Source organism: Bidens hawaiensis, unplaced genomic scaffold, assembly GCF_021521415.1.
Source record: "Bidens hawaiensis isolate Kalapana, Puna unplaced genomic scaffold, B.hawaiensis_p1.1 tig00014722_1, whole genome shotgun sequence".
NCBI lineage: Eukaryota > Viridiplantae > Streptophyta > Magnoliopsida > Asterales > Asteraceae > Bidens > Bidens hawaiensis.
The window spans coordinates 173946-225288 of NW_027492292.1; the positions used below are offsets into that span (position 1 = coordinate 173946).

Consider the following 51343-nt stretch of genomic DNA (forward strand, 5'->3'; position numbering starts at 1 on the left):
TAAAACATTTTGAATTTACAACACATAACTAGCTTAGCTATCCAAATCCAATATCCCAATCATCATCAACTAACTAAAAAAACACATTAATATCATGCTTTCAACTTCAACATCCATTATAATTATATAATGCCAACCAATTAGATCAACATCATCATCAACCTAACACCAACACTATTCTTCTTCTCCCTAATTACTCGCCGGAGATTCCATTTCCACCGCCGATCACTCCTTTAACACCTAATCTCAACCATCAAATGCCACAATTATCACCCTAGGGTTACTATAAACCCTCACTGAAATCAAACAGATGTCTCGTCCACCGACCACCACCGCGTTTCATAAGTCCAAAACCCTAGATAACAAATACGTAAGATGTGTTTACTGTTTTCTCCCAATTTTGCTCAATTGATGTTGCGTATGTTGTAGTTGTACGATTCGGAGCCCTAATTTTGAGTTTGATGAATAATTATGTACTGTTTGAGTTAAGTTTGGTGTAGGATTTGAAATTGAGATAGGTTTTGTGATCATTTTAGTAATTTGAGGCTGTGAGGTGTGTAATTTTGTAGTATGTGTTTGGCAAGCAGTAGAATAACTGTAGATGTGGTTCATGAGGTTAGCAGGATAGATTGGCAAACTAGTTTGTATAGTTAGAGCTTAACCAGATGTTGCGTGAGATCTCGTAGGTAGGTTTTGCAGGTACAAATTTCAATGATCTCTATCTGAATAATGAGTTTGTTGGAAAATATTATGGAATTTTGGTAGCATTAGGGCTAGAAAGCCTAGAATATAAGGATTTTAGTCTCACAAAAGAAATGAGACAGCCTGTTTAACTTAATTGCCATAAAGTAAAGATTTTCCCAACATATAGCGAATATATTGTTACTCTTTTATGATTGAAAGTCACGGTTTCATGTAGTAGAATCTAGTATCAATCTTTTTACGTGCATGGGAATATTCTGTACCAAGACTTTTTCTTGTCCTTGGTGCAACGAAGCGGGTTTTGTTTTGTATATATGCGCAGCTGAGTATTAATTTAATTATAAATGATATACTTTTGGCATGTGACGTCCGCATATTTAATTTGTGCATGCTGTTTTTTTGTTTTTTGGCAGATGCTTGGAGATGAGATTGGTAAAGGAGCATATGGTCGAGTATACAAGGGTCTAGACTTGGAGAATGGAGATTTTGTTGCGATAAAGCAAGTTTCTTTGGAGAATATTGCACAGGAGGATCTTAATATCATTATGGTATGGTCATATTGATTAGTTATTATGTTGATATGCAACTACTTATATCATATTAACACTTTTTTTTTGCTTTCTGTATTGACAAATCGTGAATCAATCGAACGTGGTGATTTCTCAGCAAGAAATTGACTTGCTTAAGGTAATCCTCTTGTTTTGATTTCTTGTTAGTTATTTTGCGAAGAGTACTTGAAAATTTAAATCAATTTGGATGATGTTTCTGTTTTATGATAATTTATGGCTATTTAAATTACCTGATGCCAATACTTCCAGATTTAGACAAGCTGATTTTATGGTCATGTTACGTAATGCGTTTCTTTTGTTGCAGAATTTAAACCACAAGAATATAGTGAAATATCTTGGATCTTTAAAGACAAAGACACATCTTCATATAATTCTTGAGTAATTGTGATCTCTCTCTAAAATTTTTGATATGATTATCAGTTGCCAGTTTTGAATGCACTGCTTACTTTTTGGTGCTCTTGTTATACTTAGGTATGTGGAGAATGGCTCACTTGCAAACATTATTAAGCCAAATAAATTCGGGCCATTTCCTGAATCATTGGTGGCTGTTTATATAGCTCAGGTTTGTTACTGGTCTTCAATTTCTCTATTAGATTTAAAATATGGTATTTACAACTTTATGTTTCTGTCAGGTTTTGGAAGGCTTGGTTTATTTACATGAACAAGGAGTCATTCATCGCGATATTAAGGGTGCTAATATCCTGACTACTAAAGAAGTAAGCAAATGTTTCCTTAGAAGCAGCTAGTTCCTATCCTAGAATTAACTTATTGAATTGGTTGAAGTTTACCAAAAGTGTGTATTTTGCCCTTGAAACTGATTACATGCTGGCGTGGATGCCACATATATTTCCACTTATATCATCAACTGGATTACATTTTCTTTCTTTATCTTTTAGCTCTAAATTAATCTTACCTTGTCACATCTGTCAAATGCTCTTTTCAGGGTCTTGTTAAATTGGCAGATTTTGGGGTTGCCACAAAGCTAACCGAGGCTGATGTTAATACACATTCAGTTGTCGGCACACCTTACTGGATGGCTCCTGAGGTATTTTTTATATTCTTATTTTTTCATTAAGTACTTCTAAATAGTGTTTGGGATTTCACTCAATGGTATCAGTATAAGTATCTACATTATTATCTTCTTCTACTTTTGTGATGACGGGATATCGAGATCTTATTGCAATGTTTACTATCATCTCTCTTTTAACTTCTATTTTTTTAGGTTATTGAAATGTCAGGAGTTTGTGCTGCATCTGATATATGGAGTGTTGGTTGTACTGTGATTGAGCTACTTACCTGTGTACCTCCTTATTATGATCTTCAACCCATGCCTGCCCTCTTTAGGATTGTTCAGGTGTGATTTTTTTGTATACAATGTCATTAGTTTTTTTCGGTGGTCAAATTACCATAATGACCCCAGGTACTGAATGCGTTCAATTTTGTCTTCAGGATGAGAATCCTCCAATACCAGATAGCTTATCACCTGGCATAACTGCTTTTCTCCGCCAGTGTTTTAAAAAGGTAAAGATATAATATGTATGATTTGCTTTGAGCTTGTAAATTTTTATAATGACAACAGTTATGTATGTTTAGTTTAACATTTAACTTCATATATCAGGATGCTAGACTGAGACCCGATGCAAAGACACTGCTTTCTCACCCTTGGATACAAAATTCTAGGCGTGTTGTATTGCAGTCTTCACTCCGGCATAGTGGTACACTTAGGTAGTTGCATTCTAACATTTAACTGAAACAAACAGTTATATGATTGCATGGATCAGTTATTAAATAATGAAATGATGTTTTTTTTTCAGAAACATAGATGATGATACTTCAGTGAGTGCCAAAACTTCAAATGCGGATGACCTAAGCACTGTTGAGAACCTAACTGGAGAGAAAGTCAAGGTATTTTTCTTGTAACTGAAACTGATAAGTACTGCTGGCGGTTTAGTTATCAGTATCTTTTCACTAATTAATCGCTCTAATTTCAGGAAAATAAAATAGAGTTGATGTCAGTTGAGGAAAATGGTTTAATTAACCAGAATGCTGAGGAAAAAATAGATGCATCTGAAGACGATGCTTCTGTTTCAGCAGAGCAAGTTGTGACTTTAGCTATTCATGAAAAGATAGAATCTTCACCTGCCAACGATGAGTCAGCTAATCAAACACAAGTTCAAGCACCATTAGAATTGAATACCGCTGAGGTATCGATAACAAATGTTGAATCTGGATCTCCAGAGTCAAAGTCAAAAGCCACATTAGATAACATAGTCAAAGAAAATGGAAGTACTGTTATTACTGATAGCATTTCACATGATTCTGGACACAAAGCACATAACTACAATTCTCCAAAGGGTGTGCACGCAGGAAAAACAGTTGGAGAAAATGAGCTGAGTAAATTCAGTGACACACCTGGTGATGCGTCATTGGAGGATTTGTTTCAGCCAATAGATAACAAACATCTGGACAATCGATCAGCTGAAGCTTCAACGTCTGCTTCATCATCACATGTGAATTAAGGTAACACATTTGTTACAGATAGTGGAAAATCTGACCTGGCAACACAATTAAGAGCTACAATTGCTCAAAAACAAATGGAGAATGAGCCTGGTCAGTCTAATGGTGGAGATATACTTCATCTAATGATGGGTGTTTTAAAGGAGGATGTAATTGGTATTGATGGTCTGGTAAGTTTTATATAACATGTTTGTTGTTGACTTCTTCATTACATTCCTTTGACTTTTCATTTTTTAGGGCTTTGATGATAAACTACCTGCAGACAATCTTTTCCACCTTCAGGTACCATCTAATCTGTTGAATCAGATTATACTGTGTACAGTTATTTGATTTATAGATGATTATGTAGGCTGTTGAGTTTGGCAAAATAGTTTCACAACTGAGACCAGAAGAATCAGACGATGTGATTGTGTCTTCCTGTCATAAGTTAACTGTTTTTTTCCAACACCGCCCTGAGCAGAAACACGTGTTTATGACTCAGCACGGGTTGCTTCCTCTTCTAGAATTGCTTGAGATTCCTAGAACACGGGTATGCCAATTCAAAAGGGCTTGCTACATATTTTTCTTTTTTGTTTTATTATGATATAAGATAGTAATGTACCTACTCCTGTCCTTTAGGTGCAGGTTATATGCTCCGTGCTGCAAGTTTTAAATCACATTATCAAGGATAATACTGATTTCCAGGAAAACGCTTGTCTTGTTGGCCTTGTAAGTAATTTAATGTATACATAATTTAGTGGTTACTTGTATCTTTTAATTGTTCTGATCATCAAGAAACCTCTATAGGTACCTCTTGTCATGGGCTTTGCAGCGCCTGATAGAACACGAGAGGTTCGTATGGAAGCAGCATACTTTCTGCAGCAACTTTGTCAGTCAAGGTATTAAACTATCGCATGTTTTTCTAACATGCATGATTTTTAAACTTTTTTTTTTTTTTGCACGAAGTGTTGTGTTTTACCGTTCAATGATTACAAATTGAGGTGGAAGCTTTTCTGTTTCAGCTCTTTGACATTGCAAATGTTTATTGCTTGCCGTGGGATACCCGTTCTTGTGGGATTTCTTGAGGCTGACTATGCAAAATACAGGTTTCATGATTACGGTTATTTATAAGAACTTTATAGTTAGTTTTTCTTCCATGTAGTAATGAAGATTGTTTTAGTTTTTTTTCCATGTAGTAATGAAGATTGTTGAATTACAGGCAAATGGTCCACCTAGCTATTGATGGCATGTGGCAGGTATTTAAGCTTCAAAGATCAACCCTCAGGAATGATTTTTGTCGAATAGCTGCAAAAAACGGAATATTACTCAGACTCATAAATACCCTTTATAGCTTAAACGAGGCAACAAGGCTAGCATCCATATCAGGTGCAGGTGGTTTATCAATGGATGGTTTGCCCATGCGGCCCCGATCTGGCCCACTGGACCCAACTCACCATACCTTCATGCAGAGTGAGAGTTCAACCAACGGTCCAGATAATCCTGATCACCAAAAAGTCAGACATGCTGTTACAGACCATCATTTCACACATGGCCCACATGAATCTTCTAGACTCTCATCATCTCACTCACCTGAGTCAAGATTCTTTACACTAGAAACAGATAAACATCAATCAAGCTCAAGATCACCAGATTCAACATCAATGGAAAGAGATAAAACTGGTCATTTACAAGAGACAGAACCTAAACAACGGCTTTCTAATTTTGGAAGGTTGTCCGCTGACAGACCTAGAAAATCCATGGATGCTGTATCAAACGGGCATTCTTCAACAGCTCAGCAAGAAAATGTGAGGCCGCTCTTAAGTTTGTTGGATAAAGAACCGCCTTCACGACACTATTCGGGTCAGCTCGAGTATGTTCGACACCTTACGGGTTTGGAGAAACATGAAAGCATACTTCCTCTTTTGCATTCTTCTAATGAGAAGAAAACCAATGGGATGGATTTCTTGATGGCTGAATTTGCTGGTAAACATCGTTATCTTTCCAGAATGTTATAAATTATTAATGCTTTAACTTTTTGTTGCGGTTGTACAGAGGCTTCTAGTCGTGGAAGAGAAAGTGCTGGCACTGAACCGGTGACTAGGACGTCACATAAATTAGCAGCTAACAAGAAAACCGGGGTGGTGACATCCAATGAGGGAAAGGCTTCCACATCAGGAGTTGCATCTAAGACAGCATCAGGTGTACTCTCTGGTTCTGGAGTTCTTAATGCTAGACCTGGGAGTGCCACATCATCAGGTCTCCTGTCCCACATGGTATCCCCTTGGAATGCTGATGTGGCTCGTGAGTATCTGGAAAAAGTTGCGGATCTTTTGCTTGAGTTTGCTGCTGCTGATTCAACCGTGAAGTCCTACATGTGTAGCCAAAGCTTGCTTAGCCGTCTCTTTCAGATGTTCAATAAAACAGAACCACTTATCCTGTTAAAGGTGTTGACTTTGTTTGACTTTCATTTTTTGGATATCTTTTGTTATTGTTTATCTTACTTGGGGCTTGGAATCTTGGATTGCAGTTATTAAAATGCATCAATCATTTGTCAACCGATCCACACTGCTTGGAAAGTTTACAAAGAGCTGATGCAATCAAGCATCTTATCCCTAATCTTGATCTCAAAGACGGTCATCTCGTGTCTCAAATTCATCATGAGGTTAGTAAAACTGTAAAAGTGTAAAATGTTTAGGTATTACTAGAATATGATTATCTCATATGCAAATATATAACATATGATTATATTTTGAAGGTCCTCAACGCACTATTCAACCTATGCAAGATTAACAAAAGAAGACAAGAACAAGCGGCAGAAAATGGAATCATTCCACACTTGATGCGTTTTATAATGTCGGATTCTCCACTAAGACAATACGCACTGCCTTTATTATGTGATATGGCGCACGCGTCACGAAATTCAAGGGAGCAGTTAAGAGCTCATGGTGGGATGGATGTATACTTGAGTTTACTTGAAGACCAACTCTGGTCTGTAACGGCTTTAGATTCAATTGCTGTTTGTTTAGCACATGATAACGATAACAAGAAAGTGGAACAAGCTTTGCTTAAAAAGGACGCGGTTCAAAAGTTGGTTAAATTCTTCCAGTGTTGTCCAGAACAATTCTTCTTGCACATTCTAGAACCGTTTTTGAAGATCATCACGTTTGTTTTCTTCTTTTTTGGTCATTATTTGGATACTTTATGTGGGAGTTTTCATAATTTTATAATTTTCATTCAAATAATTTGCAGGAAATCATCGCGGATAAATACAACTTTAGCTATTAACGGGTTGACCCCATTGCTCATATCGAGACTTGATCACCAAGACGCTATAGCTCGTCTCAATCTGCTCAAACTAATAAAGGCTGTATATGAACATCATCCGCGCCCGAAGCAACTAATTGTGGAAAACAATTTGCCTCACAAACTTCAAAACTTAATTGAAGAACGCAGAGACGGTCAAAGTTCTGGTGGTCAAGTTCTGGTCAAACAGATGGCGACTTCACTAATGAAAGCACTCCATATCAACACTGTTCTATGATCCAGGTCAGCCGTCCTTTTGTCGTGTAAATATTTTTCTTGGTGTGATGTGATTAGTTAAATATATTTTGTGTTTGGTTTGGTTTTTGTTGTGGCCTTTTGTGCTCCATTAAAATCCTCTTATATCATGTATAACAATGGTGTATAGATATTTATTTATATGAGTTATCACCCCAACAGACTGCTAAAAGAAACTATATTATACGTGTGAGCATATACGTATACATATACGTATACGTATACATATATGATGTATGTGATCATGTGCATGCCCATATATAACAATATCAGTAAACTAATTATAGATTACTGTCAAATTTCACCAGCAGTTTTTACACAAAAAATATAATAAGTCATATGCCTCCATTACTGTTAACTAAAAATTTCAAACAGATAATCGCCATGCTTTTGCTGCCATAGCCAACTCGCCTTTGTCCGCTTCTGGTTTATTGTCCTCCGCTTTAAGATGCTGTACTTCCACAGCAGCTGACATCAGATCACTCCCCACCAACCTCAGATTACTCTCTGCCTTCTCTGCCGCCAACATCAGATCACTCTCTGCCTTTTCTGGCGCCAACATCAGATTACCTCCCGCCTTCTCCGCCGCCAACATAAGATTACTCTCCACATTCTCTGTCACTTGTTGCTGCCACAGACGCCCTTTATCCTTCAAAATAAAATCTTTTTCAATCATGAGCCCACCCAACGCCTGCCCGGTCTCAAACCCTTTCACGCACGTTTTCATCATATCACTCTCCGCCTTCTCCGCCGCTAACATCAGATTACGCTCCACCTTCTCTGTCACATGTTGCCTCCACAGACGCCCTTTATCCTTAAAAATCAAATCTTTTTCAATCCTGTGGCGCCTCATGTGCCCACCCAACGCCTGCCCAGTCTCAAACTCTTTCATACACGTTTTGCATCGGTGTAACCCCGAAGAGTTGTGAGCAGCAACATCAAGATTTAACGAACACATGCCGCAGGTGTCACTGAGTTTAACCCTTTTATGGGTTCCTTGATGGCCTCCCAGTGCTTGAAAAGTATCAAACCTCTTGTTGCATGTTTTGCACTTGTAACCGTCTTGCCGGCCATAGTCTTTGGTGATTTTGAAGACACTTCTGCTTCTTTTCTTCGTCTCTATGTTCATGGCTGCAGTCGCTTTAATGTGTGTGTGTTTGATGAATGAAGAAGAGAGTTATGTTAAAGTATTATTTATAATAGGGTTTAGTTAAGAATTACGATAGATACGTAGAGGATTATGGAAATCGGAAAGAAAAAGGAAAGTAAATATTAATACTGATTTTGATTTCTTGCGTTGCAAGTCGATCTTTAAATATGTGGAAATAGATTTTTAGAAGATATTGTATTCTTATAAAACTATAAATTAAGATTCATGTAAAAGGTTGGGTATAATGTAAGTCCACAAGTTTATAAAACATCAAATTAAGAGCTTTGATTATTTATAAAATTTAAAAGAGCTTTCTTTTCTTTCTTTTCTTTTTTTACCTGTAAAATTAGTGTTTGAATGTGAAAAGTCCCATGGTTAACATTTATGTTTTTTTTGCCATTGGCCTTCTAGCTCAATATCATGGGGTGATGGTTTAGGCTTGGGATCCTAGAGGTCTTATGTTCAAAACCTGACTAAAGGGGGTTTTCTTACAGTGGTGTGCGTTTCCTTCTTGATGGTGTTCTTGAGTGGGTCAAGCCTGGAGCATCAAAATCAGTATGGACGGTTGACATCCCGTCCCAGGAAGGCTCACTCAGGTATTGGCGGGGGTCCAAACTCTATTAAAAAAAAAAAACATTTATGTTTTTATTGCTTTCAAGGAAATCATGATTTAAATTCGTGATGACAAGCTAAAAAAATCGTTTTGTTACTTCTCTATTCTTTTTTTGTCACGTTTGTAAATTGAGATATATTTTTTTTCTTTTCTAAATAACAATCATCATCATCATCATTATACTCGGTATATCCCACCAATAGCAAAGCTATGGTAGGGTCTGAGGAGGGTAAGATGTAGACAGTCTTTACCTCTACTTCATAGGAATAGAGAGACCTCCGGCTCGATAGTGGTTTTGCATCAAGCCTTGGACATAAGACACATAACACTCAACCATCAGGACCGCAGTCGATTGGTGCATGCACCCTTATCTTCCAGCTATCAACACCACCACATGATGCCTGATTAACCTTCCGCCACTTTTAACGCTATTTTCACGAAATTAGTAAAATAACGTCAAATTAGTGCAATTTCACTTTTGCCCATCCAACGGCCCACATATATATACATTATATGTGCGCACCGCAAACAGGACGTTTTCCAAATAACAATAGTAACTAAATATCAGAAAAAGTAAGTTACTTCAATTTTCGATGTAAATAGAAAACCACTTGTTACTAGTTTGCAACTGATGACATGGCAGGCTATTTAAAAAAATGAAAAGAAAGGCAATAACATTAAGACTAAAGAAAGTGTCAAGTGACGTCTCTAGATGCATTTATCTAAATAAAGTCTCAAACATAGTGAACTTATCAAATTTACTGATGATCGTCTCCAGATGGATTTATCTAAATAAAGTCTCAAAAACCTATCAAACTTACTGATGATGTAAAATATTAAAAAAGAAAACGTCAAATGTATTTACTAGTCTAGTATCAGTGTCATCTACATAAAGAAGTTCAAAAGTGAAGCTAAAATACTGCTTATAATCCACTTTGTCATAAAAAATAAACATAAATGATTGACAATGATAGTTATTAAGAATAATATATTAAAGAGTGTGAATCATGAAGAGTTTTTTTTTTCCCTTAACAACGCTCGCTTCCAAGATACTAATGCTTTACTCGACCAACGGGTGATAATGGAAGAACTCGGGTTAAACACAGCCCACTTTAAGATGTTACCTTTGTTCGCTTTAGGCTACCTTTGTGTGTTTGGGGCTAACTTTGTGCATTTTGGACTACTTTTGTGCTTTTGGGGCAACTTTTATGCATTTTTGCATACTTATGACTTTTGGCCTTCATTTATGTCTTTTAGGCTACCTTTGTACCTTTTTGGCTACCTTTGTAACTTTTGAGCTACCTTTACGAATTTTGGGCTACCTTTATGTTTTTTAAGCTACCTTTGTGCGTTTTAGACTACCTCCGTGCATTTTAAGCTACCTTTATGCCTTTGGGCTGGCTACCTATGTGCCTTTTGGGCTACCTTTGTGCGTTTTGAACTACCTTTTTGCCTTTTGAGCTACCTTTGTGTCTTTTGAAAACCGCAGTTCTCTTAATGGAAAATGACTAGAAAACCATATTGAACCGAACGTGCAGTGAACTATTCGGTAGGAAGTTTATTTATGTTCCTTTATTTAATAAACGAACGAACATGAACAAAAAAAAATGTGTTCGTTTAATTAAACGACCAAATATGAGCACACGTCTCGTCCGTTTATCTATGTTCGTGAGCGTTCATTTATGTTAGTTATTTCTGTTTATTTATGTTCGTTTACATATTAATAGAAGATGATTAAATATTATCTAAATGATTAATCTACTTTAAAGTTTTATATTTGTTCGTTTGTGTCCATTTAATCATTTATGTTTGTGTTCATTTACGTTTGTTCATGTATGTTAGTTTATTTTTGTTCGGTTATGTAGTAAATTCGTGAACTATTCGTTTAGATTTTAAACAAACGAATACGAACATGTCCATTTTTTAACGAACATATATGAACACAAATATTGGTTCAATTAAATGTCCGTGTTCCCTCGTTCATGTTCGTTAACAGGCCTAGCCACACCATTTCCAAGTTTAGTCATGTGTTTCATAAAATCCCCAAAATAATCATTCAAACTATCGCTATTACATAGGCCACTTTTACACAGCATCATACCCTACTTAAAGGGAATACGAGTACCTTTCGATATCCGCACTTCAGTACGTATTTCTTTATACATTTCTAAAAGTTTAGATTTCGCTTCTAATTCTATATCAAAAACGAAACACACATTTCCGATCGCATTTTTATAATCAAATTATAAAGGTATATTGGTTTTTATTAATCCTAACTATTGTCTTTTGGTCACTACCGGTCCCAACTAACGAATTGGCCGCTGACGGTCCCAACTTTTAACGTATTTGTTCCTAATGGTCTGCGACTAACGGAATCCTAACGTAGTTAGTTTCAGGTCGCTGGAAAACTTGATTTTTTTACCCGAAAACTCAACATTTTCGTCCCAAACATCTTGGTAACTTTGTATCGGACCTTTAGGAACCTTTTTCTAGTAAAAGCCCCAATTATTGAGATTGTCGGAAACCTAAAACCATCGTCAGAATCGGTTGATGGTGCTCAAGTGATGGTAGACTGGTAGTTGGTTGACGGTGACTCGGTGAGTCAATTGGTGGTGGTGATGGTGTTCAGGTGGTGTTTTCCGACAACAAATTTGACTTTTTCGGCCAAAAACGTTTTTCCAGCAACCTAAAACTAACGGCGTTAAGATTCAATTAGTCGCGAACCGTTAGAAATAAATATGTTAAAAGTTGGACCATCAGTAACCAACTCATTAGTTGGGACCAACTGTGACCAAAAAGCAATAGTTGGAATTAATAAAAACCAATATACCAATTCTGATTAAAGAAACACAACTACTCACTAAAATACGAAAAATAATTAAAGATTATCCCCCAGTCTCACAATTACAATCCAAACATCTTAAAAGTCTTTTGCAGCCTCACTCATTACTCCAAAAACCATCAAAGTACAAATCCTTCTCATTTCCACAAGCAAACCAAATCATCAGTCAATCCACAATCAAACTTCTTTCAGCAGCATTTATATCAAATCCGCCACGTTCATTGGCATTTCATCGATCTGGGTACTGTAGTACTGCTCAATATCTCTCAGAATCTTGATATCATCAGTTTTCACAAAATTTATAGCAACACCCTGCAAAGCAAAATATATTTAATATGCAAGTTTAGTCCTAGAGAATAAAACATATTTTAAAAAAAAGCAATTATTGGTTACCTTTCGTCCAAATCGACCAGATCGACCGATACGATGAATATAAAGCTCTCGATTATTTGGGAGGTCATAATTAATGACCAAAGAAACCTATAAACACAGAGCAAAAGAAACATATTATTGATAACATAAAATGAGATGATAAGATAAAAATGTTTTGGCTTGCCTGTTGAACATCCAATCCTCTAGCCCACACATCTGTGGTAATCAAGACACGAGTAACACCAGATCGGAACTCTTCCATGATTGCATCTCTCTCTTTCTGAGGCATGTCTCCGTGCATCGCTGATACAGTGAAGTTATTCTCACGCATCTTTTCGGTTAACCAGTCAACCTGCACATGTACAAAGTGAGACAAGATTTTATTTAACCACAAATAATAATGAAAATAAAATGAATGACTAATAATTAATTACCTTTCGCTTTGTGTTACAGAAAATTACAGCCTGGGTGATTGTAAGAGTATCATAAAGATCACAGAGAGTATCGAACTTCCAGTTTTCTCTTTCTACCGCAACGAAAAATTGTTTAATTCCCTGACATGGTAAAAGCAGTACGTTAATTATTATAGAAGATATTTTTGCAGACATAACAATTCTTAACAAAGCAGCACATGCGTTACCTCAAGAGTCAATTCATCACGTTTCACAAGGATTCGAACAGGGTCGGTCATGAATTTGCTGGTCATTTCCAATATTTCATTAGGAAGGGTAGCAGACACCAAACAAACCTGCAATGACGATGCATGTTAGCTAAAATGCAAATAGTGTCGAAAAACAGAACGTATAGTTTTCAACTCAATGGTAATGCTACCTAATTAGCCATAAGCAGACAACGGACTAACTTCCAATTGACCAAACATCCAGATTATTGTAATAGTAGTTGTGTTAATGCCATCAGTAGTTTTAATAAATTAACATAGCATGTTACAAACAAAAAAAAAATCACGTGTGTGTCGAATAATAGAGGTACAGTCATACAGAACTAGTGCATATGGTCATCAAACACTTATCTAGATGGATTTCTTTTTCTATTTATTCCTGTTACATTTTGGACCTTTCAAGCTAAACCTTTTTAAAATGTAAAATAATATATACTTATCATGCTGATAGTTGATACATTATATATCACATAAATGATAGAAAACAAAGAATGTTATATAGTTCTAGTTGTGGAGAACCTGAAGCTCTGGTGGAAGGTATCGATAAACATCATAAATTTGATCCTTAAAGCCTCGGCTCAACATTTCATCAGATTCATCCTGTTAAAATGCAAGAAATTCACACATCAATACCAGTATCAAACTATCATTACCAGTTATAAATGTAAAATGAAAATTAGAAAACTTACAAGAATTAGTAATTTAATAGCTCTAGTTCGCAAAGTTCTTCTCTTGATCATGTCACAGACTCTGCCAGGTGTTCCAGAAACAACATGAACTCCATTTTCCAACTTTCTAATGTCCTCCCCAACGCTTTTTCCACCAATGCACGCATGAGCCTGTATACTGATGAAATCACCAATAGCCAGTATTTGTTTCTCTGTTTGAGCTGCAAGCTCTCTTGTAGGTGACAAAATCAGAGCTTGGACCCTGTAGATGAGGATGAAAAAATATGACAAATGAAACCATACAGCTAAGTAGACAAGAAAAAAAAGATAAATCAAATTTCTCAATGGTGTAAATGAACGGAACGTTCTGCAAACTGTTCCTGAACTGTTTGGTGGAATGTTCATTCAATAACTAAACGAACAAACATGAACAGGGAATATTGTTAGATAACTAAATGAACAAACATGAACAGAGATCAGGTTCTTACTTCGTTCAATTGTGTTCGTGAACTTTTGATAATGTTTTCATTTACGTTCGTTTACGTCTGTATATGTTTGTTAATTAGAGGGTTTTAATAATTTTTAATAACTTCTAATCTTATCACATAGATTTAAACAAAATTATTAATTATAAAACAAAAAGATATATGAGTATTATGTAAACAACTTATATGCAAATTTAACATATGAATACGAATGTTAACAGTAACACCAACACAAACTTTCTAGCTGAACCAAACCATTGACAGTTTGACACTAACCATTTTCAGTTACCCAAATCAAGTAAAACGTTGTTCAAGTTCATTTGCGTTTATGTTCGTTAACCATTCACGAACAAGTTCATTTCCTTATCGAAACAAACGCAAGCACAAAAATTCATTCATTTAAGCTAATCGTGAACCATCCGTTTGTCCAATTAAAGCTTAACAAATAAGGCCTTATTCAATTCAGTTCAGTTCATTTGCATCCCTAATAATAATAAAAAGCATAAGAACATAGTCTTCACTCTTCAATAACAAGCATCCATAAAATCTAACAAAGTGAAACAACTGCCAAACAAAACAAACCACCCACTAAAAAAATCCTATGCAGTCGATATCGCCGATATATATGTTACCGATATATCAGTGATATATCGGTTATCGGTCCATTGGCGATATATAAGTCAGAATATCGGTACCGATAATATCAACGACATTGACCGATGTTGGACTAATATTTGACCGATATATCACCGATATCAGGATATTCCTGATATCGGTGTTTTAAGTCTTAATTATCAACTTTTAGTGTTCAATGTTACTGCTTTAAGTCTTAATCAATTCTTACTTGCTACGACTGTTAGTGTTTTGCAATTTGCAAAAGGTTAATTTGTTAATGGTAGGAGACTATACTGAATTATTAGTGTTAAATTGATATATATATGCGGTGCGCGCATATAATGTATATATGTGTGAACCCTCGGGTGGGCAAAAGTAAAATTGCACTAATTTTGACGTTATTTTACTAATTTTGTGAAAATAACGTTAAAAGTGATGGAAGGTTAATCAGGCATCATGTGGTGGCGTTGATAGCCGAAAGACAAGGGTACATGCACCAATCAGCCGGCGTCCCGATGATTGAGTGCTATGTACCTTATGTAATATGTCCAAGGCTTGATGCAAAACTACTATCGAGCCGGGGGTCTCACCGAAAGCAGCCTCTCTATCCCCATGGGGTAGAGGTAAGGCTGTCTACATCTTACCCTCCTCAGACCCTGCCATAGCTTTGCTATTGGTGGGATATACTGAGTACGATGATGATGATGATATGAATTTTACATGATATTAAAATTACCGATATCTCACTGCGATAACCAATATCTCAGATATCGATCCTTGACCAATATCCGATATTTTTCCGCATTAACTGCTTAGAAAAAATCATTAAAAAAATAAACTTTTTAAAAAATTCAAAATAGAAAATTGCCAGAAAAAAAAGAAATTGCTTCAAACCCTAACCCTAAAACCCAAACCCATGACTATATCAACCCAATCAAATAAAAATCAAAACTTTATCAATTACACAAGCAATACATACTCTCTGGAAGTCGTATCCACAATCTGGCAAACGGTCAACGCAATCATTGACGTCTTTCCGGTACCGGACTGAGCCTGCGCGATGACGTCACGGCCTTCAATAATTGGGCGAACAGCCCTCTGTTGAATCGCCGATGGCTTCTCGAACCCGTGCTGGTAAATCCCACGAAGAAGATCGTCTTTGATGCCCATCTGGTCAAAGCTCATGACTGGTTCAACTCCTTTTGATGTCTCGAACACCAGCTTCTCGTCGTCCACCATCGTGTTACGGCGGCCCCTGTTCGCCGGCACCACGGACGTTCCCGCCATCGGAGATTTGGTAATTCGATTGATTGATTGAATTGATTGGTTTAGGGTTTGTTCGAATTGGAGGTTGTATTGGATGTGTGTGTAGGTTTATGTTAAGATTAGGGTAAAATCGGGATTTTTATTCTTCTCCCTTTTTATACTTCTTTTATGTGTGTCGGGCCTGCAGCATTCGGATCAGACTCGTTTATTTTACAATAGGGTCGGATCCTAAGAATACTACTAAACGGGTAGGATTCGTGTCACACGAGAACATTTTCTTCTTGCATAAACCAGATGACAATCGAAACGATCAGACCCGGTTATTTATAACAGGGTCGGGTTCCGGGTTCGGGTCATGTTCACAGTCTGACCCGTTTGGACACACATAGTGTCGGCTAAAAGTGTTGAGTCGCGAGCCACAAAATGTATGAAAAGTGGTTACTTTTTATTGATTAAACAGAATGTTTATTAATAGTTAAGCATTGGGCACGTGAAAAGTTTTTTACTTGGGACACTTACGTGACAGAATTGTCGGGGGTTTTCTGGGAATGTTGTAGCTGTGTTGTGTTGAACCGATAGAACAAAAGATTGAAAAATCATTTAAAAAATTATTTTGATTTAACGGTGTTTCACTGGAAATGCATTGGGTTGGAATAGATGGAAAAGTTGTTTGGAAAATATTTAATTAACTCATTTAAATTCATAAAAACACAAAGAGTCACATAACTTGTTCATACAATAACCGAATTCAAATCATAGTAAATAATATATTGTTCGTTTTGCTAATATCCTAATAGTCTTGATAACGTTTTTTTTTCTTCAAGTCCTCGAGTCAACCTAAAGTCAAACCTGTAACATTGCATAAATAGAATTTGTCAACACAAAGGTTGGTAAGCAATTTCATAGTTTTTGAACAATAGATATATAATATGAAATTCCACAACTTGTATACAAAACAATAAATAATAGCAACAATTTAGATAAATGAAATCGTTAATAAGAATACATTAACGACACATTTCTATAAGGGGATGCCAAATATACTCGGATTTTGTATGAAATCGTTAATAAGAATACATTAACGACATCTTTCTATAAGTGGATGCCAGATATACTCGGATTTATGAATCAACCATCCAAAAGCGGTAAACACATTAGCACTTAAGCATATAACACCAAATCGAGCATTTATTTAAGTAAAGTATACAATAAAGTTTGTGGTTTAAGACTCAAGTATAAATCATTTGGATTTGAATAAGTTTGCAATGTCACCCTCAAAATATAAAAAAGTGAAAACAGGGGATGAAAGTACTCACGTTCAAGTAATAAACTTGAAAGATTTGATGATTTGGAGATTAACCGGAACGATGAGTTTAACGAACGAAGCCTAAAGGAGAAGAAGTCTTGTATTAGAAAAGTTGTCTTGAAAGTCTTTAAACGAAAATAAATGATAAGAAATGTAAACAATTTAAAGTTTAAGGTTTAAAATGTAAATATTTAAGAAGTTATAATAATAGTCCTTTAAAAATACAAGTTTGCTCGAAACCGGGTTAAAGTATCTAGCCCTTAATTTTACTCAACCTATGTTAAGTAATAAGGTGGGTAAAAATGCAAGAAAGCAAGTCTCTTTATAATATAGATACTAAAACGGGTTTTAACGATTGTTCGGGTGGTCGGTTCGGGTCTTGGTGACTTGACCAAACCCAAAGTCAACTTTCCAAAATAATAAATGTATGAGATAACTCAATAAATCTTAAAGAGACTTAACCAAGTATGTAGTTCTATTGTTTTAGAACTAACAACGTCCGTTAAGCGAGTGTTCGGTTTAATCGGTCCAAACTTTGTTATAAGATCAAGTTGGATTCAACATTCCGAGTACTTTGTGAAAATAATTAAAATCATTTTATAAAGTATTTTTAAAGAAATATATAAGCTTTAATGGTTAAAAACACACTTGTGTGTCTTATCTTGGACTAAGGCCAAGAATGGTTACCACATGTCCAAACATCATAGAACTTGTAAAATAATTTATAAATAATAATACAAAAGTTTTACATACAAAAAGTCAACAACAGAGTCTTTAAACGAAAGTTCGGTTTCCGGTTCGGATCTTGTTTCGGGATAAGACCGAGGTTAGATTCTACAAACCCATAACCATGGAACTAATTAAAATGATTTTAGAAACTCAAATCTTACATAAAACATGTTTATACAACTATTTAAACAAACTAGTAAACAAGAGTTCGACTTCCGGTTTGGAGCTATTTACGGAATAACCGAGGCTAGTCTCTACAAACCCATAACCATGGAACTCAAAATGTAAAATAGAACTAAGATGAGCATAAGTTAAATAAGTATAACAAGTTAGATGTTTAGATGCGGAAAATATATAATCAAGGACTACTACGAGTCCTCCATGTAGCTTTGTCTTATGGGGACACTTAACCGATCGAGACCGGAGAAATGCCCACCGAAGGTACAAAGGGTGCTATTATATATATGTTGTATAACAATATTCAAGTATAAATAAGTGTTAACAAGTTGATTATAATATAAGACTATGGTCAGTTTGACTTTGGAAAGTCAAACTGCCAAAAAATATGAAGACCACCTTTGAATGCTTGAGAATTGGAAAAGAAGGAGATGAATGAGCAGGGATTAATGAAGGGGATAGGTGTGTATATATAAGGTGGGTTGAAAGAGTTAAACATGGGGTGTGATATCAAGGTTTGCATGCAAGAGGGGTCAAGACAAGTCACAAAACAACAACAAAAAAAAAAAGATGGGGCTGTTGGTATGCACGTCGGTTCGCGTCCGGAAGTTCGTTTTTGATGTATCTTGAGCGTTTTAAGTCCGTTTTCGAATCCGTAAAAGGGGTTTTTCAAATTAGATAAGCGGGAATGTTTTAGTAACATAAAATCCAATATTTTATATATTTGAAATGTTCAGGATATAAATCGGGTCGGTTTACAACATAAAAACAAATACAAAATAAATACAATTTGCCCCGAAATCGAGGGATGTCACAGTGATTAACTTAGGTAACGTTTGATATGCAACACATAAATGCATGAGAATCTTATGCTTTGACAGCTACTAAGTTTGTTACTAAATGGAGTTCATAATATCAAGGTAATTTCGGTGATTATATCAAGCTATCATAATTATTTATAAAACATCGTGATATTTCACCTCAATTACCATGTTGATTTGATATATGCATAAATAAATCATCCGGCTATTTTCATTTGTCTTTTTCATTCGAATTTTATAGGAAAAAAGAGCTGTCTCGTTATTTGGAAATTACTTTCTCTGTCATCCAATTTGATTTGTTACACACAAATTATTTTAAACTCAAAAGTGAATTACCTACACCACGATTCGAAAAACTATTCAAATCATATATGAAATCTACGAAACCTATAATATGTAAAACGTAGCCATGTGGTAGCTAGCTATTTGACATGTTTTAACTTTTAGCTTATCAATACGATGACTCTGTAACCGTAAACGTGTATTTATGTACCAAATAAACGTTAAAAGAAAAAAAAATCAACCTATATGATAAAAAACTGTTCTACAAAATGTGAAATTGATGTGTTTGATTTGTATCCCTTTGCTCCTAGTATAGATATGCATATATAATGGAACATTTATTTTCAATGTTTTTATGTTACACTGTTTTTATGATACATATATAGCAAATTTGTTCATCATAATCAACAATAAAAACACCCAAAAGATATATTTACACACATAAAATCAGACAACAAGAGAATACATATCACATGTGTGTTATTTAAACTTTAAAACTAACGACTTAATGTCTTTAGAAAATCATCAACCTTTAAATTGGCACCCCTTGAAAAAAACCTCATGCAAATTGGTGGGTTGACCTTGGTCAAAGCCAACACGGACTTGGGCACGGACCAAAGCCCTTCACCACATATCAAACCCGAAGCCACTGCTGGTCCGAAAGCTGAGGCCTTTGTTTTGTTCCTCTTTTCCCATATGAAAAGAATCAAACTCCCCACACACATGTCAATGGCAAATGGCTGGCGAATGTAGAACGGGATCGCAATTGCCATTGGGATCGGAATAAACCGGCCCCACTTCTTGGGAACCGTGTCCCGCGCCACGTTTATAACGATCGCAGCCGCAAAGAGTCCGTAACATATATTTAAACAGTTCTTCGGAAGCGCCCCGAACCCCTCGACACCCAAAATAGCAAGATTTCGATACACGGTCGCGTTTGGCGCCGGGTACTCCGAATCTTGTTGCCCGAGATTCGGGAAAGCGCTATAGAACACCCAAAATACGCACGGGCGATCACGCACCCCATTGCGGTCCCGATCACTTGGCTCACGAACATGGACCGCGGTGAAGCTAGGGTCAAATACCCAGTTTTGAAATCCGACATTAGGTCCGAAGCGGTGGACACTATGTTCATCATGACCCCGCAAGCGGCTAACCCCGCCAAAACACCGCCTTGCGACTTACCAGCCCACGCACCGATCACGAAAATGGCTAGTTTTCCGTAAGTTGAGGCCAACGACCAGTCGGTAAGCCCACACCCATACGCGTTACAAAAGGCTAAAGCCGGGGCGAAAATGTAGATTACGGCCACATAGTACCATTCGAGTGGATGGAATATATGAGGGAGTGTGACCGTGGCGATGGCTGCGATCGCCAAGTACCCGCCAACGGCTAAATACGTCGATATTTGATCCTTCATAAACATTTGCTTCCTACGCTGCTCGTCGAAAGATGTGGCTTGCACACTATCTTGGTTTGTGCCATTGGTGGCTACCGGGAGAACGGTTTCAGATTCTTTGGCTTTAAGCTGACCGTACAACCCGACCCCAGTGTTTCCGAGTACTTTGTCGAAGTTGTAGAGTCCATCTCCGAGGATTATCGCTATCGCGGTGAAAACCTACAACAGTTTATGGATGAGTTAGTATAGGCTTGTCCGGAAGTGGCGAAATGCACGCTTATTTAAGTTTTTCTCTATGTTTTGTTGACTTGTTGATCAAAATGAATCATTTTATGCATCAAGTCAGAAAGTGACTAAATGCACGCTTATTTAAGTTTTTTATTTATTTAGGAATCTCATTGATTTTTAGAGGCGAAACCCCCTAGCAATGGGAGGTTTCAACTTTCAACGGGTCCCTTGTCATGAGTCTAGGGGTGGCAAATGCGACACATGGTTGAATGAGTTGTAATAAAATGTATATAATAGGTTATAATGGGTCAAACTAAAAAAAAATATTGAAACGGGTTGACATTTTTTTTTATGAAACGAGAAAAACAGATGAAACTTTTTAGATTTTTTACCTTTTTAGTTTTTTATTTATATTTCGAGTTATGATTTTTTTAATTATTTTTTTTGAATTTTTTAATAAGAGGTTTTTGAAATGGGTCAAAATGGGTTGAGATTTCATAAACCCTTACTAAAATATTCAAAAAAATATATAATTAAAAAATCATATCTCGAAATATAAATAAAAAAAACTGAAAAGGTAGAAAAACTAAAAACTATCCTCCGTTTTTCTCGTTCCATAAAATAAAATAAAAATAAACCTCAAGAAATGTTAACCAGTTTTGACCCGTTTCAATCTTTTTTTTTAGTTTGACCCATTATATTTATTTTATTACAACTCATTGAACCCAATGGGTCACATTTGCCACCCTACATGAGTCAGAGGGAAGCGCCTGTGAGTAGCGTCCATGGGGCCAAGCCCCTAGCTGGTACATTTCGGCCCGAATTTTTTTTATTTGATAAAGAGTTATTTTTTAAATTCATCAGATATTCTCAAAATATAGATAAAAAAATCCCAAGTTTAAATAGGAACCCGTTTTTCACCCGAAACCATTAACTAGTTTCGAAACAGTTTTCGCTAATAACTAAATACGAAAACCAGAATGTTTTTCTTGCTCCCGGTCAGTGTCAGAATGATCATAACCGTCAGAACGATCATAACCAAAGAACATATAAAGATAGTGAAAGTTGATTACCCTGTAACCTTGGATGCCATGAAAGCTGTCGGGCTTAAGACCGGCTTCAAACCAGTGGCCTTCTTTTTTCTCAATGAGCGGCCACATAATCCCCCATGAAAGGATCATACCAAATAACAACGAGACGTTTATAATGTAAGGACATATCATTCCTACCCCAACATACATAGTTGAGAAATCAAAGTAAAACCTGCATTGATATATATATATATATAAAGAGGAAGGTTAACGTACAAATGAAATTAATTACATAATTACATAATTATTGTAGAGCAATTATATATACAAGTAGAGTAATTACATAATTACTCTATGATGTAATTACGTAATTACTCTACTTATATATATATATATATATATATATTACTCTACTTGATTCTTACAATTAGCACGTTAATTTCATTTATATTTGATCTAAACCCTATATATTTAACTTGTCACATTATTAATTAAATTAATGTAAGCATAAACACATCTAAATGTGACAAAGTGTGTAATTAACGAAGAGTACGTAGTAATTAATTACATGTTTATGCGCTTTGAGGCCAAACGTCGGGAAGTTTTGAAAGCCACATTCGTTCTCATCAGAAACGAAGAACCATTGAAAGAAACTCCACAGGAAGCTGAAGGAGAAGAACTTCCCTAATGCATTCACTTGTTGCCTATACATTGCATATATGCATGCATCATATATTAATATTAATTAGGGAAAAGTTAACGTACAAATGAAATTAACGTGCTAATTGTGATAATTAAGTAAAGTAATTATGTAATTACTCTATAATGTAATTATATAATTACTCTACTTGTATATATAATTACTTTACTTGATTCTCACAATTAGCACGTTAATTTCATTTGTATTTGATCCAAACCCTATTAATTAATATATAAATATATATGATAATGATAATTGCTTCTTAATGCTTTAGTTAAGTAATTAGACATACTTGGCAAGCTTGGCACCCTTAGAGGTATGGAAGTTGTTAATCAGATGGGCAGTTGCAGTTCCACTCGGGTATGTCAGCTTAAAGTCTATGATCATGATCTGCACGTACGTAAACCTCAAAATTAATTTTTATCCACTAATTTTTAAATTGTACTTTTGTGGCCGGTTTCGAGGTTTGTGAGAGGGGCAGCTTTGTTTTCTTAGACATGGTACGTATAATTTAATGTTTGTAAACCGTTTGTAATTACAAACGATTTTCTAAGAAAAAAAATAAAAGAGAGAAGAAAATGGTGACCTGGCTTAAAACCGCTGTTTTTTAGCCTTCCCCGTTGTTCATGCTAAGGGGCCTAACCCTTAAACACCTTATTATCGACGAAACTATAGTTTATTGCGCAAAGTACTGGTTTTCAAATGTTTTAATGAGTTGACAATATATTATAGATGTAAGTTTTTACAATTTTACTACCTTTCGAAGAGGAACCACGGAGCAAAGGCCAATGAAACTAACGACGAAAAGAAAACCAATTATCCAACCCAAGCTCGGGTTCTTGATGTTCATACTTCGAGTAGGGGGGTCCGAGTCTGATGACTGTGACGCGATAACGTCGCTCATCCCAAATAAGTAACTTCCGAATCCTCCTGTCAAATTACCACAGTTTTGTAATTAAGTAGACTTGATTCCTAAACTTTTCATCCACTTCATCATTATAAAAAAAAAATTATTCCATAACAATTCTATTCTCGTGTTAGTTATTATCTTTTCTATAAATAATAATAATAATAATAACTATTATAACAGCCCCATGTAAATGTATTTTTTAAAAGTTCACTGATGTTATTTCTTGCTAATTTCTTTTTTCTGCCGACCTGCTAATATGCTTGTTGGGTTATTATCTGATAATGATGTTCTTGTTTTTTATCCGTCAACGTTGTCAAAATACACAGTGAAGTCGTCATTCTACAATGTAATCTGATGTTGATTCAGTTTTGAAACTAAAATTAATGCATCAACTCTTCAAGAAAATTAATTTTTCTACCACTAATTTTAGTCACTAGTTTGCATTGTTAATTACTTTTTAACCAAGATTATTATCTTTCATATTTAATTTTATTTATTTAATTTATCATTTATCTTAAAATTTGACATTTTTGTTATTATTCTACACTTAATTTGAATATTATGATGGTTATTAAAATGCTATCATTATCGTTATTATTGGTTGGCATTATCATTATCTTTTTCATCGTAATCTCTACATAAAAAGATCTGGTTTACAGTTATTCAACACACATGAAAATATTATACATAATATCAGTTTTTTCTTTGTTTAAATTCTTTTATAACTCATGAATTCTTTGTCTCTCTAATTATGTGCAATGAACAATTTGGTCACTAAATTTTAGATATCATACCATGCTTTTGTAGTCTATGAAATCAACACATTTCATGACTCTTACTTAGATCACAAGAATAATAATTATGATAATGATGATATATATGATGTATTAATTTTTGTGCATACTATAAAAGGAAGAAATATTATACCATTAAATGCGATGCCTGAAGTGGCAACAACACAAGTCTGAATAACAGTGTTCTCTTGCCTTGTGAATGGATGCTTAAACATCCCACACTGCTCCAACACCTTTGTCCAAGTCTTGACAAAGAAAAAACCTAATAAACCCGCAGCCACGTTTAGCGAAGGGATGATACCCGTCGTGAGATTGAGTTTCATGACGATGAAACTAAACATGACACCCAACATAGTGCTCACAACAAACGCCCTAACGGTCAACTGCTCCTTCCATGACGGTATCACCGTGTCCTTAAATGCCATCTCTACGGACTCTATAACTTTTCCTTTCATTGCGTCATCATCTTCCATCGTGCTCCTTTCTACAACAAGCAAATTTTCATCGCTTTTCATCCTCTCGTCGTTGTTGTTACCGAGCTCTAGAGTGCTCTCTACGGCCATATTTGAGTCTAATGATTATTGAAATCTACTTTGTAAAGAATATGACCAATTGTATATGTAATATGAATAGAATATAAATAGCAATAGATCTATCTGAGTAGACTACATTTTCAATCCTTAGTGTTATATAAAAGTTATAATTTGATCCTCTAACTTCATTAAGTATACAAAGGAACCCTACTCTAAACCAATACACCTCATGTCTAGAATTGAAGTCAAGACCTCTCATTCAAGTGGCAAGAGTCTCTGTCAAATAGACTAGTCTCACATTGATTGAGATGACATTTACTTGGAACGAGTTAAGAAACAATTTTATTTTTTGGATAAACCTTGGTTTCTATTAAAAGTTAGGGCAAATACCATAAAAAACCAAATATATTTTGTTTTTGCTCACGAAAGTCCAACTCAACTTTTGCATAAAAAAAGTTCCTCCACTTGTTGAATTTGAACATAAAAGTCTCTTAACTCAACTTTTGCATATAAAGTAGTAACAAGATCCTCGTCTTCAAGGTCATTTATAACGAGTCTGACAATTCCTCATCTTCGTGACTTGTTTTATAAGTAGTGTCACTAAAATCATCCTCTTCATCATTTGGGTTTTATACTCCTTTATAAAAACACGTACATAACTCTTAAATAAATAGCATCTACAAAAATAAATAATGGTTGATGAAAACAAGAATAATAAACGGCGATATATGTTTCATTCTTGTGGTTCGATTTCAAGTTTATTTATTAAATTAATTTCCGATACATACCTCGTGTCAATTTAAAGTTGCAAAGATTTTCCGATTGTTCGTTTTGTGTTCGTAATTGTGTGTTGTCGTTTTAGTTTACTAGGGTTTATATGCAAAAGCTGAGTTAAGAGACATTTGTATTCAAATTCAACAAGTGAATGGACTTTTATATGCAAAAGTTAAGTTGAGAGACTTTTGTGAGAAAAACAGAAAATATGCTAGTTTTTTTTTTGTCCTAAAAGTTATATCAAAGTCCATTAGATTTTTTGAAGTTTTTAGATATTACATATTAAAAGAAAAACTAAATTTTAAGCATAATGAAACTTAACATATCCTATTTGATTAGTTGACTTATTATGTAAAATATAATAGGATACACGTCAAATCCGAATTAAATCGCCAACCTTTGACAACCAACCATATATGATCTATATACATGGAATGCATCGTAGACAAAGTTTATTGCTGTCATTATTTGTGACGGATGGCCCGGCAAGTTGGTCCAAAAATGACTTATCTTGGATTATCCGAAGTCATATCTACGGTGTGAACTTTCAATCCCAAGCATTAGAAAAAAGATCATATGTATCTCCAAAAATCAATACTTTTTAGGCTCGAGATTAATGGCTATTAATTAGGCTATTAGTCTATGAGGCATGGTTTTTATTGTTGTATTAATGTCACATAATTTTTACTCATCCATATGGTCGTAAGTTCATAACTTTCATCATTCTTCACTCTTACCATTTTACTATCTCTTAAAACAAATTATAAATTATATCTTTAAACAATGATATATATATATATATATATATATATATATACAGAAGTTTAAAAAATAGCTATAACATATAATCTAAAAAAACGATTTTCATTAATAGTTAAAAACAATACTATAGATGTAAGGTAGTAAAGCTACCCGCAAATCAAAGAAATTACCTCACAGGTCCCAACCTCACCCACGAATTACCAATGAGCATCCGCGAAAGAAAATCCGTGAGACGTACATGGAACTTCACACGAGTAAAGTCCTCACGCCATATGAAAGAGTAGTTGTAACAAATCGCTTCTAGAAGATTTTTCCAACATTCCCTGATAGCAACCTCAGCAAATGGAAGAATGACAGTTGGACACCTGATAACGTCCCAAACGGAGCTAGGCTGTTATATCCTATAAACACGCGACACGTATCCATTCAGGTAGATATGGAATATCTTGACAATAACAACTCCACCAATCACATTCCCCCATCCCCGGCTATAAATACTCGAATCATCTTCATGAGGTATTCATTCACACACACTGAACCAGAGCAACACTTGTACTTCATACTTATTCATCGTACTTATTCTCACACCGGATGGTGGTTACTGGAAGAACCCCCATCTTGTCCTTCCCGTGAAGAGACTCAAGGTGTTTGTTTTGCAGGGAATTGGCTGGAATCTGATCTCATCAGGTAGTTAGTACATTCACACATGAGAAAATATAGATCCAGACTATCCAGTTCGATCTGTGCTTCTTCATTGGCGCCATCTATTGGACTCGAACACAAGGTACTTTGGTTCATTCAGGTAAATACGATGTGTCTTTGGATGATTGATTGGTAAAAAATGGTTGGTTTGGATACTTAATAAAGCACCCCGTTCATCCTATTTTTTTACTATTTTTTTCACACTTCTTTCTATTAATAAATACACATATCTTTTTTTCAATAATGATTTATTTTAAAAAATATATTAATTGTACTAATAAAACTACTCTAAATTATCTTTTATTTAAAAAGAACTCTGAAGTCTAATTACGTAATTTTGGTTTGCAATCAAATAGTAAATGTGAGTTAAGTTACACTAAATGATAATTAATGTATTTTAGAAACCAATTATATATTATCCATAGTTTTTATTTTTTTCAATCATTGATATATGTAATATATTTTTCCATCTATTAGATATCTATAAATAATATGTTTAATATAGTTTTCCACCTATAAGATATGCATGAAAATTTATAAATTATATTAATATTTTTCACCGTATAGTACATGGGTTTTAAGTTGCGATATATAAAAAAAGTGCATTAAACTCCGGAGTTATTGTTGATAATCGAGTTGTTTATATATCGACTTTGCACATAAATAAGATATTAGATTTTTTTTTTTGAACTCCAAATAAGATCTTAGATAATCAGCTTTGATGCATTTACTTATTAATTATTAATTTATATTTTACCTTGCAAAGGAAAGTTAATAAAAATCAGTATTCAGTTTAAAATGCATGAAAACCTTAATTTAATAATAACCATGTTTTTCAAATGTTAACATTTAAAAAGAAAATTAATTCACAATGTTAAAGCAAGCAACTAAATTTTTTTTATTATTATCCTATGAAATTCCCGTTAAAATAAAACCAAACGAATAAGTTGGAAGATGTCTAAAATCCCTCTTTTTAACAGTTTTTTTGTTACTACGGGATTTGATCTCGTACTGTTGTGAACGTCAAAATCTTATCCAACAGCTTATATTTAGTTGAATAAAGAAGTGAGTGGTAGCACGTTTGCTTTCTATATGGACTTATAAATCCTTTTTTAATTCTTTGTTTATTATAAATGAATCGGATACATGTCAAATCCGAATTAAGATCCAACTTTGACAGCATGGTGTGGAATAAAACATAGCCAAAGCTATGTTCCTAGTCAATATGGATTAGGTTCAATTGTGACGGGTGGCGCTACAAGTGTTTTCTACAATCGTAACCAAATTTTGGTGAGTTTAACTAGTGGTGGCATTATATTCTTGGATGATAAATGTGTTTTGAAGTAGGGGTGACAAATGTGACCTATTGGGTTGAATGAGTTGTATTAAAATGTATATAATGGGTCATAATAGGTCAAACTAAAAAAATAAAATGATTGAAATGGGTCAAAACGGGTTGACATTTCTTGAGGGTTTTTTTTATTATTTTTTTTATGGAACGAGAAAAATGGATAAAATTTTTTTTTTCTTTTACTTTTTTAGTTTTTGATTTATATTTCCAGTTATGATTTTTTAATTATTTTTTATGAATTTTTTAATGAGGGGTTTCTGAAATCTCAACCTATTTCAGAAATCCCTCGTTAAAAAATTTTAAAAGAATAATTAAAAAATCATTACTCGAAATATAAATAAAAAATTAAAAAAGTAAAAAAACTAAAAATTTTCCCCGTTTTTCTTATTTCATAAAAAAAATAAGAAAAAAACTCAAAAAATATCAACCCGTTTTGACCCGTTTCAATCCTTTTATTTTTTTTGTTTGACTCATTATAACCCATTATATCTATTTTAATACAACCCATTCAACCCAATGGGTCACATTTGCCACCCCTATTTTAAAGTAAATAAATTTATGAGTACATGATTCTCATATGTGTTAGAATCAACCAAAACCAAGTTACGTTACACTTTTGCGAGTATGGGTATATTATACGCCCATATGGGCGTATCATACAATGCGCTGCAGGGCTATACGTCTGTTGTATTCCTCCATGGCGGTCTCCATATATGCCCCTTATATGTCGTTGGGAATATAGTACGCCTCATGCCAAGTTGTAGAGCTATAAGCACGCTTATACGTTGCTTTTGCTGTACAATACGCAGGGTTGGCATATTGTTCGTTGCATGTACAATACTAATTTGTACATGTTTTAACATAAAGAAACATTAGGTAATGTATTAAAGAAAATTATCGATTAAAGAATCGAGAAATCAACAAAATTAAGCCGAACCGCTATACACGTTTTTCATCTCTAAGACTCTAACATTGCTCATGTCTTTTCTAGTAAAAGGTAAAATCTTATGAAATACATGAAAATATAGTTATTGAACCTCGGTATGAACTGCTGTCTCTAATCTTTTGCAGTTAGTTTGACCGAAAATTCAAAATCATGGCCAGAAGCAACTCTTCTATTGATCACAACTACAAGATTGCGGCTGCTACCTACATTATCTTTCTATCTTTTAACAAAACCGATATTAAAACCCGAATGGTGACTTTCTCCTGCTTCCGCCTTCTCCATATTGCTCGTTCCATTTCCTGAGTTCGTTCATGCTCGCAGCATCATAAGCAACCGATGGCCCCACCTATATATGATTGTTAGTGAGAAAATACTTTTGTGTCAAAAGTCGAAACAGTAGCATACCTTGGCTTTAGATTGAATAAAATCATCCAAATTTAGTGGTCTTAATGCTGGAGTTGTATCACATTTCGTTCCCTGCAAATACAATACTTGCATATTACAAACATGGTACAATCCAAAAATGAAGTTAAAAAAAAAAAACACATGTATGATGAATTGATGATGAGTTGGTCAGTAACGATAAAAGACGCTCACTTTCTTTTCTTCGTCCAAAAGTTCTTGAACGGGTCTATATGCCGCAGCAATACAAAGATTCTACAAAAAAAATGAGATAAACATAATCAAAATGTGTCACAAAGTCAAACTTATAGGTGACAGATTTGAACGATTTTATATGTCATTATGTTTTACTCTAAGCAGTTAATGCAGAAAAATATCGGATATCGGCCCTAGTGAGATCGTTGGGATACCGATAATTTTAATATCATGTAAAATTCATATATATATATAGCAATTTAACACTAATAATTCAGTATAGTCTCCTACCATTAACAAATTAACCTTTTGCAAATTGCAAAACACTAACAATCGTAGCAAGTAAGAATTGATTTAAGACTTAAAACAATAACTAACACTAAAAGTTGATAATTAAGACTTAAAACACTGATATCGGTGATATATCGGTCAAATATCGGTCCAATATCAGTCAATATCGCTGATATTATCGGTACTGATATTCTGACCAATATTTTGACTGCACCGATAGCTGATGTATCACTGATATCGGTGATATATCGGCGGATATCGACTGCATAGGTTTTACTTGAAGATTACCTTCAAGTCGCTCCCTGAATATCCTTCGGTTGCATTAGCAAGACTTCTAATATCAAAATCAAGTTCAACATTTTCTTTATCAAGAAATATTTTCAATATCTTCATCCTATTATCGGCATCCGGCAAGTCCACATAAATCCTTAAACCAACATCCATAAACATTACACCACTTTCTTCAAGTTCAAAATAATATATGAAGCGTTATTTTATATTATGACATTATAATACCTTCGTGGTAACCGACGGATCACTGCATCATCAAGATCAAACGGTCGGTTCGTGGCACCAAGAATGAGAATCCTTTGACTATCTTTTGATCTCAATCCATCCCAAGCTGCCATAAACTCGTTTCTCATTCTTCTAGTAGCTTCATGCTCGAAACCCCCTCCACGAGCTCCGAGCAAACTGTCAACCTGTTTAAAAGTTCAACGACAAACGTTTAACTAAATTGACAATACCAAAAGTGGAAAAGTTTAAAACTTGAAATGTAACTCTCACCTCATCAACAAACACTATTACAGGAGCCAACTTGCTGGCAAATGAAAAGAGGGCCTTTGTAAGTTTTTCAGCATCACCAAACCACTACACAAATCAACAATAATATCAAGAATTTAACATATTTATTCTGCTCACAAAAAAGGAAAAATACTCGAGGTGGAAAGATGAGTGGGTGAGTAACGGGGTAAAACGGGTAACCTTTTTTGGGCCAGGCTGGCCCACTTCACTTTTGTCGTTTCTTTTTTTTTTTTTTTTTTTTTAACTTTTTACATTTTACAAATAATTAATGTTTTAAAAATGATTACACTTTGGGTGGGCCTGTAAACGAACAGAACGTTTTGAACTGTTCGTTAACCATTCAGCAGAAAGTCCGTTTATGTTCATTTATTTAATAAATGCATGAGCACGAACAACATTGTTTGTTCATTTAGTTAAACGAACGAAAATGAACACATGTCCCGTTCGTTCATTTATGTTCGTTATGTCCGTTCATTTATATGATTGTTTAAAATTTTAGATCCATTCCTATTTAGCCTAGTTTTATCAAATTAAATATCACCCATTACAATTTAGTCTAGATTTATTATTTTTTAGGCCTAACAAATTGATATCCATGTTTACTTGTAACTAATTTACTCAGCTATTTTTGTTCATTTTGGTTCAGTTACGTTTGTTCGATTACGTGTTCATGAACCGCTCGTTTATAAGGTTAACGAACAAACATAAAGGAACACGAACACGGTCATTTTTTTAACTAACAAAAAACCCCGTTTGTTTAAATGTTTGTGCTCAATCATTTGTTTTGTGAAAGTTAAACGAACAAAAATGAGCATGTCCCGTTCAGTTTGTTCACGGGCTAACTTTGGGTCACTGGTGACACGTTTGACCAGCTGTGTTTTTAGCTAAAAGAATTAAGCTTTGACCCGTTAATGCATGATCCACAGATACTATCTTTTCGCCGATAATCACTTAATAAAGTAATGTGTTTAGCATAAATATCTTAAAAACTAGAACCAAATATCATCTATAATCTACCGCAAGTTTCACAATGTGTTAAGTACCTTGGATGTAAGTGTGGAGCCCGTTATACTGATAAAATTGGCACCTGCTTCAGTTGCAAGTGCCTTTGCAAGAAGTGTTTTACCGGTTCCAGGAGGCCCGAAAAGCAATATTCCTTTGCAAGGCTGAAAAGGTTTATGTTAGTTATGAAGTGTAAAATGACCAAATTACCCATCAAGAAAGAACAGAAAACAAAGTACCCGTAACAGATTTCCATGAGAGAAAAGCTCGGGCCTTTTCATTGGAAGAACCGCTAATTCATGTAATGCTGTTTTCACGTCTTCAAGAGCACCAATATCATCAAATTTAATACCGATTTCACCCGGGGGAACGACTGCGGAAATAAAGTTGCTCTCGTATTCATCCTTAGCAAGATTCTGCCACAAGTAACCCATGTTTCATGTGCTTTCTTTAATTCTTTTTATTTACTTCTTTATAAAACATAACGCAATATGATCATTGAAAAGTAAATGGAGCAACCTTTAGGTTTTGTGCTGGCTTCTTGGAAACCGATTCCTGTTCTTTTAGCCTCAAAATTGCAACTTCAAGGCTTCATGTTGAAAAGGTTTGTCAGCTTAAATATAATGCAAGAAAATACCTTATTTCGACACTCTTCTTAATTACTCTTTTTCGTGGATAGCAAATAATGACGGTAAAAGTAGAATTAGTTGGACCGAGTGGATAAAAAAATCTTCTCCATGTTATGTAATCATACTTTGTTTTTTTCCTAGCTTTTGCTAGTTTCGTTAACTTAAAGGCCGTTGGAAAAAAAAAGTAATGCAATAAATCATGAAACTATTAAATGAAACGAAATGGAACAGCTTAACAAACAGAGCATTGGTTAATCAAAGACGTTATTACCTTTCACGGGGCAAATTCATTCTATCTGATTTAACGGAAGGAAGGTCACAAGTGGATAAGTAATGGTTTTTAGCCCAACCAACAACATTCTCAGCTTCTGCAAACTCAAATACAAAATTTTAAAATGAGTAAACTGCGGTTTTCATCCGTGGCTTGTCCAAATATGTTGTTTTAGTGCAATAGTTTCAAATTTGCGATTTTTGTGCCTGAGGTTTCATTTTACTTGCAATTAAACCCGACCCCACTAACCCCGTTAAGCCTGGTCGTTATATCCATCAGCGTGCCATTCATGTGAGGGGCAGTTTTGTCATTTTTCTTTCCCAAATACACCTTAGCCCCTCACATGAGGGGCTTGCGAATTAGGATTGAGTTATATTTGGGGAGAAAAGGGACAAAACTGCCCCTCACATGAATGGCAGGATGATGGATTTAACGGCCAGACTTAACGAGGTTAGTGAGGTCGGGTTTAATTGCAAGTGAAATGAAACCACAGGGACGAAAATCGCAAATTTGAAACTATTGGACTAAAACCACATATTTGGACAAACCACAGGGACGAAAACTGCAGTCTTTTAAAATAAACATTAAGGATTTGACCGCTTTAAATCTTAATGTATTCAATCATCAAGGTGATAAACGCGTAATCTTACTCCTAGTTGTTAGTATCACTCCATCAGTATTTACATGCAAGAGGTCTACACAAGTTAGCTCATTTTCCTCAAGAACCTGAAACATATTATATAAAGAAGTAATAAATTGTAAACATATGGCATTACAGAACAAAAGCTGTCCTAGAAGATATACATACCTTATACAATTCATTTATATTACTTCGTGATATAACAATCCGTCTGTCTTCATCAATTTGCTTATTAAATACTTTAAGGGTGTCTTCCTCCTGCCAAAAAAAAATTTAATAAAATAAAAAAATAATAATAATAAAATGAAATAACAGGTTATTGAAAGTATCTAACAAATAATGATGTATTAATATTCTAATATATACTAATAACCTTTGGAGGAAGTAGACACATAACATTAGTGAATATCTTGTGAATATCAGTGTCCCCGGGCTGTCTCGTGGGCTTCAATCCCTCAGCAAGTTGCTTCAAAGATTGAGGCTGCAAAAAGTATTTAATGCAGTTAAGAAAGAAAAAAGAGTGATAACACTAAATGTTCTGAAAAAAACTATGAATTACCAAATTTGCAAGACGGCCAAGATTTGGAAGAATCATAGTCTGCTGAAAAGAGAAAACAAAACAAAAATATTTTAATATGAAAGAAAGAACAGGTATCACATAATAACCCTAGCAAAGAAAAACATAAAATGATTCAGAATTAAACTTACAAATTTCTCTTTCTCTTTAGATCCGGTATCAACTTTGTTTTGCCCACATATCAAGACGATGGGCCCTGATATCTTGCCAAACATTTCTTGAACTTTATTCACAAAATCTTTGCGGTTTGACTTGGAAACATCCCATGACGAGTCTGGGAAATATACAATAAGAGGTTGCACAGACCGCAAGATCTGCCATCATTATAAAAAAAAAAAGAAATAAGAGTTTTACTTTTTCGTTACTTTTCATATTTTTAAAACTGAAACTAATAGGAACTGTATGTAACCTCAGATAACGCTTCCATTGCAATATAACAGTCTTCGGCTTCAGTATCGTAATCACGCTCCACATGCTTAGCTGCAAATAAACAAAATATTATCAACAGATAATGTAATAAAATTATTATAATATTATTGATTATAAAGTTGTACCATGAATCCAGTATATTGATGGTGTCGCGGATTGCTCAGGTTTTTCATCATCATCATCTGCCTTATCATCTGAACTATCTAAGATAACTGCAACTCTTTCACCACTAATTTCAAAGATCTCCCCACGTTGGCCCATGGCTAAGGGTCTGAATAAGAAAAAAACAATAACCAAAATAGGTTGAAACCAATGGTTCAGAAATAGCTATTTGTGGCTGATAATGAAATTCCAAAAACGTTAGATAATAATAAGCTGAAAAGAATAACTTTCGGCAATTACATTCACAATCAACCGCAAGTAAAATCAAGACCGTAACCGTATGCTTCAAGACTCAGCAAGAGCACGAATCAATAACATTCGAGTAAAATAGCAAACTGAATTAGAAAAAAAAGTGAAAGGAACAACTTCAAGTCACCGGAAACATTGGAGAAGCAACTTAATAACAAGATTAGCTGTACAAGAAGGAATAAATTTCACAAAAACGCATATTTTACTTCTATATAAGTTCCAATCAATCATGCAAAAGCAAAGCTCGGAATTCTATGCAAAATGACGGTGGACAAGCAATTAGTCAATCTCCATAACATTGCTGGCATTATACAATTTTAATAAAGAAACCACATTAACAGAAAGAATCGACAACAAAATGAGGGACGCTTTTAACAAATAATGTAAAATTCATGTGTTGAAAGATTTTCCTTGAATCCATGCTTATCATTCCGCATATACTCTTACTCAAAATCCAAAAGCAAATCATCAAGTGTTTGCATATTATGCTACTTTCAGCCTTAGAAAACTTCTATCTTGATGACAAACAATCTAACTAGAGATTGTAAAAACAGGAGGGTGGCGTAGATATAGGTCAAAATGGGCAGTGCAAGGTTGACACAAAACACATTGTCCTATTTGTAAAACAATAACAGATAATAAAAATCAAACGAGTTAGTCAGTTGTATGCGTTGAATATACACTTTTGACAACTTCAACCCGTTTGACCCATTTCCTTTTAGCAATTTCTTATCTTGACCCATTAGAAACACATCACCAAACCGACCGATTCATAAGTAAAGAATGTGTTCTCGAGTTTTCTTGATGAAAGTAGAAAAACTTTTAATTTGTTTTCAATGATCAAACCGCCCGAGTCATAAGCTAGCCTGTTTTACATAGTAGCGTTATTATAGTAGAATTAACAACGTTCTTTCCCATCAATTCCAGCTCAAAAACGCAAAAAATAAATAATTAACACTACTCACAACACTTATGTGCCTTTTTCTTAAAAGAGCACAAAGCACTTCTCGTGTTATTCTCAGCTCTATTTGTATTATTAAGTTTAAAAACCATACTTGCTTTTCAAGTTTTCATTGGTATTTTGTGTTGTTACTTCCCTAGTCTTGTGCTTTAGTGCCTTTTTGTTTTGGTGAGCACTCTTATTGACCGTTTGTGACATGCGTACTTTCCTTGAAACTTATACATGAATACTTAGAATATTGATAACATGGATAAGTTAATTGAATGTGTGATAACATGGAACAATAGTTGTTTTTCATACATCCGTACGACTTACCAACCCACCTGCGTGTGATAAAGGTATATGCTTTTCTTGGACCATCAGATGTTGCTATCGACCCCAATTTAATCCTGTTATGCATTGGATATGTAAATAATCATGTGAGTCTAAAGTCGTTCTTCACTCGCAATTTCAACCCATTTACTTGTAAAACAGGTTGAGTTTTTCTCAAACAGATCAAATGGGCCAAAGCAAAAGAGAACGGGTCAAACGGGATGAAAGTCGCCCAAAGTCTACATTTCATGCCTACATTCTCCTAAACTTAAAGATTTAAAATTTACTGTAATAACTTTATTTTTGTAATCATAATTAACAGAATTATCGGTTTAGAAAAAACAAAGTAAAAATGGAGAAAAATAATCTTGGTGGATTAACCTCCTAAGCACAGTACACAAATGGTTCACAAATAAAGAGGCCCGGGCCCATATAAGAAGGTCATGTAAGAAGTAACAGTCATATTCAAGTAGAGTCTAATAGTCATATTGATCAAATATTCAAAATAAGAGCATCATTTCTTTAAGCATATTTCTAAGAAATTTACACAAAGAATAATAACAAATAAAGTAATTAGCAAATATTTAGGCATGGAAACTACTAATGAGAAATAGCATAGAAAAGCAATAACCTGTTATCTTCTTCCACAAAGACAGAAGGCCCAGCATACTTGACACGATCCCCTGATTAAAGTATATAAATAAATTAGTTGTTACCGCGTGAAGAGAAAAGGCTTCAGATCAAAAAGAAATTCACAAAATTCCATCTGAATAAATGGATGGAAAGATTTTAGTGATCGTACTCAAGAACATGTGTTTCAGATATTGTATAAAATATACCTTTCTTTAATGACTCGTTTGCTTCCTCGGAAGCCTCAGCTTCCTCCTGCTTTGAAGATTCAGAGGAGATCTCCCCAACAATAGCAATGTTCTGTTATAAAAAAAAGAATTGAAAATTGATATAAAAATACATTACAAATTTACAACAATATCCCAATTCCTCCAATCATATGTAGCACAGCATTTGTGATATCTATATCAAGTTTTTGTTTTTTTTAATCTACTCATTTTCAACAAATTGTTTTACCTAAGTAACCTGTGTAGCACATAATAAAGTAATACCATAGAAATAATAACATCAGTAAAACGATCTACTCGATACGTTCATGATGCAGCCAATATCAAAATTTAATGAGGTCAGCATTATTTTTAATCGTATAACAAAATAGAATATAACATTTTCTTCAATAAAGTTAATCGTCTATTTCACAAAGTGCTATGAATATAGACCTATTCTATTTGGAAATTTGGAGAAGCGAATGTTGAGCTGACACCATGCCTAAACACATAATGACGACATAATTATTATGTAAATAAAATAGCATAGAATGAATACTTTTCACCAACTTAAAAGTTTTTAGTTAGGCTATGTGAGAACTCTTATTGCAGCACTGAAATGAATCATGTCTTAAAATGTAATGAAGAATTTTATTAATTGTTATCCAAAAACTTGTTTAGGTTGCCGTGCACCACAACGGATCATAACCTAGTAATAAATATATGGATTATAAAAACTACCTTTGCAATATCTTCAAGGTTTCCAGGAACAAGCTTCTTTAGGGCTGCAGCAGTCCGAGAGGCAACATCTTCATCATCTGATCTTGAGTCCCCACTGCTACCCCACTCTTCCTCATTGCTTGCATCATCACCAACTTCGGATTCAGACGTGACTTCTTCACCTGACTCTCCTTGTTCTTCGTCTGATTCAATTTCTGAGTTATCTTCACCATAGTCCTAATTAACCACCAAAATAAAGATTTTGATAACCATGAGGATACAAACGATGGATGTCGGATGATTATTAAAACGGCTAAAAGACAAACAAACTTACATAAGGAGCTAAAACATTACTATCAAGAATCAATAATGGAACTTGTAAATCCCATGCGAGTGCTCTAACAACTCTCTCTCGGTAAAGCTCAGTACCTGCATCATCAGAATCATCAATTATCAAATTGAACCGTTTGAGGCAAATGAACTCCATGGTGACTATATACCTGGTACACTCTGAAGCAAGATTCTCCCACTTGAAGAATCTAACCGTGAACCATATGTAGTAGTAAACTTCTTGTTTTTCAAATGAGAAGCAACACATTCCACTAAAAGATTCTTGGAATTTTCACTGTAATAAAACAATTAGCACCATAAAAAAAGCAAAAAAACTTGACAGCAAAAAGTAAAACTATAGTACTTACTGTATATAATAAGGAAATGTATCCCATGAAACCTTTTGTTTCTCCCATGGAACAATCCTCCTTAAAAACTCGTTCTTGAATCTTTGTCGTTTGGTTGAAAAAGGTGATTCTTTTCTTTTACTTTCAATAGCCATTTTCTCATTGATAAGCCACTCCTTTTGATCTTGTTCACCCAAACGAGCATGTGCATCATGGTGATTCGCATCCTCCTTTATATTTTCATTACCAATAATACGCTTAGCAGTTTCTGACACGTCTTTTATTGGTACATGTTTATCTTCACTTGTGTTTCTTCCATCACCCTCTGAGCTATAAAATCTATAAGAACCATTAGAAGTTGCATATGATCCCGCAAGCAATCTTGTGGAATTAAAGCCGGAAAACTTTGTATAATTTGAGAGGTATCTTCTATAAACATTATTCCCAGAAAAACAGTTTGTTTCACCGATACAACCGGTTAAGGATCGATAGCAGGACTTCTCGGGATAACTTGAGCCTGTTAAATACTTGTATGGTTGAAACATGAGGTCCCATCTTTTATTCTTGTACTTTAGTCTTATTGAATTCATAATATATTCTCACACTTTGTGTAGATCCAATAGATGGCAATGAGTGCCCCCAACACTCTTATTGATACAAACTGCTTCCTGAATTGTAGAAAATAATGTTATGATGTGCAGTCTGAAATTGTAATCTATACTCTCTAATAAAAAGCTACAAGTTTTGCCACTTGTCACTCCCACATTAAACCCCACCATTTTTAACAAATTTGTAATAGTAAAATAATATTTACCATTCTTAAAATTTATGCTTCAAAATTTGTTAATTTAATATTTACTTTTTATTTTTTTAAATATTTGATATTTATAATAATCTTTTACTTTAAAAATGTTTTAAAGACTATTGTACAACGACTGTGTATTAATAGTGTTTAACATGTTTATTGTTTCTTTTATATCAATTATTTATTAAATATTGTCTTTTCAAGAACTACCCGTATAGTAGACGGGTCTCAAACTAGTAATCAGATAAAAAAAATACACTTTTGAGTGTGTTGAAAATTCTAATAATTATTTAACAAACTAATAGATGAAACAACCAAAAATGATATTTTTATATACAAAAGAGGAGTTATACGTTAAATTTCTGCAAAAGAGGAGTTAACAAACTAATATATAACCAAAGTTTACTCTTTGATGATCGGTTTGTAGCTGCTAATGTGAAACTAAACATTTGACCCTCAAATAATTAAAAAGCTGACTACTGCAATATGAAGCTACAATAAACAGATAATCATTTCCAAAACACAAAAATTCAGACACCCTCAAATAATTAAACTGTGGTGTAATAAATAAGTACTAAATTTCAATAATAAAAACATGGATTGGTGGCAGTATTTTACCGATTCGATTATTATAGTTAATAAAGATGCTTAATTTTCCATTGTTTAATTCCCAAATCACAATCACACTACATATGCAGTTATGCACACATCAAACAAGAAACTTCATAGTTCCTAATATCAATAAAAATAAAAAATAAAAAAGACAAATTTTTAATCCAAGAAAACAAGAAAGGTCCATGCATGACTTTTGGAGTCAATTGTTACTTCAAATTCTGATACAAAAATGTTTTTTTTATTTTCAATTGAAGCATAATAACACATTATGAAGCTACAAAATCAAGATGCATATTACAATGTTCAAGATTAAAAATCGAAGCTTTATTGGGTTTCTTTAATCGAAAGGAAAACAAACCTTCAATTCATATATGTATGTATGTATTGTATGTATGCAGCGTGAGAAGCTGAATAAACTGGGTTGCCTTGATGGATCTGGGTGCCTTTGAAAAAGGGGTGAAACTGATTTGTGTTTCAAGTTTTAACCTACGACTAACTAGGTTGTTCCAAGGTGTTCGTTCGGATATGTCTAAAGTGACGGTCTACTTTGTAAAATGTAATGTTTTGGACCCTTTTTTTTTCTTTTTTGTTAGGGTAGAAAACGAGTGGGACCGGACCGGACCGGCCCGGCCCGGTTAAACCGAAATCAACATAAAATCCTCGACTGAAGGCTATAAGATGCGTGAACATGGACTTAGATATTTTTACCACCTCACGTGAATGTTATATCGTTTCGCCAACTCCATACAACAACCTCACCCAAAAACCCTTAGCCTAACACCTAACCTCAAAAGGCTTTCAAAAAGCTTTTACTTGTCAAATCATGGAAACTGGCTTCCCATTCTTGTATTTCTGGCTTATAAAACATTGTTTTTAATAGACACTGTTAAAATATGTTTATAAGATAATAACACGTGTAAAGAATAAAAGTGACCATTGTAAGATGTATATGTAAATCTTTAAATTGAAGTTTTATTTGTAAATTAAATCAAACCTTTTAAGGATAGTGACTTGAACATTCATTCACATAATAATGATGGCATGGTTATTTGCAAATTGTGTAGAGGTTTGGAAACTATTTGATTAATCTATACTCATATGCACCTAACATTTACATGTATAAATTTAGTTGTAAATTGAGTGATATGGAACATAAAAGGTAAATATGGGGGTTTAAATGTGTTAAAAGTTGCTTAAACTAATTTGGTTTGACTTTGAAGAAACACTAAGTGACCCCGGGCAGATTATAGGTAATCTGGGGGCTAAGTAATGTTTCCCACGAAGGTTAGGTCCAGCAGAGTAAGTTGTACTTCAGGGAACCTGCAAAACAGACACCGTAAGCTCGTCACTGAGAAGGGGGGGGTTCCTCCTTGTGACCACCCTCCGGCGTGAGAATCAGTCTATATTGCTCTTTGAATATAAAAGTATGTGAATACTATTAGAGCAGTTATCAAGTAAGTTATACGAGATAGTAGATGATGAAATGATAATACCATTTGCTGTCTTTTATAGCCGAAGGTGGGTTTCCAAGGGGTTTAGCCGGCCCAACACGCTACCAACTGTAACCTATGCACGTGCCCTACCTGTGAGTGGTGGATAGGTAGCGGCTGACACAGAGCAGGCGTGCCGTGCACTCTTCGTCTTCTACCAACTGCAGGCTAGGCACGTGGTCTGGCAGGAGTTGGTGGGCAGGCGGCGGCTATTGGTCACAGTGCTGTGGCGTGCTGTCTGCCACGCTGCTGTCAGTGAGCTGTCGCATTCTTGGTCAGATCTTTTGTCTTTACCTCGTCAGGTATCACGCATAAGATCCTCCATCATACGGACTGGCCCATTTTGGCGGGAGTTTTCCCCCTCCCGCCTTTGCTCATTCTTTCAGGTGACACTGAATTTGTAAGTGTTAAGCCTTATGCGTGTAGCTATGCTGTGCGGGTAGCCTTCCCTGATGGCTTGTATCCGCAACTGCGGGAACAGGCGGGTTACTTTACCATTGGGAGGCTTTTCCCTGCGTATGCAGCTTGCATACTGCGCATAGGCTTCTCTGAGCATGGTGGGTCCTGCGGGAGTAGATGGTCTTTGCGCAGGCATCCCTGTTCAAGGTGAGTCATGCGGGACCAACTGAGCCCTGCTGGGACCTACCTCTTCAAGTCCCCCCAGTCCAATGTTCTTCTCACGAATGTCTAATAAAGTGAGGTGAACTTTTGGACTTAAGCAAAGGGTTTTGAAAAGGGGTTTTTGTAAGGTTTTCCATGGGGGTTCTTCCCGCGGAAGTCCTTGTCACTTGCAGAAATTCCCGAGTTTCCTGCTTGGTCTTTGGGTATGATGCGGGTAGGTCTGTAACCTCCTCGCAAGTCAGGAGCATTGAGTCTTAGTTGTGCGGATTCTCCCTGTGGTTCTGGTAGTTTTTGAACATAGTGATCAATTATGTTTAAACCACCAATTCCATCTTGGAGCCTCAAACAACGTAGTACTCGATGTTCCCGCAATGCGGGGATATTACTTCCGTTTTCACAAGCATTGCCCAGAAGATCCTTCCTGGTTTCAATTCTCAGCGGGTGCTAGGTATGTGAAGGGTTTTGCCTTTACACTGTACCTGCGTCCGTCTTACGGTTACTTTACTTCCAAGGTATTCCTGGCGTCCATTCCCTGCGGGTGCTAGGTATGTGAAAGGTTTTGCCTTTACACTGTACCCGCACCCGTCTTATGGTTACTTGGTTGCCAAATATTTTGGCTTCAATTCCCTGCGGGTGTTAGGTATGTGAAGGGTTTTGCCTTTACACTGTACCCACACCCGGCTTATGGTTACTTGTTTGCCAAGGTAAGGGATATTTTCCCGCTTACTTTTTTGAACCTTGGTCTTCAAATTTTTTAAATTTTGAAATTTGAAGAGTTGGATGGATAACAACCCAATACTTCAAACGTCGTGCGACGGTTTCTTCTGACTGTGTCAGGACGTGCCAGAAGTTATGGCGACATGACATTATGTGGTCATTCCAGTTGCTTTTTCAGGCGCGTGGGCACGGGATTTCGGGCGCGTAGCCGCGAAATCTCTGGCACACGTCCTTTTTGACAGCTGTTGCCAGTTTGCTTTTGCCACGCGTCATAGTTTCATTGCACCTTTGATTTCTCTCTCTTCCGTATTAAATTCATCGCATTAATTGTTTAGAATAAGAACCTTTGAACGTGGTTGATGATGGGTTAAAGTTTCGCCTCCTCCTTCGTGATTGTGCGGGTAAAACCGTCACTTGCACTTGGTAGGATGGCTAATCTTTACCCTCTATCTGACCTGCGTGTAGGTTTTCCTTTTCGAAATTTCTAAGGCATTAAGTTAAACCTTTGAACGTGGTTGATAATGGACTAAAGTTTTCGCTTCCTCTTTCGTGATTGTGCGGGTGTAACCGTCACTTGCACTTAGTAGGATGGCTTTAACTTTAGACCTATATCTGACCTGCGTGTAGGTTTTTCTTATCCTTTTAAGTGTTCATAAGTTAACCTTTTAACGTGGTAGACGATAAGTTAAGTTTGGCTTCCTTGTTCGTGATTGTGCGGGTAAGACCGTCACTTGCACTTACAAGGATGGCTAAACTTTACCTACATCTGACCTGCGTGTAGGTTTTTCTTAGAACTTTTTAACATTTTGGCGTTGTGTTTATGCGGGTATTGCCGCCTTCCACACGCAACTACTTCTTCCCGTAAGGGAAGTTCATAGGTTACAAGCTATTAATACATCATGAAAGGAGAATCATTTCCATTAGAAGTGGCTCTAGGCCTTTTCTTTACAAGTTGGAATTGATCTACATATAACATTTGCGTAATTGAGCTCCATTCCATGTTCTAGGGATGGGAGTGCCATCGAGCCTTTCGAGCCGGTACGCGCCCTTTCCCAGAACTTCTTTGATAATGTATGGCCCTTCCCAAATTGGGGCCAACTTTCCTGGGCGTTGTTGGTTCGAAGCCTCGTTGTTACGCAGTATGTAGTCTCCTTCCTTGAAGTTGCAGAGTTTTACCCGCGTGTTGTAGTATTTTTGCATTTGTCGTTTGTAGTTTTCTTCACGCACGGCGGCTAAGTCTCTGCGCTCTTCGGTTAGCATAAGGTCTAACCGTCTTTCCGCATCATTGTCTTCTGGTTGGATTAAGACCCTTGGTGAGGGTAAACCGATTTCGACTGGGATCATGGCTTCAGTGCCATAAGTGAGACTGAACGGGGTTTCTCCCGTACTGGTCTTCTTCAGCGTTCTGTTTGCCCAAAGGACGTGTGGAAGCTCGTCCACCCAACCGGATCTATGTTCCAAGAGTCTTCTCTTTATGCCTTCGACGATGCTCTTATTTGCTCTTTCCACCTCACCGTTACCTTGCGGGTGTGCCACTGAGGTAAAGGTGTGGGTGATTTGAAGTTCTTTCAGCCAATGCTGTAGCTTCTTGTCAGCAAAGTTGGTGCCATTGTCGCTTACCAAATTCTGTGGAAGTCCAAAACGACAAATAATAAATTCCCAAATAAATTTTTTGATATGCTTTGCGGTTGTTTGGGCTAAAGGTTTCGCTTCTATCCATTTGGTGAAGTAGTCAATGGCTACCACTAGGAACTGAACATTCCCAGCTGCTGTTGGAAATGGGCCTGTCACGTCAATGGCCCACTTCTGAAATGGCCACGAGGAAGTGACAGGAACAAGTTCATTTTTCGGGCGATGCGTGTTGGGTGCGTAAAGCTGGCAAGATCTGCATTTTCTGATGTATGCCAACGCGTCCATATGCATCCCCGGCCAGAAGTATCCCGCGTTGTTTAGCTTGGCTACCACAGCGCGGGGGCCTGCGTGTACTCCACAGATGCCTTCGTGAACCTCCCTTAGGAGGTAGTCAGCATCTTGGTTGTCCACGCATCTTAACAATGGGCCAAGAAAGTTACGTCTGTAAAGGGTGTCATTGACCAGCTGATAATTCAGTGCTTTACAGCGTAGTTTTCTTGCCTGTGACTTCGACTCTGGTAACGTTCCTGCTTCAAGGTATTTTATTATTGGGGTCATCCATGTTTCTGTACCGGTTTGGATGACACAAATTTCCTTGTGCGGGACTGATGGTGTTTCGAGGAGTTCCACGCGGATGTCCTTCCCCAAGTGGGTGAAGGCCAGTGATGCAAGCTTGCTTAACGCATCCGCCGATTTGTTTTCGCTGCGCTTGACGTGTATCACTTTACAATCATTAAAATCGCGCATGATGGCTTTGGCTTGGGCAAGGTACAGGGCCATTGTGTCGTTCACAGCCGTGTACGTCCCGTTTATTTGGTTTGCCACTAGCATGGAATCTACGTGGGCTTCCAAATTTTTTACACCCATCTTTCGCGCAATCCTCAATCCGGCCAGGAATGCTTCATATTCAGCTTCGTTATTCGTACTTGGAAAATCCAGCCGAATAGCATAAGTATATTCCTGGCCTGCTGGATTTGTTAATTTTAACCCTGCGCCTGAACCCTCGTTACTAGCTGCTCCATCAGTGTAGAGTCGCCAGACTTCATCGATTTCGTGTGCTGGGGAGGGTTGAACCTCCTCCTGGCACTCTCTCCCGTGAAGCGGGGACTTCTGCAATAAAATCAGCCAGGACCTGACCTTTAATGGCTGGTCTCGGCTTGTATTGAATCGCATATTCTCCCAATTCAATTGCCCATTTGGCTAGACGTCCCGATAACTCGGGTTTGCCTAGAACATTTGAGAGTTTGAAGTTGGTGAGAATAGTGATTGGGTGACCCTGGAAATATCGTCTCAACCTGCGTGAAGCGTGTATAAGTGCCAAGACCAGTTTTTCCAGGGTAGAGTACCGGGTTTCCGCGTCTGCCAGCACGCGGCTAACATAATAGATTGGCATCTGGATGCCTTTTCGTTCTACAAGCAGGACTGCCCCGGTTGCTCTATCTGTTGCGGAGAGGTATAAGATTAACTCCTCCCCCGCTTGTGGTGCCGTGAGTGTTGGGAGTTCGATCAGGCGTGATCGAATCTCCTGAAAAGCTGCTTCCGCTTCTGGTGTCCAGCGGAAGTGCGTTTTCTTTAAACAATTTCTTAGCGTTGACACAAAAGGGAACGACCTATCCGCATGGTTTGCCAAAAAGCGGTTAAGCGCGACTAGTCGTCCATTAAGTGTTTGAGCCTGTTTTATGGTGGTAGGTGATTCCATTTTGACAATGGCTTCGACCTTTTCAGGGTTCGCTCTGAAGCCATCTTTAGTAATAATGACTCCTAAGAACTTCCCTTCTTCCACCCCAAATGAACACTTGCTCGGGTTGAGCTTCATGTTTATCTTTCTGAGCGTGTTGAAAGTTTCCTCAATGTCTTTCAACATCACCTCTGGCTCGGGGCTTTTGATGACCAAATCATCCATATAGACTTCCAAGTTTCTCCCAATTTGGGCGTGAAACTCTTTGTCCATTAGTCGTTGGTACGTGGACCCCGCGTTCTTAAGTCCGAACGGCATCATTTTATAACAAAATGTGCCATCGGGCGTCCGAAAGGCGGTTTTGTCCTGGTCATCTACAGCCATGTGGATTTGATGGTACCCCTTATACGCATCCAAGAAGCATTTAAGGCGAAATGGTGCCACCGAATCCACCTTGAGATCAATTTCTGGCAACGGATAACAATCTTTGGGGCATGCTTTATTCAAATCTTTGAAATCTATGCACATGCGCCATTGTTTGTTATTCTTCGGTACCATTACGGGATTTGCAACCCATGTTTGATATTTGCTGACGCGCACGATGCCCGCATCAAGGAGTTCCTTGACTTGGGTTCTGCACGCGTTGGTTTGCTCGGGCCCCATTACTCTGCGCTTTTGTACGATCGGCGTAACGGCCGGATCGCATTTGAGCTTATGCTCTGCCTTTCCCCGGGGTACACCAGTCATGTCGGCTGGTGTCCACGCGAAGATGTCTGCGTTTCGCTGCAGTAAGCGCTTGAGTAAGGTGCGTGTTGGATCAACAATTGTCGGGCCAATGGTAACGGCCTGATCGGGATATTTCCCATTGAATGCCCACTGTTCAGGTTCAGTGATGGTTTGTTTGGCCATCTTCGGTTTGGGTTTAGAGGAGACAGATGCGATGCATACCTGGGGAATGCCCGTGATCATCGCTACGCCTTCAGTTGTTGGCCATCCCATCATGCCGTGGACTGAGGATACCACGGCGTTGAATCTTGCCATCCCGTCTCTCCCGAATAGGATGTCATACGTATGATGTGGTTTTTTCATCACAACAAAATCCACATCCTCCGTGCGTGAATAATTCCCATCGGTGAGAGTGACGGGGAAAGATAGGATGCCCAAGGGAGTGTTCATGCTGCCGTCAAACCCTTCCATTGAAGCGTAGACCGTCTCCAGGCGTTCCTTGTCTTCATCATCGAGCTTGTCGAAGAACTGCCTGTACATCACTGTCGACGATGCGCCATTGTCAACGAGGGTGCGGGAGGTGATGTAGTGCCCCAGCTGGCTTTTAATGATAATGGGGCCTTCTTTGTTTGGGCCTCCCGGCACTCGCGGGAAGCGCACTTCTGCTTCCTTCCATGCGCATGGTTCGGTCATCGGTCTCTTTCTTCCTCTGACCTTACCATGGACCATGTTGATGCTGATGTCGACGGGCTTTCGTCCGTTACCCCTGTACCTGTTGTCGTTCCTTCCTCCCTTCTTGATAGATGCCACGAGGTGTGCGAGCCTCCCATCCTTGACGAATGTCTCGACGATGTCCCTCAAGGATGTGCACTCCTCAGTGCTATGGCCCTTTGTCCCATGGAAGTCACAAGACTTGCTCTGATCCGCATTGGGTTTCTGTCGGATCGCTGGGGCTTTTGGCCATGGCAGTTTTTCCGTGGCAAATATCTCCGTGACGCTCTTGGTGAGTGGCGTCCAACGGTTTTTTCCGGTTCGAAGGGTGCGTGTTGTCCCTTCCGCCAACCAGAGGGCGAGAGCTTGAGGGGGTGTCAAAGTTTATCCTTGACTGCCAAATACCTTGCCGCCTCTTTTTGTTTAGCCGGGCGGTTCTCACATTGTTCTCCCTTGTCCTCTGTGTGTAGAGGTTTGTATTCTGGGGGAGATCTCTTCCTAGCTGTTTCTCTGTTTCGGCGAAGCGCTTGGCTGCCGTCATTATGGCATCCCATGTGGATGGCATGCCGTCTTTACCCGTCAGAGTGCGGATAAGTTCTGGGTACTCAGCGCCCTGAATGAAAGCGGCGCGAACGAGGTCTTCGCTGATGTTGCCCAGACTCAGCTTCTTGGAGTTGAAGCGGGTGATGAAGTCCAGTAAGGATTCATCCTCTTCTCTCACACAGTTGAGGATCGTCCACTGCTCCTCAGTGTGCTTCCTCTGTTGACTAAACTGTTGACTGAACTTGTTCTGGAAGTCTGCCCAGTCATAAATGTGGTGGACCGGTAAACGGTCGAACCATGCTCTGGCTGCTCCTACCAGTCATCTGGAACATGTAGCACCACGTGGGTTCCGTCCAGTTACTGACGGTTGCCCCCGCAATGAACCTGTTCAGATGGTCATCTGGGTCGGATAGACCATCGTATGTGCCAATGTTGGACATTTGTTTGGCACTCCTCGGGGCGATTGCTTCTGCAATGTCCCTTGCAAATTTTGACCTTCCTGCGTTTGTAGCAGTAGGTCTAAAGGCCTTGGAGAAGTCACGCGAGCTTTTTTCCGTGACTGGTTGGAATGCTTCCCCGAAATTCCTTTTTGGCTGGGGATCCGTTTCCTTACGCTTCCCTTTCGCCTTATGGCGAGGGTTCGCGTCGGTGTCGGAGTCTTCCCTCTCGTCGTCCGAGTGCTCGTACTCACTACTCATGTTGAGGTGCTGGCGAGTACTACCGAATTCCTCAGCTTGTTGGACTGAACGCAAGCGTTCGTCCAACTCAGCCTGAAATTCTCGTTGACGTGCCTCGGCCCATGCCTTCACTTGATCAAGTGTTTGGCGAGGGGCTCGAGTTCGTTTTTCCAGCTGGGTATCAGTGAATCCCAGTGGAATATTTACTCCACTTGCCCCTACATGAGTGACTGGGGTAGTGTTCGTAAAATGTACTTCACTTGCCCCAGCTTGGGTGGCTGGGGTAGTGTTTGTAAACATTGTGTTGCCGGTGTTTACCCCAGTGGCTGGGGTTGTGGTTACCGGAATTTCTCTAGTCATCTTGGAAGTTTTTGAAAAACTGGAGAAAGATGTAGTTCTAGCTTTATGCACGGATGGCGCCAATGAAGAAACACTAAGTGACCCCGGGCAGATTATAGGTAATCTGGGGGCTAAGTAATGTTTCCCACGAAGGTTAGGTCCAGCAGAGTAAGTTGTACTTCAGGGAACCTGCAAAACAGACACCGTAAGCTCGTCACTGAGAAGGGGGGGGTTCCTCCTTGTGACCACCCTCCGGCGTGAGAATCAGTCTATATTGCTCTTTGAATATAAAAGTATGTGAATACTATTAGAGCAGTTATCAAGTAAGTTATACGAGATAGTAGATGATGAAATGATAATACCATTTGCTGTCTTTTATAGCCGAAGGTGGGTTTCCAAGGGGTTTAGCCGGCCCAACACGCTACCAACTGTAACCTATGCACGTGCCCTACCTGTGAGTGGTGGATAGGTAGCGGCTGACACAGAGCAGGCGTGCCGTGCACTCTTCGTCTTCTACCAACTGCAGGCTAGGCACGTGGTCTGGCAGGAGTTGGTGGGCAGGCGGCGGCTATTGGTCACAGTGCTGTGGCGTGCTGTCTGCCACGCTGCTGTCAGTGAGCTGTCGCATTCTTGGTCAGATCTTTTGTCTTTACCTCGTCAGGTATCACGCATAAGATCCTCCATCATACGGACTGGCCCATTTTGGCGGGAGTTTTCCCCCTCCCGCCTTTGCTCATTCTTTCAGGTGACACTGAATTTGTAAGTGTTAAGCCTTATGCGTGTAGCTATGCTGTGCGGGTAGCCTTCCCTGATGGCTTGTATCCGCAACTGCGGGAACAGGCGGGTTACTTTACCATTGGGAGGCTTTTCCCTGCGTATGCAGCTTGCATACTGCGCATAGGCTTCTCTGAGCATGGTGGGTCCTGCGGGAGTAGATGGTCTTTGCGCAGGCATCCCTGTTCAAGGTGAGTCATGCGGGACCAACTGAGCCCTGCTGGGACCTACCTCTTCAGACTTTGTTTGGGTATGTTTTTTTTTTCATTTGTTTCGTACCTATTTTTTTATATTCTTTTATGCGATATTTGATTGTTAAGTATGATTTAATTAGAGAAACTGGATGAAGATAAAGGCTACCCACGACATATGTTTATAGTCTAAGCATAAACAGGAGATAAAACCAAACAAACCACTCGGCGGCTGATGGCTCGCTTGATCCTATCAACCATGGAGGACATGTTCCATTTTCTTGTGTTTTGTGATATGAATGTTTTTAAATGTATTCGTCATATTTGCCAACCAAATATGTAGATTGATTCAACCATCTAACATGTCCCTATCCATAGCATTTGATATTGTGTTAAAACTATTAAAGTTTTTCACCAAAATGGGTTATGTACAACATGGTTTATTCTTTCAAAATCATGTAATCTTTGTTGTTACTTAACCATTTATGTAATTAAAGTCATTTATGTTAATTAAGATGGAAGACATGCCCTAAGAGCCTTCTGCATCACTTTAGTCCTTCGAATCTCTTTGAAACATATGGGTGTCTGCAACTAAACCCCATACGAAAGGCAGGTGTGTATTCGTTTGTAATAAAGTGTTGGTAAAAACCGAGCATCAATCCATAGACACGGGCAACTTTCTAATACTAAATATTTGTAAATGACCAACCGAACAAGTAAATCTCAAGTTGAGTTTTTAACTAACTAAATTAGCATATAATGACAACAAGCAAGTAAAACACAAGAAACAATCAATCCAACAAAGTTACCTAGACCATGCACCCACTTAAACTAGTGATATAATAACAATGATAATGACATAACATCATGAATTAAGATAAAAATAAATATTAGATTCCAATCAAGGGGACCTAATACTAGCATAAAAATATCATGATGAGCATTCATTCAAGTTTACAACCATAGATTAGCAAGTTTGTCAAAACTACATAATCTCATAATTAAGAAAAGGCTAGTATGAAAACAACATCCTAACCAACTAAAATAATGTAAAACAGATAAGCTCAGAAGACCAAAATCAACACATTAACCTTCCAACTAGCAATATATGAACTAAGGATTGTGGTCTCAACCTCTAGCAAACGTCAACTATATCAATAATCATGTTATCACCATACAATTTTCCAATATCAAGTGATAGGTTTTC

At 36.9% G+C, this 51343-nt stretch overlaps 3 protein-coding genes and 1 pseudogene across 4 annotated transcripts; 1 reads left to right on the forward strand and 3 right to left on the reverse strand.

Annotated features, from left to right (window-relative positions):
- Positions 1 to 253: 253 nt before the first annotated feature.
- LOC143547495 (MAP3K epsilon protein kinase 1-like) lies at positions 254 to 7513 on the forward strand. Its single transcript, XM_077038904.1, is given in 21 exon segments — positions 254 to 370; positions 1116 to 1250; positions 1576 to 1649; positions 1743 to 1833; positions 1904 to 1987; positions 2215 to 2316; positions 2494 to 2625; positions 2721 to 2792; positions 2890 to 2996; positions 3086 to 3176; positions 3263 to 3958; positions 4026 to 4070; positions 4138 to 4317; positions 4413 to 4496; positions 4575 to 4666; positions 4790 to 4873; positions 4987 to 5750; positions 5820 to 6211; positions 6295 to 6429; positions 6523 to 6929; positions 7017 to 7513. Coding segments are annotated over 21 exon segments (4119 nt in total). The 5' UTR covers positions 254 to 310; the 3' UTR covers positions 7309 to 7513.
- Positions 7514 to 12122: 4609 nt separating this feature from the next.
- LOC143547497 (eukaryotic initiation factor 4A-3-like) lies at positions 12123 to 16100 on the reverse strand. Its single transcript, XM_077038905.1, has 8 exons — positions 15729 to 16100; positions 13671 to 13911; positions 13501 to 13581; positions 12943 to 13050; positions 12737 to 12856; positions 12487 to 12654; positions 12324 to 12410; positions 12123 to 12242 (listed from the first exon to the last, which is right to left on the reverse strand). Exons 1-8 carry the CDS (start codon positions 16034 to 16036, stop codon positions 12129 to 12131), a joined length of 1227 nt encoding a protein of 408 aa, XP_076895020.1. The 5' UTR covers positions 16037 to 16100; the 3' UTR covers positions 12123 to 12128.
- A 3726-nt stretch (positions 16101 to 19826) lies between these two features.
- On the reverse strand, positions 19827 to 24955 carry LOC143547499 (putative metal-nicotianamine transporter YSL7; annotated as a pseudogene). Its single transcript, XR_013137779.1, has 7 exons — positions 24526 to 24955; positions 23446 to 23618; positions 22981 to 23078; positions 22557 to 22692; positions 22504 to 22505; positions 22031 to 22220; positions 19827 to 20948 (listed from the first exon to the last, which is right to left on the reverse strand). The product of XR_013137779.1 is annotated as a putative metal-nicotianamine transporter YSL7 (transcript).
- A 4618-nt stretch (positions 24956 to 29573) lies between these two features.
- LOC143547498 (uncharacterized) lies at positions 29574 to 39324 on the reverse strand. The gene is made up of 23 exons (XM_077038908.1): positions 38639 to 39324; positions 38441 to 38565; positions 38275 to 38369; positions 37962 to 38177; positions 37224 to 37314; positions 37016 to 37067; positions 34826 to 34971; positions 34681 to 34751; positions 34403 to 34585; positions 34254 to 34292; positions 34068 to 34175; positions 33863 to 33952; positions 33705 to 33780; positions 33055 to 33151; positions 32674 to 32743; positions 32394 to 32570; positions 32196 to 32318; positions 31135 to 31218; positions 30865 to 31049; positions 30637 to 30775; positions 30058 to 30117; positions 29866 to 29937; positions 29574 to 29806 (listed from the first exon to the last, which is right to left on the reverse strand). The coding sequence occupies exons 1-23, from the start codon at positions 39205 to 39207 to the stop codon at positions 29699 to 29701; spliced, it is 2976 nt and encodes a 991-aa protein (XP_076895023.1). The 5' UTR covers positions 39208 to 39324; the 3' UTR covers positions 29574 to 29698.
- Between the last annotated feature and the right edge of the window lie 12019 nt (positions 39325 to 51343).

Bases quoted from the DNA above. Each gene is read 5' to 3' on its own strand.
- LOC143547497 (XM_077038905.1), bottom strand. From the start codon at position 16,036: ATGGCGGGAACGTCCGTGGTGCCGGCGAACAGGGGCCGCCGTAACACG. The intron at 13,582-13,670 runs GTAAGTTTTCTA...GCATTTTAACAG, and splicing joins CTATTAAATTACTAATTCTT to GATGAATCTGATGAAATGTT. The intron at 13,051-13,500 runs GTTCTCCACAAC...TCGTCATTGCAG, and splicing joins ACCTTCCACCAGAGCTTCAG to GTTTGTTTGGTGTCTGCTAC.
- LOC143547498 (XM_077038908.1), bottom strand. From the start codon at position 39,207: ATGAATTCAATAAGACTAAAGTACAAGAATAAAAGATGGGACCTCATG. The intron at 38,566-38,638 runs GTAAGTACTATA...GTTTTATTACAG, and splicing joins ACATTTCCTTATTATATACA to TGAAAATTCCAAGAATCTTT. The intron at 34,972-37,015 runs GTTATTGCTTTT...TTTCTTATTCAG, and splicing joins TTTGTGGAAGAAGATAACAG to ACCCTTAGCCATGGGCCAAC.